The 60,948-nt window shown below is 48.3% G+C and overlaps 1 protein-coding gene across 1 annotated transcript; it reads left to right on the top strand.

The window, feature by feature from the left end:
• The first annotated feature begins 10,162 nt into the window (after positions 1–10,162).
• LOC138680718 (cornulin-like) lies at positions 10,163–13,540 on the top strand. Its single transcript, XM_069768005.1, has 3 exons — positions 10,163–10,286; positions 11,146–11,305; positions 11,887–13,540. The coding sequence occupies exons 2-3, from the start codon at positions 11,168–11,170 to the stop codon at positions 13,213–13,215; spliced, it is 1,467 nt and encodes a 488-aa protein (XP_069624106.1). The 5' UTR covers positions 10,163–10,286; positions 11,146–11,167; the 3' UTR covers positions 13,216–13,540.
• The last annotated feature ends 47,408 nt before the right edge of the window (positions 13,541–60,948 follow it).

Raw genomic sequence — 60,948 nt, 5'->3', positions numbered from 1 at the left:
CTGCCATACTGTTTGATTGTGAATTGAATGCAAGGCCTGCCCCAAAGTTACATGCACCCTAATAAGCCTTTGAACCCACGTACTTGTTGGCTACAGGAAAACGAAGTTCACATTATTCATTTTTTTACTGCCATATTGTTTGATTAGGCATTAAATGCAAGGTCTGCCCTGTCCCAAAGTTATACGCACCCCAATAAACCTTTGAAATGACGTCATGGATGGTACATGAAACCAAAGTTTCCATTATTATTAATTTTTTAAGTCACATAAAGTTTGCTCATGAAGTGAAGAAAAGGCCTGCCCCAAATGTGCACGTACTCCACTCACCCAAGGAAGAAATGTGGAGGATGGCCCCCAGAAAATGTTTTCCCAGTTTAAAGCAGCCGGTCTCCCCTACTTGTAATGCCCATACATTAAGTGTATGGGCTGACAAACATTTCCCCCTAGTCTGTAGATGTTTTTTATAATGGCATCATAAACACCATTTCCAACAGTAACGTGGCTGTTACATCATGGAACACGTTCACCTTGGTGATCTAGTGGTAGTGTGGGAAGAGACGTGGAAGAGAGCCTCCGAAATGTTTTCCCACTTTAAAGGAGTGGTCTCTTATACTTGTAATGCCCATACACTAAGTGTATGGGCTTACAAACATTTCACCCTTGGGGGTACGCATCAATCTACTGTCTCAAAATTTATTTTAAGGGCATCGTAAACAAACTTGCCAACAGTAATGAGGCTGTTGCATCACGGAACACGTTCACCCTGGTGATCTAGTAGTGGTGGATGATGAGGAGAAGGAGGATAACAGCAAATAGCCAAAATCAGGAAGCGCATACCTATCTGTGGATGTGAAGAGGTGCATGAGAATATATCTCCCCCCAAAACATCTGTATTTGAGGTTTGGTTTCACTGTTATCATGCGGTGGTGTACAGAAGTCTGGCCCAATCCAGCCCTTGTTCATTTTTAGAAGAGTCAGCCTGTCAGATTTTTTAGTTGACAGGCGAATGTAATTATCAGATATAATTCCACCAGCGGCACTAAAAGCTTGCTCTGAGAAAACACTATCAGCAGGACAGGACAGGACCTCCAAGGTGTAGAGCGCCAGTTCATGCCACGTATCCAGCTTTGAGACCCAATAATTATAAGGCACAGAGGAGTCACGGAGGATGGTTGTACGGTCAGCAAAGTACTCCTTCAGCATCTTCCAAAACTTTGCACTCCTTGTGACAGTACCCCGCGCCTCAGGGACACTACGATGGGAGGGTGTGAGAAAACTGTCCCAAAACTTTGCCAGTGTTCCCCTGCCTCTGCTGGATTGGAGTTGTCTCTCTCGCCTATACTCCTTGGTTGTCCAATTGTGACCTCTGCCGCCATTGTTTACAGATGGATTTTTTTTAAATAATTCAGCAACAAGGTCTTTCTAGTATTGCACCATTTTAGTAGACCTGGCTGCCTCTGGAAGAAGAGGTTGAAAGTTCTCCTTGTAGCGTGGGTCTAAAAGTGTCACTAACCAGTATTGACAGTCTCCCAAAATTTTGAGAATATGAGGGTCACAGGAAAGGCAGCGCAACATAAAGTCAGCCATGCATGCCAGACTGCTAACAGGCAAGACTTCCATTTCGTCACCAAGAGGATGACTGACCATGCTCTCCTCCTCCTCCCTGTCCTCAGGCCATCCACGCTGAACAGACGGTATGACAGTAGTGCTTATAGTACCATCTATAGCGCATGAAAGTAGCTCCTTTTCTTCCTCCTCTTCCTCATTGTCACCCAAGCCACGTTGGGATGAGATCAGGCTGGGCTGTATGTAATCACCCTGTATGGTTCCTTGCTCCATCTTCTCGTGCTCCCCTTGCAATGCATCCTCTTTGATTGTGAGAAGAGAGCGTTTCAGAACACAGAGAAGCAGGATTGAGATGCTAATTATGACGTCATTGCCGCTCACCATCTTGGTGGAGTCCTCAAAGTTTTGTAGGATGGTACATATGTCTGACATCCATGTCCACTCCTGAGGTCTTATGTGTGGAGTCAGAACGCAATACCAATGGCCTTGTTGATTCTGATCGTCAACAACTGCCCTCTTCTGCTCACCAATCCTTTCCAACATCTGCAGTGTAAAGTTCCAATGCGTGGGGACATTACACAACAGTCAGTGAGCCAGAAGCTGTAAATGCTGCTGAAGCGCAGCAAGGGTGGCTGAAGCTGTAACTGGCTTTCTAAAATGGGCACACAGGTGTCGTACTTTGACAAGCTGATGCGGCAGCTCCAGGTAGCTTTTGAGAAACCGTTGAACATTGAGGTTAAGCACAAGGCCAGGCATGGTACATGTTTGAGCATATTCCATACTACTATGTCAGGATCCCACCCCTGTCAGGGACCTCTCTGTTTGATGTTCCTCCTTTCCCCTGTCTGCCTGACAGGTGCTGCCTGGGTCAAGCCCAGTCCGCTTCTGACTCGGTTAATCCCCAGCCAGTTTCTGCCTCACTTCCTATCCAAGCCACCAGTGTTACCTAATTGTGAGGAGTGCCTTACTAGATAAGAGCATAGCTCCCCCTGGTGGACTGGAGTGTGAAGTGTGTTGTGTGGTTTGTGATACCTGGTAAGCTGATCTCCTTTATTGCCATTAGACGTAACATCACTCCCCCAGGTGGAAGAACGACATTACTGCAACAACCTGGACTCTGGGGTGCTGCATATAGAATGTGAGTATCACACAGCCGAAAAATAAGTACACCGGCCTCCAATGCCAAAACTTTGAGCAGAGATATACAGGTCCTTCTCAAAAAATTAGCATATAGTGTTAAATTTCATTATTTACCATAATGTAATGATTACAATTAAACTTTCATATATTATAGATTCATTATCCACCAACTGAAATTTGTCAGGTCTTTTATTGTTTTAATACTGATGATTTTGGCATACAACTCCTGATAACCCAAAAAACCTGTCTCAATAAATTAGCATATCAAGAAAAGGTTCTCTAAACGACCTATTACCCTAATCTTCTGAATCAACTAATTAACTCTAAACACATGCAAAAGATACCTGAGGCTTTTATAAACTCCCTGCCTGGTTCATTACTCAAAACCCCCATCATGGGTAAGACTAGCGACCTGACAGATGTCAAGAAGGCCATCATTGACACCCTCCAGCAAGAGGGTAAGACCCAGAAAGAAATTTCTCAACAAATAGGCTGTTCCCAGAGTGCTGTATCAAGGCACCTCAATGGTAAGTCTGTTGGAAGGAAACAATGTGGCAGAAAACGCTGTACAACGAGAAGAGGAGACCGGACCCTGAGGAAGATTGTGGAGAAGGACCGATTCCAGACCTTGGGGAACCTGAGGAAGCAGTGGACTGAGTCTGGTGTGGAAACATCCAGAGCCACCGTGCACAGGCGTGTGCAGGAAATGGGCTACAGGTGCCGCATTCCCCAGGTAAAGCCACTTTTGAGCTACAGAGAAGCAGCACTGGGCTGTTGCTATGTGGTCCCAAGTACTTTTTTCTGATGAAAGCAAATTTTGCATGTCATTCGGAAATCAAGGTGCCAGAGTCTGGAGGAAGACTGGGGAGAAGGAAATGCCAAAATGCCTGAAGTCCAGTGTCAAGTACCCACAGTCAGTGATGGTGTGGGGTGCCATGTCAGCTGCTGGTGTTGGTCCACTGTGTTTCATCAAGGGCAGGGTCAATGCAGCTAGCTATCAGGAGATTTTGGAGCACTTCATGCTTCCATCGGCTGAAATGCTTTATGGAGATGAAGATTTCATTTTTCAGCACGACCTGGCACCTGCTCACAGTGCCAAAACCACTGGTAAATGGTTTACTGACCATGGTATTACTGTGCTCAATTGGCCTGCCAACTCTCCTGACCTGAACCCCATAGAGAATCTGTGGGATATTGTGAAGAGAAAGTTGAGAGACGCAAGACCCAACACTCTGGATGAGCTTAAGGCCGCTATTGAAGCATCCTGGGCCTCCATAACATCTCAGCAGTGTCACAGGCTGATTGCCTCCATGCCACGCCGCATTGAAGCAGTCATTTCTGCCAAAGGATTCCCGACCAAGTATTGAGTGCATAACTGAACATTATTATTTGTTGTTGTTTTTGTTTGTTATTAAAAAACACTTTTATTTGATTGGATGGGTGAAATATGCTAATTTATTGAGACAGGTTTTTTGGGTTATCAGGAGTTGTATGCCAAAATCATCAGTATTAAAACAATAAAAGACCTGACAAATTTCAGTTGGTGGATAATGAATCTATAATATATGAAAGTTTAATTGTAATCATTACATTATGGTAAATAATGAAATTTAACACTATATGCTAATTTTTTGAGAAGGACCTGTATTACAGCTGTAACGGAAATGCCACACTGGCAAATCCGTGGCCTTTCAAATTTTTTTAGGCTGAATAGCGCTGTATAGAATTTGAGTATCACACAGCCCAAAAATAAGTACACCGGCCTCCAATGCCAAAACTTGGAGCAGAGATATATGATGGCCGTAACAGAAATACCACATTGGCAAATCTGTGGCATTTCAAATTTTTTGTTAGGCAAAATAGTGCTGTATAGAATTTGACTATCAGACAGCCAAAAAAAAATACACCGGCCTCCTATGACCAAACTTGGAGCACGCAGATATGTGAGGCCTTTTTCGGTTAATTTAAAACACCCCCCCAAAAAAAGGCACAAGGGTAGCACACACAACTGTGCTACGTATGCCTGACAAACTATAATTTTTCAACAGGCCTCAGTCTGACAGAACAGACTGTATATCTTTTTGGGTGGGGGAGGGGATTTTGGGGAAAAAAAGGTATATAGACAGTAAATAAGCTGCAGCAGCAGGCAGTTATGGAGCTTTGGGAAGGATGCACATAGAGTGCCTGCAGGCCTTGCACTGATGTGGATATGCTGTGCCCTGCCTGCCTAGCGCTACAATATCGGGACCCACGAATTAACCCTAAAAAGGACTGTTGGTTTCTCAGGAGTTGTGGATGTAAGAGTTGCAGACCTACACTATCTCTAAAACCACGATTCTGACCCTATCTTGGCACCAGCTCTCCCTACTCTCGCTGAAACAGGAACAGAATGCGGCGAGCAGGGCTGCACCAGGTCTCTTATAATCGGGATGATGCTGTGCGGCCAAGCCAATCGCTGCACAACCACAACAAAGATGGCTGTGGCATTTCATGGCCTGGCAGACAATCCCTGCACCGTGATTGGGTCTCTAAAGTCCGCCAAAAACGCTGGGTGGAGACTGCAGTTACCGCTGAATAATCCCAGAAATGCTCGCTGCTCGCCGAGTACGTCGAGCATAGCGATACTCGGGCGAGTAACGATTAGTGGCGAGTATGTTCGCTCATCACTAATCATGACGATTGGGTCAAACTCTTACCAATGGGCAATTTTTTTCTATAATAACTGCGCAAGTGAATGCATCTGTGATCCCGTACCAGTGGCCATCCAGTATTCCTATATTAGTCCAGCTTTTGCCATCACATTAACCAGCTCCTGCCCAGTCCTGCTTCCCTGTTCTCCTTGGGGGTCAACTGTCACAACTCTGTGGATCCATCCTGGAGTAGCACGTGGCATTCACATGGAGCCTAACTCCACCAACAGAGGCTCTAACAAAGAGTCAGGTGCTCGCTTAGGCTACGTTCACATTTGCGTTGTGCGGTGCTGCGTTGGTGACGCAACGCACAACGCAAACAAAAAAGCATGCAAAACGCATTGTTTTGTGATGCATGCGTCCTTTTTTGGCATGATTTTGGACGGCAAAACAATGCAACTTGCTGCGTCCTCTGCGCCCTGACACTTGCGCCAAAAATGACGCATGCATCACAAAACGCAAGACAACGCATGTCCATGCGCCCCTATGTTAAATATAAAGGCACATGATGCATGCGTCGCTGTGGCCCGATGCAGCCCCGCAAAACGCTAATGTGAACGTAGCCTTAGTTACATACCACCAGGCTTTCCCCGGACTGTGGCACAATGGTTTCACAACCATGTGCATAACAGAGCAAAAGCTATGATTGTCTATAGCAGGGGTCCCCAACTCCAGTCCTCAAGGCCCACCAACAGGTCATGTTTTCAGGATTTCCTTTGCATTGCACAGGTAATGCAATTATTACCTGGGCAAGAAAACATGACATGTTGGTGGGCCTTGAGGACTGGAGTTGGGAACCCCTGGTCTATAGGAGTCAATGAACATCTGTCCCTAGTTGATTTGAAGAGTGAGGGTATATCTTGCCTTGATTGACAAGAGGATAATAATAATGATCTTTATTTTTATATAGCACTAACATATTCCACAGCGCTTTACAGTTTGCACACATTATCATCACTGTCCCTGTTGGGGCTCACAATCTAAATTCCCTATCAGTATGTCTTTGGAATTTGGGAGGAAACCGGAGTAAAACCCACGCAAACACGGAGAGAACATACAAACTCTTTGCAGATGTTGTCCTTGCTGTCCACAGCTGCAAGGCTGCTGTGCTAACCACTGCGCCACCGTGCTGCCCAGTGAAAGTGAGGAGTGAACATATATCTGTGTGTAAAGAGGGGAAAATAGTCAGCTCACCTTGTGTCTGGCCCTGGATGTGGGAGGAAATCCATGCTCAGCAGCTCTGGTCCTGGATGTCTCTTGAAGCAGAAAAAGTAAAAAAGAGACCACGACTAAGGGTATGTTTCCACGTTCAGGAAACGCTGTGTGTTTGACGCTGCATAGAGAGGCAGCATCAAACACGCAGCGTCCAGATGTTACAGCATAGTGGAGGGGATTTAATGAAATCCCATCTCCACTATGCGTGGTAACACGCACGCGGCGGCCCTGAGGTTCCGGACATGTGGCGAGTCTTTATAGATCGCAGCATGTCCGTTTACCTTCTGGCGATGCTGCGCCGCCGCAAGTTATAACACAGGGCCCTATGTATGGGGTGCGATGATACCAGATGTGTGCAATGAACACATCCGGCATCATCGCGCCCCCAGAAGGGGGTGGAGCTTTGGGCGGAGCGATTTTGCCGCTCCGTCCAAACTGCCGGCCATCCTGAACGTGGACACGTACCCTAAAACTTTCTAAGTCGAAACACGGCTGTCAATACCCCCCCCCCCGGGATCTCTTTGGTGTGCAAAAATGTCCTCATTTTAACAAGTTTGGAATAAATGTGAAGTTTTACTTATCTTTGCTGGAGTGTATACCTAGCCCTGTTTGTCAGGAGGAGTGACAGTACAAAAATAATAATAATCTTTACTTTTATATAGCGCTAATATATTCCGCAGAGCTTTACAGACATTATCATCGCTGTCACCAATGGGGCTCACCATCTAAATTCCCTATCAGTATGTCTTTGGAATGTGGGAGGAAACCGGAGTAAACCCACGCAAACAAAGAGAGAACATACGAACATACTGTATACCAGTCATTGGTTGTCTGGAGGAGTGAGACTATACCAAGCACTGGTTGTTGAAGGAGTGAGCGTATACCTGGTCTGTCTGGATGAGATAGCATATTACTAACCTTTATGTCCTCCCATATTCACTATGCCATTGGTAGACCGGGACAGGCAGTAAGAAAAGCTTTCACATTATCCAGCATGACCTGACAGCCCAAGGATGTAGATGTGTATTTTATCGATTTTACGTGGTCCCTTGTCAAACTGTACCTGGAACCCAGGGACATCTGCATTTGGAGTCCAATGTATGTGTCTGCACACATACACGGATTCAGCATGTTCATTCTTGTGACTCAATCTTAATCCAGTAAAATGATGAACAGGTGGGATCTGATGACATCTGCTGATGAGGTATTCTGCAATTAATGAGTTATTAAAACTGATCCATCATAAAACGTGTCATGCACAGTAATCCCACTGCTTTGCCAGGTCTCTGGAAGATTTGACAAAGCTGCTGAAGAATTTAGTTGTACTAAGTTGATGTTAATATAAGGCAGGACTTTAGAAATGGAGGTCAGTTCAGCACAGGCAGTTGTGCAGCTCTGCGGGGTGCCTCAATTTTCCTCCTGTCACAAGTGAGAGCACAAAATAGTGGTTGTGTCCTTAGGCTACGTTCACATTAGCGTTGCGCCGCCGTGCGTCGGCGACGCAACGCGCGACGCACGCTAAAACGCGCGAAAACGCGCGCAAAAACGCGCGCGTTTTGCGACGCGTGCGTCGTTTTCCGACGAAAATCGGACGCACAGAAAATGCTACATGTAGCGTTTTCTTGCGTCCGACGCTAGCGTCGGAAACGACGCACGTGGCGAAAAACGCCACCAAAACGACGCACGCGTCCCCTATGTTAAACATAGGGGCGCGTCGCCGCTGCGTCGCCGCTGCGTCGCCGCTGCGTCGCCGCTGCGTCGCCGGCGCAACAGCGACGCACATTGGCGGAACGCCAATGTGAACGTAGCCTTAGACACTTGCAATGGGTTCACAAGCATCAAGATAGTGTTCCTTGCATCTTTGATTTGCCCACCACTTAATTAGTGATTCTTTTGAAAAACTACAACGGGAGTCTAATGTCCCTCCCTTCAGCTAGAAGAAATTGCCACCATCTCATGATTAGAAGGCTTCCTGCTGTAACATTTCTATGGTAGGGGAACCAATTATATGTGAGCCTACCCAATCGGGAGACATGGTCACAAATCTAGAGGAAAGAGCCATCCGTTGTTCCTATTGTAGAACTAATACACAGTGGTCTCTGCTTCCCCATATGTAGATAGTTTTTGTGATATAGTAGCCACCTTTGGATTTTCCATTATGAAAGCTCAGGTTTGGGTCAAAAAGATGATGGTAAACATTCCTGACTAGTAAAACCTTGTTAAAAATACCACCTATTTGAAAAGACCATGCTCACATTTTCCCATTCTCATACATTGACTTCCTCTTGAGATGACCACCGGTAAAGCAATGATCACGTTGGATATGACGACAATGGAATTGTCCTCCAATTAAGGAGTTATTAAAACTAATTTATAATCTGTAGTAGTCCCACCACCCAGCAGAAGACCATTTTTGACTGCAGTATTAGGTGGTCTGGAAGAAGCTGGACAGAGTCAGCAAAAGCTCTGCCGATATGTATCCCATTCTGGATTCCATGTCACTCCGTTGACAGTTTGTGGTCTGTCAAATGGGTGGGCATCTTATGAACAAAGGGCCAGCATGCTCCTACATTGGCCATATATGAGACACAACTTGAATGTGACCTGCCCCATGTTCCCATCTATGGTGACAAAACATCAGCCTGGTTTGAATGGTCCCTCTAATCTATTAGACTTCAATGTCACCTATTCAAAGTCAGATTAATACCTTACTGATCTCCAGGTTGTTGATAATCCATGAGATCTGCGGAAAAGCTTTCAGGCTATGTGCACACGATCTGCAAGTAGCAGCGCTTTGGACACAGCGTATTTTCGCTACATCCAAAACGCTGTTCTATAAACGCAGGTAAATCTGCATGTGTTCACTTCACCATGCGCATTTACCGCATTTAATGCATTTCTATTGATTCTCCACAAGAGAAATTGACATGCTGCAGTCCTGAAAAACCCACTTCATGTCAGTGTCCGCGGGTCATTGGCAAGGCGCACATGCACGTATAGTGTAAATGGGATTTCTAGAAATCCCATCCAATATGCTGTATCATCTGGCCACTGCGGGTTTGACGCTGGATAAATATGCAGTGTTAAAACCACAGAAATTTCAGATCATGGGCATGTACCCTCACAGTAAGGGCTGAGGCTATTCATAATGACAGAGGCTAATTATATCTGAGAAGTTCTAAATATGACATGAGGTCAGAGGAGCATCATTATGGCCAATTATTCTGAAAACTTGATGAACAGGTTAATTAAGGCAGTGACATGTACAAGGACTAGGGCTCTTTAGCCTCCCCTCTGATTCATATAGGTGACATCCAGGGTCATCAATTCCAAAGGTTTTAATTGAGGGTCAGGTGCTCCTGAAATGCAGCCCCCTGAATGATGGGACATAGAGGAAGTCGTGGCCCCTTTTACCAGGGGAAGATGGACAATGGCTGGAAACAGAGACCTTCTATCTGACATTCGCAATGTCAGGGTGTGCATGCTGCATCAGGTAGGGTGTTCCTAAATGTCTCATTCTAGGCAGAACCAAAGTAATTGACGGTGCAGGACTGACTGGTTTGGGCTGGGACTGCAGCCTCTTTCTTAAAATAACTAGGGCATCGTATTCCTATAAATGATGACCAACCCACGTCATTCCAGCTCTTCTCTGTGCGCTGACAGTATCTGGTGGAGGTAAGTGTCGGTAATATCCACTACATGTGGACATGGAATTACTGACTTGTATATTATAGGACATCTTGTTACAGGGAGGTAGAGGACTATACCTGGTCTACTGCACGGCTTGGAGGGGGGCTATACATAGAAGATATGTGATTATATCAACAGATTTTCGGTTTATTTGTATTTTTTTTTATCACATTTAATTTTTATATCACTATCTTTTATGTACAGTTTGGTAAATGCCTAGAATTCAGTATATATTCTTGAGGACTATTCTCTCGGTTGTACGGTGAATGACTATATATGGAGCGGTATACATTAATCTTACCAGTTTTAAGGGGTGTGAAAAATGTAAAATTGATAAATTTTAATAACTTTTAAAATCATATTTTTTAAATAAATTTTGCACAATTTGTGCTGCTTTTTCCAGTTGCCAAAGTGATGCATCCTACGGTTCATTTGATAAAGCACTGACATCAGAGGTGGTCAGGAGGAAAGTTCGTTTGCATATTTGTGGATAGGATGTGTTGAGTAGTCGCAATGGAGAGATCTTCTGTATCGAACCAAGTAATGTTCTGTATGGATTATTTTAGCCTAATTACATTTCAAAACAAAAATTCCCTTTAATGGCTATGAATTAAAGATGGACGATACTGTAAAGTCCATAGGGATTTTTGCTTCTCTTCCTCTTTGCGTAGCTGGAAGGGGCCATGATGCAAGTTCTCTTGAAACCTCTGATATTGGAAGCATTCTTCAAAATAACAGTATTGATGTTTCACTATACCTTTATTTCATTTTTGGGTACTTCTTTTTATTAATCTTGAGAACACATAATGATGTGAGTGTAACAGGTATCATTTTCCCCAAATAGGACCAATTAACGATCTGTAATCATGTCAAAACTCATCGCAGCAATCCAGGACATCATCGGGATTTTCCAGAATTATTCCCAGAAAGATTGTAGCCACATTAAGTTGAATAAAGATGAACTCAATCTTCTCATCCAGAATGAATTTTCAGACGTCATCAAGGTAGGAATCAATGGAGTTACTAATCTTAGAGATGTTGCACAAGGGCAGTCCTCAGGGACGTATCACGTGATATAAAGAAAACAGGAAGTCAGGGCTCCCACTTTGTCTGGTAAAAGAATTGGATAATACATATGACCTTCTAATTTTTCTACTAGCCCTTTTACCTCCTGCATCTTTTTCTAGTAATGTAGCTACTTATGATAATATGACATCCTTATATCTCATTGTACAGTATGAATTTTGGCTGACAAAGGTCACTCTCACCAAAAATAGACATAAATCTTGAGTAAATTGTAGCAGGAAAAATACAACAATATATACAAAATGTAAGGAGAAACCTCCTAACATGAGAGGACACATGCATAGTTAGTAATATTCGTGTTGCTAAATACTGATGGGTATAGAACTGCCTGCCTCCAATCACTCACCCGACACTGGCCATTGACAAGCAGAGTTTGCGTGACCGATACCCTTTTGCACCATGAATTTGCCAGGATTGTTTACAAAAGCCAGCTTTGCCAAATTTGGCACAGTTGACAAATCTGCATGTGACTTATAAATTACCTGTAATTCTCTTCTAGAACCCGAAAGATCCAAACACAATTTCCAGCTTGATACAAATTCTTGATGAGGACAATGATGGTGAAGTGGACTTCAATGAGTTCTGTGACCTGTTGTGTAAGGTGTTGAAAGCATACTACAAGGTTGTCTATGAAAAGGAAGGTACCTGTCAACAGCAAGACCAACCAAAGAAGGATCGAGAAACAACCTCTGACACTGCACCAAAAGTAACAGATGAACAACCAAAATTCTACCAAAAACCACTGTTCCCAAAATCCGAGAAGACCCCATCCATCTACCTTGACCAAAAAGGTGTCAGTTGCGGGGATCATAATTCCAAAGTTGAAAAAACTCAAATCTCTACACAAACTGACCTCAAAAAAGCTGACACGCTTGAAGCCCATGATTCCTCTAAAGAGCCAGCAATTAAAATTGAAGAAACATCTGATACATCAACAGGAAACCAATATGGCAAAGACCAAACATCTCAACCAAACACCACAGGATCAAGATCCCATGATAACAACCAGAGCAATGACCAAAAATCTCCTCAAGATACAAGCAGTACACAATCCCAAGATTATGGCGCAGGCAACGATACAATCTCTAAACAAGACACAACCGAGACAAAGCCTACAAGTTACAGTCAAGAAAAAGAGCAAACTCAGCAAGACACTACTGAAACCCAAAGCTACAACCTGGGTGAAGATCAAACAACTCCACAAGGTAAAACAGAGGTAGAACAACAAACCCAAACACAGTTTAGAGCTCATAGTCAAGAAGAGCAAACAACTGAACCCGACACCACAGTATCACAACCCCATGGATATGAATCCGGTAAAGACCAAATACAAGGTGCCTCAAGCTCACAATCCATAAACTATGAGCAGGACAAGACCCAATCATGTCACAAAGATACCACCAGCTCAAATACCCCAAATAATGATCAATCTCAGCAACAAGACACAAACAGCTCACAATCTATAAGTTCCGAAGAAGGTAAAGACCAACTAGACACCACTGAATCACAATCCCACCACTACGAGAAGATTGAAGACACCACCAGTTCACAATCCCAGTACCAAGGAAAAAAGCCAGAAACAATGGCCCATACCGTAGTGGATCAACTGGGTCAAACTGAAGAACCAAAGAAGTTTTACCAAAAACCTGTGTACCTACCTCCTGCACAAGGCTTTGGCTTAGCCACTTCACAGCCACCACCATTCACTCAAACTCAAGAATACCCTAATCCTGACTCTCACCAAATCCCTCAGGTGCCCCAGCAACCCCAAAAATGTATGTTCTATCAATACCAGCAAAGCTTCTCCTTACAAAAGAAGAACCCATGAGCAAAGGGATCCACCATAACCTGATGCATGGAGGAGATACTCAACTACTCACATACCCTTTCAGGATTCTGATATTTTTGTGCAGATGAGCTTTTGGTTTTCTCTTTTCTTGTGTAGTCACTTATGTTGCTCAAGGCAAGAGATAAAAGAGAGAGGGTCTAGGTAGACTACAAGTTGTGGCCTTCCCTGGGACAGGGTGGAATGTAACGTTTTTCAGTCTGTGATTACCCTATAGATATCAGTATTTTATATGTTCGTTATATGAAGCTGCTTATTAAATTACTGTCTGATTATACGGCAAAGGAATAAAGCAATAATAAAAGAACTGTGTCGGGGTTGTATATTACCTGTACTATGGGGATACACAGATGACACCATTAATGAGGTGTGGTAGAGTAATCGCCTGTCCTCCAGTGGAAGAGAAAACAGTTAATTGAAAACAGTAAACGGATCAAAAAATGCTGTATTTTAGGCTACTTTCACACTAGCGTTTTTTTTAAATCCGTCACAATGCGTCGTTTTGCAGAAAAAACGCATCTTGCAAAAGTGCTTGCAGGATGCGTTTTTTCCCCATACACTTCTATTGACGACGCATTTGCGACGGATTTGCACACTTCGCATCCGTCTTGCGACGAATGCGTCGTGCTTTGGCGGACCGTCGGGAGAAAAAACCCTACATGTAACGTTTTTTTCTCCCGACAGACCGCTTTTTCCGACCGCGCATGCGCGGCCGTCACTCCGCCCCCACCTCCCCGCACCTTACAATGGGGATGCGCCAGAAAAATGCATCCGCTGCACCCATTGTGCAATGCAGCAAACGCTAGCGTCGGAATCTCTCCCCAACGCATTGCGACGGGGAGATTCCGACGCTAGTGTGAAAGAAGCCTTAGTCAGTATTTGTTGTAAGGTTCATCCAAGTTGGAGTCACCTTAGGGCATGGCGTTCATCTTTTCAGCTGGACACAAATGGCCTACAGCCAGCCTTGGACTAGCCCATAGGAGAACAGGAGAATCCTCTGGTAGGCCCCTGTGAGTGAGTGCTAATGAGTAGTTCTGTTACACTTGATTCACAATTTGCAGAAAAGAGTATAGTCTAATCATTCATTAAACAAGCTAGCCAAATGTGCCATACTTTGCTTAGTAAACCGCTCGCACTATCAGCTTCCAATGTTCTGCAAGATTGAGCTTGATTGATACACTACAGATGGAGACGTCTTCATTTTTGTTGGCACTTGTATGTGGGGATATTGTATTCTAAATATCACCCTTTGGTGGCCAAAATATAAAACATATAAAGTTTTCTGTAAAAGTGGGGTGGTGGCTTTATTTATACATCGACTTACAATATGTACCAATTGCAAATTAACTACATTTGTAGATAACTGTTTTGAGGTGCTGGTAGGCACGGTACTGCATAGGGAATGTGCCTCTGACTGCGGAGCCCCTTATAGATGAAGCCAATAAGAAACACCGTGCAGTGCCAATTCCTCCCTCACACTACTCCCACAGGTGATGTATTAATTGGGACGCCCAGCTGACCAACGGGAAGAGAGAGGAAGGGGTGTCCGGCCACACCCACAAGGGTTAAATCCAGGTGCCGGGGTCAGTCCCTTCCTCTTTCTCCCCGCCTGACCCTCTGGAAGCAATTGTCCCGGATATCCCTTCTGCCGTGTCCGACCCCATGATCGAGGCCATACAGCGGAGAGGTGCACAGGAAGGTGAGCAATGGTTGCGATCGCTTATTTCTGGCCTGGGTGCTCACCTTCTTGTGCCCTATCCTCACCCCCTAGCCTCCCCTCATGCCTCCTCGCCGTCCCCCAGGGCTTCATCCTCCCATACATTGTCCCCCACGGCCTCATCCTCTCCTGCCGCCCCAGGGCTAACAATCCCCCCTCCCCTGCCCGCAGACCTCGGTGTCTCCCGGACCACCGCTGCTCCCTCTCCGGGACAGACTGCACCCGCTCCCCCACCCGCGGACCCACCTCTGTCCATCGCTGGAGCTGCGGACTGTTCCTCCTCCTCCACCCTGCCGGGGCTTCAGCCCCCTGCCACCGGCGCTCCTCTTGCCGCTGCAGCGCTTCCCCCGGGTAGATGCTCGGGGCGTTCCTCACGCCCCCCCGAGCGCCTGCGTGTCGGGGAGCCAGCGATTCAAGGCCGCCGCGCTCTTCCAGCCACCCCGCGCACAGGTTCATCCTCGCTGGGCGCCGCTGCACTCCGCGAGGTGCCGCATCACCGCACCCGTCCACGCTGCCTCCCTCCTCCTACAAACGTGCAGGCCCCGGTCACTTCCGGTCCCTGCTTTGTAGACTGGGGCCCGGCGCACATGGAGCAACCCCTGCACTCCTCAAGGATGCAGGCCCACCCCCTCTCCCAGAGTGCACCGCGGGCCGGCAGGGACACGTCCACTTCCGCCCCCACTTCCTCCCTGCAGGCCCGGAGCTCTGGGCATCACGAGGGACCACCTGCCGCCTTCGTTAACTCCGCGGCGCGCCAGGCGCTCTGCGGGATAGCGATACGGCGCGGCCAAACACCCCAGCCACGCTGCAGGCCCCCCACAGCCGCCTCCCCCTGCGGCCTGCTCCATATGCAGCTGCACTCTCGGCGACCACAGCGCTATCCTGGAGGGCCCCCGCCCACCAAATCATCCAGAGGGGTGCTTCACAGGCTGCGCTTACAGGTCCCCCTGGCCAGCTCCCTCTCAGCCACCCCCCACCCCACCACAGAACATCCGCCAGCCGCGGCCTGGCCCACAACGCCCCTCCGGCAGGCATGGCTGCAATGCCTGCATGGGGGTTCGTGGGGTCAGGCCTATCACCCTGCAATGCGGTCGCGGAACGCGCCAATCGGGCCATCTCGTCTGACCAGCGCGCTCCACGACCAGTACAGTATAACAAAAACACGTGCGCACGCAACACATGCACACCACTAATAAACGGCATGCCGCCGACACCCCCATACACCGACGCAAGCGGAGCTGTTTAATACTCCCTCCACGGTCCCCCCACACACACACCCCCGGCGGCTAACGTCGTCGCCTTATCGCCAATGCCTTCACCCCGCCCCACACCACCAGCTATGGCACACAGCCAGCGCGCCTCCGTCACATCCCCTAACAATGACAGTCACAGGCGCATACGTCGCAGACCGTCCCTATCCTCCTCTGAAGACTCACAGCATTAAGCCCACGGCCCCCCAAATCCCCACCATTTCCCCTATAGACGCCGCGTGCATACGTATCGCCACAGATCCCGGTCCGCTAGGTGGAGCCCACCATCCACATCGGGACAGTCTGACAGTTCCGAATGCCGCGAGAGGCGGTACCATAGAAGACGGCGCTCACCCCGAGTATCCATCGGGGCTGGAGCGACGCCAACAGCGGTAACCGCTCACCCACACATCAACACAGTGGGAGCGACACCATCAGCGGTAACGGCTCAGCCTCACATTAACATGGGGGAGCAACACCATCAGCGGTAACGGCTCAGTCTCACATTAACATGGCGGGAGCGACACCATCAGCGGTAACGGCTCAGCCTCACATTAACATGGCGGGAGCGACACCATCAGCGGTAACGGCTCAGCCTCACCTCAACATGGCGGGAGCGACACCATTAGCGGTAACCGCTCAGCCACACAATGAGCCATGGCCGTCAATGATCACAGCCTCGGCTACCGGCAGGGGAAACCTACCCTCAGGTCCCCGGGCTACCAATCTACCTTCCTGGGCTTCCTGCCAACAAGTTACTGCTACGACGGGAGTCGGAGTACCTCCACCACCGGGAGACACTCGGCCTGCGTCAGACAGCGGTAAGAGCTCTGAATTGAGCGAGCATCACGCCATACACATCACAGGGGAAGGAGAATTAGCATCCACTATCAGGGCGCTGGTCCACCAGCTGACTCGCCCTGCCGGACCAACCGACACAAGGACAGCTCAATCAGCTAGCCTTCACAAAGACGCATTTTTCTGCGGAATTAGTCCCCTAGGTACACACGTTGATCCAGAGATAAAGCAGAAAATATGGGATAACGTGGATATATGGTTGCTATTGTCAGAAGACAAACAATCCGTAGATAAGGAGTGGAGGACAGGATTAGAAAGAAACTGACCTAAAATCGCTCAAACCATGAATAACTGGCTTCAGGCCTTTGCAGTCTTAGGCTGCATCATGGGACAAAAACACCCAGAATGCTGTTCCGAGCTCTTCATATACCAAGACCTAGTATATAACTCATATAAATATCATGGCGGGTCAGCGTGGAGGCGGTACGACGAAGAATTGCGCAGGCGGCTTGCCATGCAACCCGACCTAGGCTGGGGCGTTAAAGCGACGGATGTTTGGTTGCGACTTATACTATCCCAAAAACAGCCCCACTTTTCGTCATCGGCCACTAATTACCCAGCCACTGCAGGCCAAAATTCAGTGGTCGTACAAAGACCAGGGGCCTGCTTGCTGTATAACGAGGGGTACTGCCGCTTTCACGGTTCCTCTAGATAATAATAATAATAATAATAATTTTTATTTATATAGCGCCAACATATTCCGCAGCGCTTTACAAATTATAGAGGGGACTTGTACATACAATAGACATTACAGCATAACAGAAATACAGTTCAAAACAGATACCAAGAGGAGTGAGGGCCCTGCTCGTAAGCTTACAAACTATGAGGAAAAGGGGAGACACGAGAGGTGGATGGTAACAATTGCTATAGTTATTCGGACCAGCCATAGTGTAAGGCTTGGGTGTTCATGTAAAGCTGCATGAACCAGTTAATTAATTTTTTTTTTTTTTTTTTTTAATATAGGCCACACAGGGATCGTTAGGTTAATGCATTGAGGCGGTAGGCCAGTCTGAACAAATGAGTTTTTAGGGCACGCTTAAAACTGTGGGGATTGGGGATTAATCGTATTATCCTAGGTAGTGCATTCCAAAGAATCGGCGCAGCACGTGTAAAGTCTTGGAGACGGGAGTGGGAGGTTCTGATTATTGAGGATGCTAACCTGAGGTCATCAGCGGAGCGGAGGGCACGGGTAGGGTGGTAGACTGAGACCAGAGAGGAGATGTAGGGTGGTGCTGAGCCATGGAGTGCTTTGTGGATGAGGGTAGTAGTTTTGTACTGGATTCTTGAGTGGATGGGTAACCAGTGTAATGACTGGCACAAGGTAGAGGCATCGGTGTAACGGTTGGTGAGGAATATGATCCTGGCAGCAGCATTCAGGACAGATTGGAGCGGGGAGAGTTTGGTAAGAGGGAGGCCGATTAGTAGAGAGTTACAATAGTCCAGACGAGAATGAATAAGTGAAACAGTAAGAGTTTTTGCAGAGTCGAAAGTAAGAAAAGGGCGAATTCTAGAAATGTTTTTGAGATGCAGGTAAGAAGAGCGAGCCAGTGATCGGATGTGGGGGGTGAATGAAAGGTCAGAATCAAGGATGACCCCAAGGCAGCGGGCATGTTGCTTTGGAGTAATGGTGGAACCGCACACGGAGATGGCAATGTCAGGCAAAGGTAGGTTAGTAGAGGGAGAAAACACGAGGAGTTCAGTTTTTGACAGGTTTAGTTTCAGATAGAGGGAGGACATGATGCTAGAGACAGCGGTAAGACAATCACTGGTGTTTTCTAATAAGGCAGGCGTGAGATCAGGAGAAGAAGTGTATAGTTGGGTGTCGTCAGCATAGAGATGGTACTGGAAGCCAAATCTACTGATTGTTTGTCCAATAGGGGCAGTATACAAAGAGAAGAGGAGGGGGCCTAGGACTGATCCTTGAGGAACCCCAACAGTAAGGGGAAGGTGAGAGGAGGAGGAACCAGCGAAACATACAGTGAAGGATCGGTCAGAGAGATAGGAGGAGAACCAGGAGAGAACGGTGTCCTTGAGGCCGATGGAGCGGAGCATAGTGAGGAGGAGCTGATGATCCACAGTGTCAAATGCTGCAGAGAGATCCAAGAGAATTAGCATGGAGTAGTGACCATTAGATTTAGCTGTTAGTAGGTCATTAGAGACTTTAGTGAGGGCAGTTTCAGTAGAGTGTAAAGAGCGGAAACCAGATTGAAGAGGGTCGAGAAGAGAGTTATCTGAGAGATAGCGGGTAAGACGGGAGTGGATCAGGCGTTCGAGGAGTTTAGAGATGAATGGAAGATTAGAGACAGGTCTATAATTAGCGGCACAGTTTTGGTCGAGGGATGGTTTTTTAAGTAATGGATGTATGATGGCATGCTTAAATGAGGAGGGCTCTAGATACAAACACAATTGCTCCACCTGCAGCGGCGGACACCTCGCAGCGAGATGTACGCGCCAAGCACCTGCACGGCATAACCCCGGTGAACGTTACCGCAATGGGCCCTTGGCTAAGCCTCTATCCTAATAAAGAGGCCGCGAAGCAACTCGATTTCGGCTTTAAATTCGGTTTCTTAATCCCCTTTAACTTTAGTCACAAAACGAAATCAGCAGATAATCTTAAATCCGCTCGCGAATTTCCTGAGATCTTAAAAATTCAAAAAGAGATAGAACTAGGCAGGATGGCGGGCCCATTTACATCACTGCCATTCAGTAATTTTGGGGTGTTTGCCCATGGGTTGTTCCTTATCATGTGCTCTGTTTGAGATATTCAGTTCCTTCTTAGAATGGGTGGTTAAGGAGTTTCGGATTGTGATTCCGTGATACACTATCTGGACCATTTTCTGTGTGTAGGTCCAGCTGCGTCTGATCATTGTCGGCTTTTGCGGGCTGTTGAATGGGTGGCTGAGCAGTTTGGGGTGCCTCTAGCCCCTGAAAAAATGGAAGGCCCAAGTATGTGTTTGAGTTTCTTGGGCATTGTCATTGATACAGTTGGGTGGGAGTTCAGACTGCCCATGGAAAAGATTGAAGGGTTGCGCAAAGATTTGGCTCGGGCGCAACATTTGAAGAAATTGACTTTGCGGGATCTGCAATCGTTGCTTGGTAAACTTAATTTTGCTTGTCGGGTAATGCCGCTGGAGAGAGTGTTTTCCAGGAAATTGGTGAGCGCCACGGCCGGAGTGCGTGCACCGCATCATTATATTCGTTTGTCAGCGGAGCTGAAAGAGGATTTGGTGGTTTGGAGTACCTTTTCAGAAACTTATAATTGTCGTTCCTTGATAATAGTGTCGAGGGAGGATCTAAAGTGATCCTTCACGGTTAACTCAGTGATTTCCAAATTAATCTACAGGGCGTTGCCGGCAACTGAAAATGACCAGATGGAGATTAATGTCTCTGTTTGGGGGGGATCAAGCAGATCTCTGGGCCCCCGTTTATTGTCTGACTTTTCATAGTCATAGAAATTATACTTCAACCAATCAGCATAAGAACACGTTCACAGTTCTTAACCTATAAGAATGCAGGAACAGTCTGTACGTCAAAGTCTCGTAGAACAATGTACCCTCAGTCTCATGTCCTGGCAGATTGCAACAATCAAGGTCTCAAAACAGCTGTAAACTTTAGCCTACTAACAAAATTTATATCAAAACAACAAAATGGAGTCAAAAAGCACAAAATGGAGAATCCTTCTTAACATGTTCCTTCACAATGGAGGAGGTGGTAGACAATGATTTGCTGGATTTGTTTACGGATGCGGCTGGGGGCAGTGGTTTTGGAGCATACTTCAGAGAACAGTGGTGTGCGGCACCCTGGCCTGCGGATTGGTTCTCGTCAGGGTTGGTTCAACATCGCGCTATTGGAGATTTTTTCCATTTTGGTGGCGGTTCTTTCTCATTTTCAGTTCGAGCGTTTTCGGTCCTTGGCTCCGGAAGCAGAGACCATCGGTTTGGAATGACCTTTGGCTTGTGGCATCCAAGACGCAGAAGAGTTGATAAATTCGTCGTTGGGTCCAAAACCACGGGAGGCTTATCAGGCTGTTTGGTTGTCTTGGGAGAGGGTGTTGGCATCTTGCCCGGGTGTAGGTGGTTCTGGTGAACAAGTGGGTGTATTGTTGTCCTGACTGAGTCGGGGGTTTTCGGAAGGTTGGTCATGGACGAAGGTATCTCGTATGTTGGCTGCGCTGGCTTTTGGTTTTAAATTGAGGGGGCAGCGAGATTTGTCCAAAGTGTTTTTGGTAAGGCAGTTGGTAAAAGGTTTCCGCAGACAACATGGTAAGTTGGATTCGAGGCGTCCCGTGTCTTTTGCGATGTTGGAGCTGTTGGGAGAGGTGTTGGTGGCCTGTTGTGGGTCGGAATTTGAACATCGTCTGTTTAGATTGGCCTTTTCTTTAGCATTCTTCGGTGCATTGAGAGCCTGGGAGCTGGTGTCCCCCAACAAAAAAGCGATGGGGGGAATTTTGGTTTGGGACGTCTTCTTGTCAGATGGGAGCATAGAGTTTTGGTTACGTCACTTGAAGACTGACCAGGCAGGGCGAGGTAAGAAGGTTGTTCTGGGTTCGGTCACCGGTTCGGGAATGTGTTTGAGATGTTTTTTGGGGGCTTGTGCCTAATAGGGCGGGGTCGTTACTTTGCCATGAGGATGGTTCATCTCTTTCACAGTATCAGTTTCACATGGTTTTCAAAAAGGCGCTTAATGTGTTGGGGTTGGATGATTTGCGTTTTACTCCTCACTCGTTTCACATTGGGGCAGCGACGGATGCGGCTGCGAGAGGTTTGGATCCCGAGGTTATAAAGCGTATTGGTAGATGGAAGTTGAATAGATAAATAGATATCCCAGTTATGTTAGGTGTTGAGAGGGGTGTGATAGGGTCATCTGGCGACGTCCGTTGTTTTGTCATTTTAAGGATTTAGTTGTGGGTTTTTGAATGCTTGTATTTGTATTTTTCAGGTTCCTTGCCGCTATTGGTGTGGATTTTCAGTCATTCCTATGTGCACTGGGGAGCCCTGCGAGCGGGTGTACGGTCGGAGGGTAGACAACTTGGTTTCGATCGGTCGGTGGCGGTGATTCGGTTGATTGGCTTTAGGGACATGGCTTGGAACAGGGTATTGAGGGAAATTCATAACGCTGTCATTTTGGATAAGTCGCCAGATATATTGTTATTACACGTGGGAGGTAACGATTTGGGTGTGCGGTCCTTTAGAGAGTTAATTAGGGATATAAAGCAGGATTTGTTGCAGTTGTGGCTTTTGTATCCTGGTTTATCGGTGGTTTGGTTGATGATTGTGCCGCGGAAACATTGGAGGAATATGTGGTCATTGGAAAAAATTAACAAGGCCAGAATTAAAGTTAACAGGGCCGTGTCTGTATTTGTGGCCAGAAATGGTGGAGTTGCCATGAGGCATTTTTAATTGGAAAAAGGGGGTTGAGGCTTTCTGGCTGGCTGACGGGGTGCATTTAAATGCGGTTGGGATTGATTTTTGGGTGCTTGGTTTGCAGGAAGGTGTGGAGAAGGCCATAGCTTTTCGTTTTGGTAGGGTCTCGGGTCTTTGACGTATTCAAAGCTCCTCGTTGTGGTGGCTGGGTGGAGTCCTTGGAGTTGGTGGAAATTGGGTTGGGGGATCCATTGGCTTATGGCTCCTCTGTATTTAGAGTTCAATTTGTTTTGGATCTGGTGACCTGGGGGGGTTCCGGCAGGGGTGGTCGGTTCCCCTGGAATTTTAGCACGAACAGTGAACCCGCAGGGGTTTTTGGTGCTCCCGAGCCAGTGTGGTAACGGCTGGGAGTAATTTGGTTTTGATAATGTTCACGCTATGCTGAGTTGATCACCAGATTCCTGGGAGCTCCAAGGACTCCTCCTAGTTTAAAGTTTAATGGATGTATATTTCAATGTATGTTTGTTTATGTTAAATCAAAAGACTGCTGTGGCCAATAATATTCCAAAGAAGTAGTTGTACGTGTTTTTTATTTAAGGTTACGGGCATGCTGTAAGAAGAATGTTAACATGGTTGGGGTAGGTTATGCATTCTTACCCCAATTACTCGACATTACCAGGGTCATGCCTCCTATAGCAGACAGTATTGCTCTTAGTTAATATTGTTGTTCTAAAAAGCCATAGGATATCAAACAAATCCAGAAACTTCTCCAATAAGAAAAGATTTGTAGACGCCTTCTCCTCATCAGTAGTGATGAGCGAACGTGCTCGCCACTGCTTGTTACTCGCACAAGTATCACTGTACTCTGTGTACTCGGCAAGCACCGAGCATTTCCGGGATTACTCGGTGGGAACTCGGGTCTCCACCCTGCATTTTTGGCGGTCTTTAGAAACCCAATCAACATGCCGGGATTGTCTACCAGGGACTGTAACGCCGCAGCCATCTTTGTTGTGGTCTAGCAGTGATTGTTTGGCTGCACAGCATCATCAGGGGTATAAGAGAGCTACTGCTAAAATAGGGTTAGATTTGGGGATTTCTTAGTCAGTGTGGGGTCTGCCATCCTAAACTACTCAAATCCAGCTAAACCAACAGTCCTTCTTAGGACTAATTCCGGAGTATATAGGTTGCAGTGTTAGGTAGGCAGGGCAGTGTACGTCGCTCTATACATATCAGTGCAAGACCTGCAGGCACTGAATGTTGTATATAGATATCATTGCATACATCAAGAGGGTCCATTCCATTACTGTCTTTTGCTGCTTCTACCTATCTACTATATAATTGTCTAAGGGTCACTTCCGTGTTTCTGTCTGTCCTTCTGTCTGTCTGTCTTGGATATTCATTGGTCGCGGCTAGGGTTGAGCGACCTTGACCTTTTTAGAGTCGAGTCGGGTTTCGCGAAACCCGACTATCTCAAAAGTCGAGTCGAGTGGAATCGGACGATTATCGCGAAAAGTCGGGGATCGACCGAAACACGAAACCCAATGCAAGTCAATGGGGGAGCATAGTAAGCAGTGAGTAGAGGCCAGGAAAACATGTACAGAGCCCATTTTAATGGCAAAAACATCCATGCTTATTACTGAAGCTTGTCAATCTTAATTTAGCTTATAATAATTGTAAGGCATTTGCTGGTTCAAGTAGTTAGTGGGCCCAGTAAATCTGGACCACGTCACGGCAGTGGAGCAGGGAGAGATAAGTATTTCAACTTTGCAAGTGCTGTGATCCTGAGCAAGCAGGGGGGGCCAACTCGTTGGCATTGGCACTGGCACAGGGCCCCTCAAAGTACAGCGGTGTGTTTGCACGGCGGGGGCGCCTCCCACCGGCAGCAACACTTTTCCGTACTATGAGGGGCCCTGTGCCTGTGACGTCGCCAATGAGTATTCCTCCCCCCACCTGATGAAGGAACCTGCACCTTCATCTGCACCTTCCTCTTTGTCCCCGTGTAAGGTGGTATGGTATGCGGGAAGGGGGACCTGACTTTCAGCAGGGTCACAATCTTGCAGTGTAGCGTGCACGGGGAATGTTGCGTTAAGGGTCAATGTACCAGCAGACTCATCTATCACTGGCTGGGCAATGGGCAGGATGAGGAGGAAACACAGATATAGGCCCAAAGAATAAAGTGGGCTAAATGCAGTTCAAAATTGGTAACAGGACTAACCAGGGGGCATTGTTTTGTTCAGTGGAGAACAACTGGAATGAGAGGCTGACACAGAGTGTAGGCCCAAATCTGTAAGTAGTCTAAATGCAGTTCAAAATTAGTAGTAAACAGGCGGCACAGCTTTGTTCACTGTAGGAGAACAGCAAGGAGTGGCAGACACAGATAGAAGGCCCCAACCCAACTAGTAGGCCCACTGCAGTTTTAAAATTCTGATAGGCTGAAAACCAGATAATTGTAGGTCATTTTTTGTAAAGAGGACAGCTGTATTGAGTGGCGCAGCCAGACACTACAAGTAGGCCTTAAACCACAAAGTTGGCTCGACGCTGGTTTAAAAAAGGTTACATGGGTACACGTTCTGCATTGTTGTGCTCAGTGGAGGACAATTGGAAGGAGGGACCGCAGAAGACTTTGTAGGCGTAAAATTACAAAATAGGCTCTATGCAGCTTCGATTATGTGGCAACCTGGAGAACACCTTGACCAAACTTGTAGGCCTAATGTTGTGTTGTTTCAAAAACTACTTAAGACGAGCATGAAGATTGAAGCAATGGAGAGGAAACCTGGAGAACACCTTGGAGTAGAAGACACCGTCTCTACAACCTAGACCCAACTTGTAGGCCTAATGCAGTGTTGTTTTCAACAACTACTAAACAAGAGCTTTAAGATTGAAGCAATGGAGAGGCAACCTGGGGAACACCTTGGAGTGGAACACACCGTCTCTACACCCCAGACCCAACTTGTAGGCCGAATGCAGTGTTGTTTTCAACAACTACTAAACAAGAGCTTTAAGATTGAAGCAATGGAGAGGCAACCTGGGGAACACCTTGGAGTGTAACACACCGTCTCTACACCCCATACCCAACTAGTAGGCCTAATGCAGTGTTGTTTTCAACAACTACTAAACGAGAGCCAGAAGATCGAAGCAATGGAGACGAAACCTGGGGAACACCTTAGAGTGGAACACACCGTCTCTACACCCCTGACCCAACTTGTAGGCCGAATGCAGTGTTGTTTTCAACAACTACTAAACAAGAGCTTTAAGATTGAAGCAATGGAGAAGCAACCTGGGGAACACCTTGGAGTGGAACACACCGTCTCTACACCCCAGACCCAACTTGTAGGCCGAATGCAGTGTTGTTTTCAACAACTACTAAACAAGAGCTTTAAGATTGAAGCAATGGAGAGGCAACCTGGGGAACACCTTGGAGTGGAACACACCGTCTCTACACCACAGACCCAACTTGTAGGCCAAATGCAGTGTTGTTTTCAACAACTACTAAACGAGAGCCAGAAGATTGAAGCAATGGAGAGGCAACCTGGGGAACACCTTGGAGCGGAAGACACCGTCTCTGCACCCCAGACCCAACTTGTAGGCCGAATGCAGTGTTGTTTTCAACAACTACTAAACGAGAGCTTTAAGATTCAAGCAATGGTGAGGAAATCTGGAGAACACCTTGGAGCGGAAGACACCGTCTCTACAACCCAGACCCAACTTGTAGGCCTAATGCAGTGTTGTTTTCAACAACTACTAAACGAGAGCTTTAAGATTGAAGCAATGGAGAGGAAACCTGGAGAACACCTTAGAGCGGAAGACACCGTCTCTATAACCCAGACCCAACTTGTAGGCCTAAAGCAGTGTTGTTTTCAACAACTACTAAACGAGAGCTAGAAGCTCGAAGCTATGGAGAGGAAACCTGGGGAACACCTTGGAGCGGCAGACACCGTTAGTAGGCCCTACCGAAGTAGTAGTAGTAGCCCCAATGCAGTTTTCAAATTCCTATAGGCTGAAAACCAGACTATTGACGCTCAGCTTTTTTAAAAGGAAGACAGCTGTATTGAGTGGCGCAGACAGACACAGGTAGTAGGCCTTAAACACAGCGTTTGGCTCAATGCAGTTTAAAAAAGGTTACAGGGGTACACAGGCAGCAATGGTTTGTTCAGTGGAGGACAATTTCAATTATGGACCACAGACAGAGTTTGTATGCCTACTATTAAAAAAGGATGCTCTATGCAATTTAAAATAGGTTCCAGGGGTACACGGGCAGCAGTAGACAGGTCACTGGAGGACTAGTGGAAGGAGGGACCTCAGACAGGCGTAGTAGGCCTAACATAACAAAATTTGGCTGTAGGCACTTTAAAATTGTTTCCAGGGGTACACGGGCAGCAGTGGTCTGGTCAGTGGAGGACTAGTGGAAGGAAGGACCGCAGACAGGCGTAGTAGGCCTAACATAACAAAATTTGGCTGTAGGCACTTTAAAATTGGTTCCAGGGGTACACGGGCAGCAGTAGACAGGTCAGTGGAGGACTAGTGGAAGGAGGGACCGCAGACAGGCGTAGTAGGCCTAACATAACAAAATTTGGCTGTAGGCACTTTAAAATTGGTTCCAGGGGTACACGGGCAGCAGTGGTCTGGTCAGTGGAGGACTAGTGGAAGGAGGGACCGCAGACAGGCGTAGTAGGCCTAACATAATAAAATTTGGCTGTAAGCACTTTTAAATTGGTTCCAGGGGTACACGGGCAGCAGTGGTCTGGTCAGTGGAGGACTAGTGGAAGGAGGGACCGCAGACAGGCGTAGTAGGCCTAACATAACAAAATTTGGCTGTAGGCACTTTTAAATTGGTTCCAGGGGTACACGGGCAGTACTAGACAGGTCAGTGGAGGACTAGTGGAAGGAGGGACCGCAGACAGGCGTAGTAGGCCTAACATAACAAAATTTGGCTGTAGGCACTTTAAAATTGGTTCCAGGGGTACACGGGCAGCAGTGGTCTGGTCAGTGGAGGACTAGTGGAAGGAGGGACCGCAGACAGGCGTAGTAGGCCTAACATAACAAAATTTGGCTGTAGGCACTTTAAAATTGGTTCCAGGGGTACACGGGCAGCAGTAGACAGGTCAGTGGAGGACTAGTGGAAGGAGGGACCGCAGACAGGCGTAGTAGGCCTAACATAACAAAGTTTGGCTGTAGGCACTTTAAAATTGGTTCCAGGGGTACACGGGCAGCAGTGATCTGGTCAGTGGAGGACTAGTGGAAGGAGGGACCGCAGACAGGCGTAGTAGGCCTAACATAACAAAATTTGGCTGTAGGCACTTTTAAATTGGTTCCAAGGGCACACGGGCAGCAGTGGTCTGGTCAGTGGAGGACTAGTGGAAGGAGGGACCGCAGACAGGCGTAGTAGGCCTAACATAACAAAATTTGGCTGTAGGCACTTTAAAATTGTTTCCAGGGGTACACGGGCAGCAGTGGTCTGGTCAGTGGAGGACTAGTGGAAGGAGGGACCGCAGACAGGCGTAGTAGGCCTAACATAACAAAATTTGGCTGTAGGCACTTTAAAATTGGTTCCAGGGGTACACGGGCAGCAGTAGACAGGTCAGTGGAGGACTAGTGGAAGGAGGGACCGCAGACAGGCGTAGTAGGCCTAACATAACAAAATTTGGCTGTAGGCACTTTAAAATTGGTTCCAGGGGTACACGGGCAGCAGTGATCTGGTCAGTGGAGGACTAGTGGAAGGAGGGACCACAGACAGGCGTAGTAGGCCTAACATAACAAAATTTGGCTGTAGGCACTTTTAAATTGGTTCCAAGGGCACACGGGCAGCAGTGGTCTGGTCAGTGGACGACTAGTGGAAGTGGACCGCAGACAGGCGTAGTAGGCCTAACATAACAAAATTTGGCTGTAGGCACTTTTAAATTGTTTCCAGGGGTACACGGGCAGCAGTGGTCTGGTCAGTGGAGGACTAGTGGAAGGAGGGACCGCAGACAGGCGTAGTAGGCCTAACATAACAAAATTTGGCTGTAGGCACTTTTAAATTGGTTCCAGGGGTACACGGGCAGCAGTAGACCGGACACTGGAGGACTAGTGGAAGGAGGGACCGCAGACAGGCGTAGTAGGCCTAACATAACAAAATTTGGCTGTAGGCACTTTAAAATTGTTTCCAGGGGTACACGGGCAGCAGTGGTCTGGTCAGTGGAGGACTAGTGGAAGGAGGGACCGCAGACAGGCGTAGTAAGCCTAACATAACAAAATTTGGCTGTAGGCACTTTAAAATTGGTTCCAGGGGTACAAGGGCAGCAGTAGACAGGTCAGTGGAGGACTAGTGGAAGGAGGGACCGCAGACAGGCGTAGTAGGCCTAACATAACAAAATTTGGCTGTAGGCACTTTAAAATTGGTTCCAGGGGTACACGGGCAGCAGTGGTCTGGTCAGTGGAGGACTAGTGGAAGGAGGGACCGCAGACAGGCGTAGTAGGCCTAACATAACAAAATTTGGCTGTAGGCACTTTAAAATTGGTTCCAGGGGTACACGGGCAGCAGTAGACAGGTCAGTGGAGGACTAGTGGAAGGAGGGACCGCAGACAGGCGTAGTAGGCCTAACATAACAAAGTTTGGCTGTAGGCACTTTAAAATTGGTTCCAGGGGTACACGGGCAGCAGTGATCTGGTCAGTGGAGGACTAGTGGAAGGAGGGACCGCAGACAGGCGTAGTAGGCCTAACATAACAAAATTTGGCTGTAGGCACTTTTAAATTGGTTCCAAGGGCACACGGGCAGCAGTGGTCTGGTCAGTGGAGGACTAGTGGAAGGAGGGACCGCAGACAGGCGTAGTAGGCCTAACATAACAAAATTTGGCTGTAGGCACTTTAAAATTGTTTCCAGGGGTACACGGGCAGCAGTGGTCTGGTCAGTGGAGGACTAGTGGAAGGAGGGACCGCAGACAGGCGTAGTAGGCCTAACATAACAAAATTTGGCTGTAGGCACTTTAAAATTGGTTCCAGGGGTACACGGGCAGCAGTAGACAGGTCAGTGGAGGACTAGTGGAAGGAGGGACCGCAGACAGGCGTAGTAGGCCTAACATAACAAAATTTGGCTGTAGGCACTTTAAAATTGGTTCCAGGGGTACACGGGCAGCAGTGATCTGGTCAGTGGAGGACTAGTGGAAGGAGGGACCACAGACAGGCGTAGTAGGCCTAACATAACAAAATTTGGCTGTAGGCACTTTTAAATTGGTTCCAAGGGCACACGGGCAGCAGTGGTCTGGTCAGTGGACGACTAGTGGAAGTGGACCGCAGACAGGCGTAGTAGGCCTAACATAACAAAATTTGGCTGTAGGCACTTTTAAATTGTTGCCAGGGGTACACGGGCAGCAGTGGTCTGGTCAGTGGAGGACTAGTGGAAGGAGGGACCGCAGACAGGCGTAGTAGGCCTAACATAACAAAATTTGGCTGTAGGCACTTTTAAATTGGTTCCAGGGGTACACGGGCAGCAGTAGACCGGACACTGGAGGACTAGTGGAAGGAGGGACCGCAGACAGGCGTAGTAGGCCTAACATAACAAAATTTGGCTGTAGGCACTTTAAAATTGTTTCCAGGGGTACACGGGCAGCAGTGGTCTGGTCAGTGGAGGACTAGTGGAAGGAGGGACCGCAGACAGGCGTAGTAAGCCTAACATAACAAAATTTGGCTGTAGGCACTTTAAAATTGGTTCCAGGGGTACAAGGGCAGCAGTAGACAGGTCAGTGGAGGACTAGTGGAAGGAGGGACCGCAGACAGGCGTAGTAGGCCTAACATTACAAAATTTGGCTGTAAGCACTTTAAAATTGGTTCTAGGGGTACACGGGCAGCAGTGGTCTGGTCAGTGGAGGACTAGTGGAAGGAGGGACCGCAGACAGGCGTAGTAGGCCTAACATAATAAAATTTGGCGTTAGGCACTTTTAAATTGGTTCCAGGGGTACACGGGCAGCAGTGGTCTGGTCAGTGGAGGACTAGTGGAAGGAGGGACCGCAGACAGGCGTAGTAGGCCTAACATAACAAAATTTGGCTGTAGGCACTTTTAAATTGGTTCCAGGGGTACACGGGCAGCACTAGACAGGTCAGTGGAGGACTAGTGGAAGGAGGGACCGCAGACAGGAGTAGTAGGCCTAACATAACAAAATTTGGCTGTAGGCACTTTAAAATTGGTTCCAGGGGTACACAGGCAGCAGTGGTCTGGTCAGTGGAGGACTAGTGGAAGGAGGGACCGCAGACAGGCGTAGTAGGCCTAACATAACAAAATTTGGCTGTAGGCACTTTAAAATTGGTTCCAGGGGTACACGGGCAGCAGTGGTCTGGTCAGTGGAGGACTAGTGGAAGGAGGGACCGCAGACAGGCGTAGTAGGCCTAACATAACAAAATTTGGCTGTAGGCACTTTAAAATTGGTTCCAGGGGTACACGGGCAGCAGTAGACAGGTCAGTGGAGGACTAGTGGAAGGAGGGACCGCAGACAGGCGTAGTAGGCCTAACATAACAAAATTTGGCTGTAGGCACTTTAAAATTGGTTCCAGGGGTACACGGGCAGCAGTGATCTGGTCAGTGGAGGACTAGTGGAAGGAGGGACCGCAGACAGGCGTAGTAGGCCTAACATAACAAAATTTGGCTGTAGGCACTTTTAAATTGGTTCCAAGGGCACACGGGCAGCAGTGGTCTGGTCAGTGGAGGACTAGTGGAAGGAGGGACCGCAGACAGGCGTAGTAGGCCTAACATAACAAAATTTGGCTGTAGGCACTTTTAAATTGGTTCCAGGGGTACACGGGCAGCAGTAGACCGGACACTGGAGGACTAGTGGAAGTGGACCGCAGACAGGCGTAGTAGGCCTAACATAACAAAATTTGGCTGTAGGCACTTTTAAATTGTTTCCAGGGGTACACGGGCAGCAGTGGTCTGGTCAGTGGAGGACTAGTGGAAGGAGGGACCGCAGACAGGCGTAGTAGGCCTAACATAACAAAATTTGGCTGTAGGCACTTTTAAATTGGTTCCAGGGGTACACGGGCAGCAGTAGACCGGACACTGGAGGACTAGTGGAAGGAGGGACCGCAGACAGGCGTAGTAGGCCTAACATAACAAAATTTGGCTGTAGGCACTTTAAAATTGTTTCCAGGGGTACACGGGCAGCAGTGGTCTGGTCAGTGGAGGACTAGTGGAAGGAGGGACCGCAGACAGGCGTAGTACGCCTAACATAACAAAATTTGGCTGTAGGCACTTTAAAATTGGTTCCAGGGGTACAAGGGCAGCAGTAGACAGGTCAGTGGAGGACTAGTGGAAGGAGGGACCGCAGACAGGCGTAGTAGGCCTAACATAACAAAATTTGGCTGTAGGCACTTTAAAATTGGTTCCAGGGGTACACGGGCAGCAGTGGTCTGGTCAGTGGAGGACTAGTGGAAGGAGGGACCGCAGACAGGCGTAGTAGGCCTAACATAACAAAATTTGGCTGTAGGCACTTTAAAATTGTTTCCAGGGGTACACGGGCAGCAGTGGTCTGGTCAGTGGAGGACTAGTGGAAGGAGGGACCGCAGACAGGCGTAGTAGGCCTAACATAACAAAATTTGGCTGTAGGCACTTTAAAATTGGTTCCAGAGGTACACGGGCAGCAGTAGACAGGTCAGTGGAGGACTAGTGGAAGGAGGGACCGCAGACAGGCGTAGTAGGCCTAACATAACAAAATTTGGCTGTAGGCACTTTAAAATTGGTTCCAGGGGTACACGGGCAGCAGTGGTCTGGTCAGTGGAGGACTAGTGGAAGGAGGGACCGCAGACAGGCGTATTAGGCCTAACATAATAAAATTTGGCGTTAGGCACATTTAAATTGGTTCCAGGGGTACACGGGCAGCATTGGTCTGGTCAGTGGAGGACTAGTGGAAGGAGGGACCGCAGACAGGCGCAGTAGGCCTAACATAACAAAATTTGGCTGTAGGCACTTTTAAATTGGTTCCAGGGGTACACGGGCAGCACTAGACAGGTCAGTGGAGGACTAGTGGAAGGAGGGACCGCAGACAGGCGTAGTAGGCCTAACATAACAAAATTTGGCTGTAGGCACTTTAAAATTGGTTCCAGGGGTACACGGGCAGCAGTGGTCTGGTCAGTGGAGGACTAGTGGAAGGAGGGACCGCAGACAGGCGTAGTAGGCCTAACATAACAAAATTTGGCTGTAGGCACTTTAAAATTGTTTCCAGGGGTACACGGGCAGCAGTGGTCTGGTCAGTGGAGGACTAGTGGAAGGAGGGACCGCAGACAGGCGTAGTAGGCCTAACATAACAAAATTTGGCTGTAGGCACTTTAAAATTGGTTCCAGGGGTACACGGGCAGCAGTGATCTGGTCAGTGGAGGACTAGTGGAAGGAGGGAACGCAGACAGGCGTAGTAGGCCTAACATAACAAAATTTGGCTGTAGGCCCTTTTAAATTGGTTCCAAGGGCACACGGGCAGCAGTGGTCTGGTCAGTGGAGGACTAGTGGAAGGAGGGACCGCAGACAGGCGTAGTAGGCCTAACATAACAAAATTTGGCTGTAGGCACTTTAAAATTGTTTCCAGGGGTACACGGGCAGCAGTGGTCTGGTCAGTGGAGGACTAGTGGAAGGAGGGACCGCAGACAGGGGTAGTAGGCCTAACATAACAAAATTTGGCTGTAGGCACTTTAAAATTGGTTCCAGGGGTACACGGGCAGCAGTAGACAGGTCAGTGGAGGACTAGTGGAAGGAGGGACCGCAGACAGGCGTAGTAGGCCTAACATAACAAAATTTGGCTGTAGGCACTTTAAAATTGGTTCCAGGGGTACACGGGCAGCAGTGATCTGGTCAGTGGAGGACTAGTGGAAGGAGGGACCGCAGACAGGCGTAGTAGGCCTAACATAACAAAATTTGGCTGTAGGCACTTTTAAATTGGTTCCAAGGGCACACGGGCAGCAGTGGTCTGGTCAGTGGAGGACTAGTGGAAGTGGACCGCAGACAGGCATAGTAGGTCTAACATAACAAAATTTGGCTGTAGGCACTTTTAAATTGTTTCCAGGGGTACACGGGCAGCAGTGGTCTGGTCAGTGGAGGACTAGTGGAAGGAGGGACCGCAGACAGGCGTAGTAGGCCTAACATAACAAAATTTGTCTGTAGGGACTTTAAAATTGGTTCCAGGGGTGCACGGGCAGCAGTGGTCTGGTCAGTGGAGGAATAGTGGAAGGAGGGACCGCAGACAGGCGTAGTAGGCCTAACATAACAAAATTTGGCTGTAAGCACTGTGACAAAACACTCCGGGATCGCCTTTGCTGGGGTCAAAGGTCACGTGGTGTGTGCATTGAATTCTGAGGCGTACAGCAGGTTTCCGAGTAGGCTGACCTCAGGTCAGATTTATTAAACTGAAAGCAACACAGAAAAACAAAACATAAAAATAAATCCTAGCCTGTCCGGCACTAACTAAACCAACACGTTGCTAACTTAACAACTGGGGGGCTTCTCCCACCCAGCTAACGTCACACAGTCCTTGAGCCCAGTTCTTGCTCACGTTCGTCTCACACAGACAGGCAATCTGTGTGCCCCAGGCGGACGGGCGGAAACCCCCATCTGGTCCTCCTTTATCCCTGCACCTATTAACCCATCGGTATCCTGAAGATACTGAGCGGCCTAATTCACATAGGACAAGTACCTGGGCGAGATATATCTGCCCCCGACTACTAGACCGACATGACTCTTACATATCCCCCCTTTGCTCAGACCGCTCCGGTCGAGCAAGAGCACTCTTGAAACAGTGCACACGGGGCAGGGCATCAGCGTTCCCCATCTGTACTCTGGGGCGGTGCTCCACCGTGAAAGAGTACGCCTGCAAGGCAAGGAACCACCGGGTTATCCGACTATTACGGTCCTTGTGGAGATGCATCCACTTGAGAGGGGCATGGTCTGTGACCAGCCTAAACTTCCTACCGGCCAGGTAATACTTGAGGGAATCGAGAGCCCATTTAATGGCTAGGCACTCTTTTTCTACCACGGCATAGCTCTGCTCATGTACATTCAGTTTCCGGCTGAGGTAGAGGACCGGGTGTTCCACTCCGTCCCTCACCTGTGAAAGTACAGCTCTGACACCAGTATCAGAGGCATCAGTTTGCACCACAAACTCGCTGCTGAAATCAGGAGTCACTAGCACGGGCTGAGAACACAAAGCCCGTTTCAGGCTGTGGAAGGCCTCTTCAGCAGCTGAGGTCCATTTTACCATGACGGAACCCTTCCCTTTGGTAAGATCCGTCAAGGGGGTAGCCATGGCTGCAAAATTGGGTATGAACTGGCGATAATAGCCGGCAATCCCCAGGAAAGCTTGTACTTGTTTCTTGTTCACAGGTTGCGGCCAGCCGTGAATTGCCTGTATTTTGTCGATCTGTGGTTTAACCACTCCTCTGCCAATTACGTAGCCCAAATATCGGGCTTCTTCAAGCCCGATGTGACATTTCTTGGGGTTCGCCGTTAAGCCTGCGTCTCGCAGGTCTTCAACCACCGCCTGTACCTTCCGGAGGTGAGTTTCCGAGTCCATGCTGTAAATTACGATGTCATCCAGGTAGGCCGAAGCGTACGGCCTGTGGGGCCTCAAGACTCGATCCATCAATCTCTGGAACGTTGCTGGAGCTCCGTGAAGTCCAAACGGCATGTAGACATACTGGAACAGACCTTCCGGTGTAGCAAATGCTGTCTTCTCTCTGGCCGCCTCCGCCAGAGGGATCTGCCAGTACCCCTTTGTTAGATCCAGGGTCGTAATGTATCGGGCTTTGCCAAGCCGGTCGATTAACTCATCGACCCGGGGCATAGGGTACGCATCAAATTTAGAAACCGCATTCAGTTTCCTAAAATCATTACAAAACCGTATGGAGCCATCCGGCTTAGGTATCAAACAATTGGACTGGACCAGGCGCTGTTCAACTCCTCAACGACTCCTAAGTCCATCATTGCCATTACTTCCCGGGAGACGGCTTCACGGCGCGCTTCCGGGATCCGGTAGGGCTTCACATGAACTGTGACACCAGGTTCTGTGACAATCTCATGTTTCACCAGCTTAGTCCGGCCAGGCTTTTCCGAGAAGAACTGTCGGTTCTGTAACAAAAACTGCTTAACCTCAGATTTCTGTCATTCCGAGAGAGTCTCGGCAGTCTGCACCTCCGGTACAGTAGGTGAGCAAACCGGACGGGGCAGATCCGCCGTTAGGACAGAGCGGTCTTTCCAGGGCTTTATCAGATTCACATGATAAATCTGTTCTGGTTTTCTCTTACCAGGCTGGTACACTTTATAGTTCACTTCACCAACTCTACCTATGCTCTCAAAGGGGCCCTGCCATTTCGCCAGAAATTTGCTATCTACCGTAGGGATCAGGATCAACACCCTATCCCCGGATGCAAATGTACGGACCTTAGCGCCTCTATCATAACTTTGCCTCTGGGCCCCCTGGGCCTGTAACATATGGTCCTTAACAATGGGCATCACAGCGGCAATACGGTCCTGCATTTGTGTTACATGGTCCATCACCGTTTTATATTGAGTGACTTGCCCTTCCCAGGTCTCTTTTGCGACGTCCAATAGTCCACGGGGACGACGGGCGTACAACAACTCGAAAGGCGAAAAGCCTGTGGAAGACTGGGGAACTTCCCTAATGGCGAACAGCAAATAGGGCAACAAGTAATCCCAGTTCTTCCCATCTTTGTCTATTGCCTTCCGGAGCATCTGTTTTAAGGTTTTGTTGAACCGCTCAACCACGCCATCTGTTTGAGGGTGATAGACAGATGTACGCAACGGATCTATTTGTAAGAGTCGGCAGAGCTCCTTCATTACCCTCAACATAAAGGGAGTCCCCTGGTCAGTGAGTATCTGTTTTGGAATTCCCACCCGACTAAACACTTGTACCAATTCCTTGGCAATCGTCCTGGTAGCTGTGTTACGCAAAGGGATGGCTTCCGGGTAACGAGTGGCATAGTCCACAATGACGAGGATATGTTGGTGCCCACGTGCGGACCGGGGAAGGGGCCTGACCAAATCCATCCCAATCCTCTCAAATGGGACTTCAATGATAGGGAGGGGTACCAAAGGGCTACAGAACCGAGGTTTAGGCGCAGAGATTTGGCACTCTGGACAGGACTCACAATAGTTACGCACATCATTATGTATACCGGGTATTGTGAATTCTGTTGTCGGGCTCCCTCCTGTGGTCATGAATGGTACTTCGGCTGGTTCTGTCCATGGACTTCCTCTGGTGGGTGTTTCTGAGTTTCACAGGTGACGAGGTTAATTCGTTAGCTGCTGCTCTATTTAACTCCACTTAGATCTTTGCTCCATGCCACCTGTCAATGTTCCAGTATTGGTCTGTTCACTCCTGGATCGTTCTTGTGACCTGTCTTCCCATCAGAAGCTAAGTTCCAGCTTGTATTTCTTTGGTTTGCTATTTTTCTGTCCAGCTTGCTATTTAATTTGTTGTCTTGCTTGCTGGAAGTTCTGGGACGCAGAGGGAGCGCCTCCGCACCGTGAGTCGGTGCGGAGGGTCTTTTTGCGCCCTCTGCGTGGTCTTTTTGTAGGTTTTTGTGCTGACCGCAAAGTAACCTTTCCTATCCTCGGTCTGTTCAGTAAGTCGGGCCTCACTTTGCTAAATCTATTTAATCTCTGTGTTTGTATTTTCATCTTTACTCACAGTCATTATATGTGGGGGGCTGCCTTTTCCTTTGGGGAATTTCTCTGAGGCAAGGTAGGCTTTATTTTTCTATCTTCAGGGCTAGCTAGTTTCTTAGGCTGTGCCGAGTTGCATAGGGAGCGTTAGGCGCAATCCACGGCTATTTTTAGTGTGTTTGATAGGTTTAGGGATTGCGGTCAGCAGAGTTCCCACGTCCCAGAGCTCGTCCTTATTATCAGTAACTATCAGGTCATTCCGTGTGCTCTTAACCACCAGGTCCATTATTGTCCTGACCACCAGGTCATAACAACCGGGCCACACAAAACAATGTGATATCCTTTCTGTGTTTTTCTGTACCCCCAGATGTCCCCCCATTATATGTCCGTGGGCCAGGTCCAGTACCTTCCGCCTATAAGGTTTTGGTACCACTAACCGTTGTACATTGTCTTCCCCTTTTTTTCTATACCTGGTAGAGCAAATCATTCTCAAGTACCATGTACGGGTATGCCAGCCTAGTGTCAGGTTCTACGGGTACCCCATCTATCATTTTTACATTTTTCCTAGCCGGAGGCAGGGTAGGATCTTTCATTTGCTCGCTGTGGAAGTCATCCGACTGGACTCCCAAATCTGGCAGGCAGGTTGCTGGATGGCTGTCTGCCTCCGCCTCTCGCTGAGTTTCCTCAGTTTCCTCAGTTCCCCCCGCCATAACTGAGAAGGGGTACTGAAGGTTAGATTTAATATCCTCCCCAGCAACGTCATCCTGTGGGGCCTCCTCTAGGAGCTCGGGACCTTCCGATGGCATGGGAGAAGATTCACGGGTACAGCTACCGTGAAGGAGCAACTGTTTCTCCCACAACTGCCAGAAATGGGGAAAATCCCTGCCCAGGATTATATCCTGTAACAATGCGGGAACGAGTCCCACCTTGTGTTGCACTGACCCATAGGGAGTGGAAATCCATATAACCGCTGTTAGGTACGAGCGGGTGTCACCATGCACAAAAGTTACAGAAAACTTGTCAGACGGACCAGATGAAAGTGCCACCAGACTGGCTTTCACCAGAGTCACCACACTTCCAGAGTCTAGTAATGCCACAACATTCTTCCCATCAATAGATAATTCACACAGGTGCTTCGCTGTATCATTTTGATCCGCATTCACACTCACTAGCCCTGTAACCAAAGACATGCGTTTTTTAGAGTCTGTAACGTCGCACTGCATGGGTTCAGTGGTAACAGGACAGTTCGCAGAAACATGGCCCTTCTCATGGCAGCGGAAACACCTAACAGGCCCCCTATTGAGACCACCGTCCAACACTCTCGGTCTCGGAGTGCGAGCAGTCCCGTGTTCCTCCCCCACAGTTTTAGGCGATTTTCCTTTACCCGTAGTCCCTGGAACAGTCTTACTGGTTCCACGAGGAGGAGGCACAGACCGGGTGCTAGCGGTTTCGTCGGGAAGTCCTTCTGCCACGGAATAACGCTCAACCAACTCCACAAGTTGATCCACGGTCGTGGGATTTCCTAGGCTTACCCACCTTCTCAGCGCTGGTGGTAGTACCCTCAGGTACTTGTCCAGGACAACCCGCTGGATTATTTCTGGTGTTGTCAGTACCTCGGGTTGCAACCATTTCTTTGTCAAGTTGATCAGGTCGAACATCTGGGACCTCGGCGGTTTATCTTGCTGGTATGTCCACTGGTGTACGCTCTGTGCACGGACAGCCGTCGTCACCCCCAGCCGGGCCAGGACCTCAGCTTTCAGCTTCTCAAAGTCCTGAGCGTCTTCCGGGTCCAAGTCATGGTAAGCTTTTTGGGCCTCGCCGGAGAGAAACGGGGCAATCAAATCGGCCCATCGTGCCTTCGGCCACTTCTCCCTCAAGGCCGTCCGCTCAAACGTTGTCAGGTATGCTTCGACGTCATCTTCTGCAGTCAGCTATTGCCAGTATCGACTCACATGGATCCTTCTGGACTCTGCTTCCGGGACCGCGTCAGGCATGCTCACCAGGCGCTGCGCCACCTGTTGGAGAAGCTGGCGGTCTGCAACCGTCATGTCGACTAACTCCTTCAGCTGTGCGGCCATCAAGCGATTAGCTTCGTGCTGTACGGCAGTGGACTGTACTAGGGCTTTCACCACGTCTTCCATACTGTCGCCTGTGCCAAGTTATGCCCGCATTCTCCACAACAATGTGACAAAACACTCCGGGATCGCCTTTGCTGGAGTCAAAGGTCACGTGGTTTGTGCATTGAATTCTGAGGCGTACAGCAGGTTTCCGAGTAGGCTGACCTCAGGTCAGATTTATTAAAGTGAAAGCAACACAGAAAAACAAAACATAAAAATAAATCCTAGCCTGTTCAGCACTAACTAAACTAACACGTTGCTAACTTAACAACTGGGGGGCTTCTCCCACCCAGCTAACGTCACACAGTCCTTGAGCCCAGCTCTCGCTCACGTTCGTCTCACACAGACAGGCAATCTGTGTGCCCCAGGCGGACGGGCGGAAATCCCCATCTGGTCCTCCTTTATCCCTGCACCTATTAACCCATCGGTATCCTGAAGATACTGAGCGGCCTAATTCACATAGGACAAGTACCTGGGCGAGATATATCTGCCCCCGACTACCAGACCGACATGACTCTTACAGCACTTTTAAATTGGTTCCAGGGGTACACGGGCAGCACTAGACAGATCAGTGGAGGACTAGTGGAAGGAGGGACCGCAGACAGGCGTAGTAGGCCTAACATAACAAAATTTGGCTGTAGGCTCTTTAAAATTGGTTCCAGGGGTACACGGGCAGCAGTGGTCTGGTCAGTGGAGGACTAGTGGAAGGAGGAAAGGCAGGCAGGCCTAGTAGGCCTAACATAACAAAATTTGGCTGTAGGCTCTTTAAAATTGGTTCCAGGGGTACACGGGCAGCAGTGGTCTTGTCAGTGGAGGACTAGTGGAAGGAGGGACCTCCGACAGGCGTAGTAGGCCTAACATAACAAAATTTGGCTGAGGCACTTTTAAATAGGTTCCAGGGGTACACGGGCAGCAGTGGTCTGGTCAGTGGAGGACTAGTGGAAGGAGGGACCGCAGACAGGCGTAGTAGGCCTAACATAACAAAATTTGGCTGTAGGCACTTTTAAATAGGTTCTAGGGGTACACGGGCAGCAGTGGTCTGGTCAGTGGAGGACTAGTGGAAGGAGGGAAGGCAGACAGGCCTAGTAGGCCTAACATAACAAAATTCGGCTGTAGGCACTTGCAATTCTCTTGCAGGGGTACACAGGCAGCATTGGTGTTGTCAGCAGAGGCCGATTGTAATGAGTGTCTGCCAGTTAGTACTCCAAAAAAATAAATAGATGTTAATGTCTCGCATTACAACAAAACCAAAACACAAAAGGGTGGAATACTTAGGTACAGGGGTGGGCTACTCTACTGAGTTTTAGACCTAGTAATTTGGCGCTAATTATTTACTGGTGTAAATATTGGACACTGCCCCTGACTATGTTAAGTACCATCACACATGTCAACACAATGGTATTGTCAGTGCCAGGCATTGAATGATGTCAGCGCATAGACTAAACATTGGTGGAACTGTGAGAGATAATTGTGCAAGTGGTAGAGCAATGTTTGAGCTGGGGGGGGAACTCTCTTGTGGCCGGCGGTACAGGCCCAGGGCCCCTAATGTTACAACAGTGTGTCTGACGTTGGGTGCGCACCACCACCGCCAGAGACACTTTATTGTACTATGAGGGACCCAGTGGCAGTGCCGTTGACCAAAAGCGGGCACACCCACCTCTTCAGACAAACGGCACTCTCACGGGTGCTTGCGCCAAGTGGGGAGACCACGGCCCCTTGGGGGGAGTTTGGCCATTTAGGGAGGTGTAAACATGTTGTATGCTGGACAATCAGCTGCTGCAAATTACGCGATTGGAAATGTCAGTCAGAGTAGTCCACAAGCAAGACCTTTTCATAGGAAAGCTAGGTGTCAGCCGGGCAAGGTGGGGCAAAAGAATTCGAAATCCAGTTGTGGTTCATTTTAATGAAGGTTAGATCATCCACATTTTGGGTAGCCAGATGAGTCCTTTTTTCGGTTAATATTGAACCTGCAGCACTGAATACTTTTTCTGATAGGACACTAGCTGCTGGGCAAGAAAGCTCCTGCAATGCATATTCTGCCAATTCTGGCCAGGTGTCTAATTTGGATGCCCAGTAATCAAATGGGAATGACGGTTGAGGGAGAACATCGATAAGGGATGAAAAATAGTTAGTAACCATACTGGACAAATGTTGTCTCCTGTCACTTTGAATTGATGCTGCAGTACCTGACCTGTCTGCGGTCATAGCAAAATCACTCCACAACCTGGTCAGAAAACCTCTGTCCAATGCCACTTCTGATTTCTGCACCTCTAACACCTCTGGTGTGCTGCCCCCTGCAGCTCGTATGAGAACGATCACGGGCGCTGTGTGATGGGAATGCCTGAAGCAAATGGTCAACAAGAGTTGATTGTTTGGTTGCTAATATTAGTTCCAAGTTCTCATGTGGCATAATATTTTGCAATTTGCCTTTATAGCGACGATCAAGGAGGCAGGCCAACCAGTAATCGTCATAGTTCATCATTTTAGTAATGCGTGTGTCCCTTTTGAGGATACGTAAGGCATAATCCGCCATGTGGGCCAAAGTTCCAGTTGTCAAATCTGCGGTTGTGCTGGGTTGAGGGGCTGTTTCAGGCAAATCTACGTCACTTGTGTCCCTCAAAAAACCAGAACCCGGCCTTGCCACGCCACCAATTTCCAGTGGCCCCGGAAAAGCTTCCTCATTAAAAAAATACTCATCCCCATCATCCTCCTCGTCCTCCTCCTCCTGTTCGCCCGCTACCTCGTCCTGTACACTGCCCTGACCAGACAATGGCTGACTGTCATCAAGGCTTTCCTCTTCCTCTGCTGCAGACGCCTGCTCCTTTATGTGCGTCAAACTTTGCATCAGCAGACGCATTAGGGGGATGCTCATGCTTATTATGGCGTTGTCTGCACTAACCAGCCGTGTGCATTCCTCAAAACACTGAAGAACTTGACACATGTCTTGTATCTTCGACCACTGCACACCTGACAACTCCATGTCTGTCATCCTACTGCCTGCCCGTGTATGTGTATCCTCCCACAAATACATAACAGCACGCCTCTGTTCGCACAGTCTCTGAAGCATGTGCAGTGTTGAGTTCCACCTTGTTGCAACGTCGATGATTAGGCGATGCTGGGGAAGGTTCAAAAACCGCTGATAGGTCTGCATACAGCTGGAGTGTACGGGCGAACGGCGGATATGCGAGCAAAGTCCGCGCACTTTGAGGAGCAGGTCGGATAACCCCGGATAACTTTTCAGGAAGCACTGCACCACCAGGTTTAAGGTGTGAGCCAGGCAAGGAATGTGTTTCAGTTGGGAAAGGGAGATGGCAGCCATGAAATTCCTTCCGTTATCACTCACTACCTTGCCTGCCTCAAGATCTACAGTGCCCAGCCACGACTGCGTTTCTTTCTGCAAGAACTCGGACAGAACTTCCGCGATGTGTCTGTTGTCGCCCAAACACTTCATAGCCAATACAGCCTGCTGACGCTTGCCAGTAGCTGCCCCATAATGGGACAACTGGTGTGCAACAGTGGCAGCTGCGGATGGAGTGGTTGGGCGACTGCGGTCTGTGGACGAGCTCTCGCTTCTGCAGGAGGATGAGGAGGAGGAGGAGGCGGTGCGAACGACTACAGCCAACTGTTTCCTAGACCGTGGGCTAGGCAGAACTGTCCCAAAAGTGCTGTCCCCTGTGGACCCTGCATCCACCACATTCACCCAGTGTGCCGTGATGGACACGTAATGTCCCTGGCCATGCCTACTGGTCCATGCATCTGTTGTCAGGTGCACCTTTGTACTCACAGATTGCCTGAGTGCATGGACGATGCGCTCTTTAACATGCTGGTGGAGGGCTGGGATTGCTTTTCTCGAAAAGAAGTGTCGACTGGGCAGCTCGTAGCGTGGTACAGCATAGTCCATCAGGGCTTTGAAAGCTTCGCTTTCAACTAACCGGTAGGGCATCATCTCTAACGAGATTAGTCTAGCTATGTGGGCGTTCAAACCCTGTGTACGCGGATGCGAGGCTAAGTACTTCCTTTTTCTAACCAGAGTCTCATGTAGGGTGAGCTGGACTGGAGAGCTGGAGATCGTGGAACTAGCGGGGGTGCCGGTGGACATGGCAGACTGAGAGACGCTTGGAGATGGTATTGTTGCCGCCGGTGCCCTAGATGCAGTGTTTCCTACTACGAAACTGGTGATTCCCTGACCCTGACTGCTTTGGCCTGGCAAAGAAACCTGCACAGATACTGCAAGTGGTGTGGAAAATGGTGGCCTTACAGTGACGGACGGGATGTAACGTTGCTGACTAGCTTCATTGGCCGAGGGTGCTACAACCTTAAGGGACGTTTTGGTAGTTAGTCCAGGCTTGCAAATGCATGGTGGTTAAATGTCTATGCATGCAACTTGTATTTAGACTTTTCAGATTCTGACCTCTGCTTAAGGTAGTTGAACATTTTTGACAGATGACTTTGCGCTGATCAATTGGATGTTGTTTAAAAAAATGCCAGACTGCACTCTTTCTAGCATCGGATCCCTTTTCAGGCATTGCAGACTGAGCTTTAACCGGATGGCCATGCTGTCCTCCAACAGGTTTTGGCTTTGCCACGCGTTTTGGGCCAGATACGGGCCCGGCAGATGGAACCTGTTGCGATGTTGATGCCTGCTGCGGCCCCATCTCCTCCGCTTCAGAACTACTGCCGCCTGCACCCTGTTCCCCCAATGGCTGCCAATCGGGGTCAACAACTGGGTCATCTATAACCTCCTCTTCTAGCTCGTGTGCAACTTTGTCTGTGTCACCGTGTAAGTCGGTGGTATAGCGTTCGTGATGGGGCACCATAGTCTCATCAGGGTCTGATTCTGGATCAGTACCCTGCGAGGGCAATGTTGTGGTCTGAGTCAAAGGACCAGCATAGTAGTCAGGCTGTGGCTGTGCATCAGTGCACTCCATGTCAGATTCAACTTGTAATGGGCATGGCCTGTTAACTGTTTCACTTTCTAAGCCAGGGACGGTATGTGTAAAGAGCTCCATGGAGTAACCCGTTGTGTCGCCTGCTGCAAACTTCTCTGTTGCTGTTTTTGCTGAAGAGGACAAGGAAGCGACTTGTCCCTGACCGTGAACATCCACTAACGACACGCTGCTTTTACATTTACCAGTTTCAGAAGAGGAGGCAAAAGAGCTAGAGGCTGAGTCAGCAAGATAAGCCAAAACTTGCTCTTGCTGCTCCGGCTTTAAAAGCGGTTTTCCTACTCCCAGAAAAGGGAGCGTTCGAGACCTTGTGTAGCCAGACGACGAACCTGGCTCCACAGCTCGAGACTTAGGTGCTATATTGTTTTTCCCACAACCACCCGATGCTCCACTACCACTACCATCATTACCAGCTGGCAATGAATGCCCACGGCCACGACCTCTTCCACCAGACTTCCTCATTGTTTTAAAAATGTCACCAAACTAACGGTATTTGTTACTGTCAAACAACTTACAAGGTGAACTCTAACTTCTGCATGATTTAGATATCCCTTAATAGGTGGGTGAGACCGCAAGGAAAATCAGGCACGATGTTACACACTCTGTTTTCTGTGGCACCAAATGAGAGAGATGCCACACACGCAGGACTGTCACTCAAGCACAAAGGCCAATATTAATCTCCCGCTGTTTTTATTATTTTTTCAGGGATAAGTTAGAAACCAAATTTAAAAAAAAAAAAAAAAAAACACGGGGCTTTCTATGGCCCACTATTTAAGAGAGATGGCACACTCAGGACTGGCACACAAGCAGAAAAGCCAATATTAATCTCCCACAGTTTTTTTTATTTTTCCAGGGAGAATTTAGAAACCAAATTTAAAAAAAAAAAACCCTAGGCTTTCTATGGCCCACTATTTAAGAGAGATGGCGCACTCAGGACTGGCACACAAGCAGAAAGGCCAATATTAATCTCCCACGGTTTTTTTTCTTTTTTCAGGGAGAATTTAGAAACCAAATTTAAAAAAAAAATAGGCTTTCTATGGCTCACTATTTAAGAGAGATGGCACACTCAGGACTGGCACACAAGCAGAAAGGCCAATATTAATCTCCCACTGTTTTTTTTTTCAGGGAGAATTTAGATACCAAATTTAAAAAAAAAAAAATAGGCTTTCTATGGCCCACTATTTAAGAGAGATGGCACACTCAGGACTGGCACACAAGCAGAAAGGCCAATATTAATCTCCCACTGTTTTTTTTATTTTTTCAGGAAGAAGTTAGAAACCAAATTTAAAAAAAAAAACACGGGGCTTTCTATGGCCCACTATTTAAGAGAGATGGCACACTCAGGACTGGCACACAAGCACAAAGGCCAATTTTAATCTCCCACAACTTATTTTTTTAGGGAGAATTAAAAAAAATAAATAATTAAAGAAAAGGGACTGTCCTACAATTACTATCTCCCTACAGTAATCTCAGCCAGGTATGGCAGGCAGCAATAAGAAGGAGTGGACTGCTGCACAAATTAAATCAAAAGTGTGGACAAACAAAAAAGATAGCTGTGCAGAAAGGAAGGAACAACAGGATTTGTGCTTTGAAAAAAGCAGTTGGTTTTCACAGCGGCTTACACACAGCAATGCAGCTATCAGGGAGCCTTCTAGGGCAGCCCAATGAGCTACAGTGCTGAGGAAAAAAAATGTAGCTTCCACTGTCCCTGCAAACAAAAGGTGGTGTTGGACAGTGGAAATCGCTACAGCACAAGCGGTTTGGTGGTTAATGGACCCTGCCTAACGCAATCCCTGCTTCTGACGAAGCGGCAGCAACCTCTCCCTATGCTCAGATCAGCAGCAGTAAGATGGCGGTCGGCGGGAACGCCTCTTCATAGCCCCTGTGACGCCGCAGACAGCAAGCCAATCACTGCAATGCCCTTCTCTAAGATGGTGGGGACCAGGACCTATGTCATCACGCTGCCCACACTCTGCGTCCACCTTCATTGGCTGAGAAATGGCGCTTTTAGCATCATTGAAACGCGACTTTGGTGCGAAAGTCGCGTACCGCATGGCCGACCCCACACAGGGGTCGGGTCGGGTTTCGTGAAACCCGACTGTGCCAAAAGTCGGCGACTTTTGAAAATGAACGATCCGTTTCGCTCAACCCTATATGGGACATTACCGCTACCTGGCCCATTATGTGATCATCTACTGGATTCGTCTTGAACTTACCACCACTTATGGATGAAAAGGACTCTTCTTCAGTCACTAGTTTTTATACTGTCTGTGTGTGGCATCAACATGTGATGTGATATGTTTTTTCACTTTTCTGCACGTGTTCACCCCATAGATTTATTATATGTTTATGCTGTATTCGCAAGGTACGCATTTTGTGCTGTTAGGGATTTTATTGCGTTCCTGACATTATTCACTAATACGATGACTCTCACGATCTTTGGCGTGAGGGGCACTTAGATTGTGCACTTGACACTGTAGTACACAGCAGCGTTTATTTGATTCATTATCACTTATATAATGGCGTCTCCCATGGTCTCCGGTGGGAGGGGCTTAGTTAACATATGTGGTGTAGTTGCTACTGTAATAGGAAGCAGCCCACATATCATTACCACATGGTATTCTCAGTGGCCTTTGGTGGGAGGACCGCGGGTACATGATTAGTGCATGTTATTGTTTTAACACACAGCGCTTCTTTCTTTCATTAGTTTAATGTCACTTACAAAATGGCGGCCCCCATGCTCTTCAGGGGAGGTCCTTAGCTATATATGTGGTGTACTTGTCTTCGTAATATATAAGTGATCTGTATAATATTACCTTGGGTGTGGCGGTACCCGTGGCCCTGGGTGGGTGGGGTATGGGTACACAGATGATGCGCCTGTTGTCGCTATACACAGCGGCCCCTCTTTTACTTATTCAGCATCAGTTACAAAATGGCGGCTCCTATGGTCTTCGGTGGGAGGGTTTTAGGCAGACGCACACGCGCCCTCTATCTTTTACTCCTGACTTCCTGGGCGGTTATCAATAGGTGCTGCACACACATAATTTGTGACGTCACCTGGCAGATTTCCGCCCAATGTGTGTGTTGCCCTGACGACCGCCGGGTACAATGGAGTCTGATCCTGGGTGTGTGTGTGCCGGTGTGCATGATTACACTTCCGGTATGTGCCCTATTTTAACTTTTGTGAGAGCGGTTAACAAACAGACCCCTTTTTGAAAAAGCAGACCGCGAAACGTGCGTCAGGGGGGCTGCGTGCGGAACTTGGAAAGACATCCATACATGATGGGTAAGCTGCTTGGTACTTATAAATGATAATATTTTTGCACTGTGGCACTTTAACTAATAATCTAATTATGGGGGATTGTGACATTTGTCACATGTAATCCTTATACTAGTGTTTTTGTATTAGCAGCCCCAGGGATGTGATATATTTTTCCTTCTGTTTCGCCGCCACCATCTGTTTCCTCCTCACTTTATCCTGTGTTATATATCCTGTGTTCATATTACTGATGTAATGTTTTCATAATATTGTTGATTAATAAAAAACGTATATTTTTAAATATGTGTATTGGAATCTATATACTCCGTTTCTTTGTTTTACACATATTTGGCAGTGGGGTATCTCCGTGACAGGCCTCATATATCTGCGTGCTCAAAGTTTTGGCATATTAGGCCGGTATTCCATTCTTTTTTCCTGTCTGTTACTTTAGTTATATACAGCACTATTTTGCATTAAAAATAAATAAATACAGGCCACATATTTGGCAGTGTGGTATCTCCATGACAGGCCTCATATATCTGCGTGCTCCAAGTTTTGGCATTTTAGGCTGGTATTCCATTCTTTTTCTTGTCTGTTATTCCAGTTATATACAGCACTATTTTGCATTAAAAAATAAAAAATACAGGCCACATATTTGGCAGTGTTGTATCTCCGTGACAGGCCTCATATATCTGTGTGCTCCAAGTTTGGGCATTTTAGGCCAGTATTCCAGTGTTTTCCCTGTCTGATACTCTAGTTCTATACAGCACTATTTTGCATTAAAAAAAATAAAAAATACAGGCCACATATTTGGCAGTGTAGTATCTCTGTGACAGCCTCATCTATCTGTGCTAAAAATCAGGCCATTTTAGGCCTATATATTCTACTGTTTTTGCTGTCTGTTACTCTACTTATTGACACCAATTTGATAACCAAAAACAACATTTTTAACTACAGTCCAGATAGTTTAAAGTGTGGTTTTCCCACACACATATCACATACAAGTTCGCTCCCAATTCAGCCATTTGTAGTGAACGTGTAAAATATTCAAGTCTATTTACAATAGGGAAGGCACATGGCAAGGGACGGGGAAGTAGACATGATGATGTTGGTGCATGCCAAGGCCGTAGGCAAGCTGAAATGGGCCACAAAACACACCCACATCTTCTCGCTGGACCTTAGTGTCCGAAGTCCTAGGAGACCGCAGCAAGACAGCACTATTGAAGCCAGAGCAGTGTGAAACGGTTGTTGGCTGGATAGCGGATAATACTTCCAGTTACTTGGCCACCAGTACCCTGTCTTCCACGCGGTCAAGTCTGAGTAGCCGTGAATCTGGACCGCATATTACTCACCCTGATCTTCCTCCCTCCCACCATGCTGAGTGCCCTGAGACAACTGATCCCACACTCAGACACTCCAAAGAGCTGTTCACTTTTCCATTTATAGATTCGGTCCTCTCTCCCGGTCCACTTGAAGCGGGGCAAAATGAGATTCCATGTAGTGATGGCCAAATATTTGAGCGGCCATGGTCAGAAGAGGTGGAAGATGATGAGATACAATTGTCAGAAAGTCAGGAGGAGGACCAGAGTGCGGAAGTCAAAGATGAGGTGGTGGATGATATAGTAACTGACCCAACCTGGCAGGAGGACATGCAGAATGAGGACAGCAGCACACAGGGGGTGGAGGCGTAGCAACCCTTCAGGCAGGAAGAAGCAGTGTGGTGGCTGAAGACAGAAGGCGGGCAACAGTTCCCCATAACACCAAAATGACGGAAGTAGCCGGTCCAACTGTTAGGTCTTCCCGAATCTGGTTATTTTTTAAAGACTCTGCTGATAATCAGGCTATTTGCAACACCTGTCATGCCATCATCAGCAGGGGTAGCAAAACTACCAGCCTTACCACCACCAGTATGATCAGGCACATAGCAGCAAAGCACCCAACTTTGTGGGCCCAACCTCAGGCTCCAGGAACACTGCGCGTGACACCATTGCTTCTTTCACTGTTGTGTGTGCAAGCCAATCCCCTGTCAACGGTGCATACAAGGATACCTCCTGCCCTGCACCTGTCATAGACCACACTCAAAAAGCACCATCATCAAGCACGTTCACATCCTTGTCCCAGCACAGCCTTCAGTTTTCCATAGCCCAGTCATTGGAATGCAAGCGGAAATATGCAGCCAACGCCCCACAGGCCACACTAAATTCACACATTTCCTGTCTGCTTGCTCTGGAAATGTTGCCTTTTAGGCTTGTGGAGACAGAATCTTTCTGCAACCTGATGGCGGCAACCGTCCCAAGGTACTCAGACCTTAGCCGCCACTATTTCTCCCACTGTGAAGTCCCGGCATTACACAAGCACTTGTCCCACAACATTATCCGTGCCCTCAACAATGCAGTTATTGGGAAAGTACACCTAACCACAGACACGTGGACAAGTGCTTGTGGCCAGGGATGGTACATCTTGCTGACGGCACAGTAGGTTAACATATTGGAAGTCGGGACCCAGTCAGACCTTGAGATCGAACACGTCCTCCCGACGCAAGGGATTGCAGGCCCTACATCAATCAGAATTGCCCCCACAGTCTACAGCTCCTGCACCTCCTCCTCCTCCTCTTCAGCCTCCATCTCTGACATCAGTCTCAAGTTGGAAGCACTGCAGCACTGCCAAATCCAAGCAGCAACAGGTTGTGCTGAAGCTAATATGCTTAGGTGACAAACCGCACAATGCTGAAGAGTTGTAGAAAGCCCCGCATCACTTCTTGTGACACACTTCCGGCCAGAGCACCACATACCCATATATTACAATGCAGGCACTGACATGCAGCAAGCCAGCAGCAGAGAGCAGATGCATCCTAAGCACACTGTTTAAGGTAAAGCGGCCACCTTTGCATAATAGATTTTCTCTTTTTTTCTTTTTATTAATGACCATTACCTTGGAGTGCTGGAGCTCTGCCCAATAGCGGACACTTCACAGGACCACTGAAGCATTTCTCAGCATAAAGGTTTGGCCTGCAGCAGCAGGGACACCATGAAAGGAATGGACTCACCCCCATACACTGCTTAGTCTTCTTTTACTTATAATTTAGATAATATCTTTTGCTCTGATTTTTAGTCTTATGCTTAATGTTCTTCTGCTTTTTGTTCTGCAGCTTCTTGTTCTTCTGCTTCTTGGTCTTCAGAGTCGTTGTCTCCAGGGTCGTGGTCTCCAGGGTCGACATCTCCAGGGTCGTCGTCTCCAGGGTCATCGTCTCCAGGGTCGTCGTCTCCAGGGTCGTTGTCTCCAGGGTCGTCGTCTTCTTCGGGGTGGTCTTCAGGGTCGCCATCTCCAGGGTTGTCGTCTCCAGGGTCGTTGTCTCCGGGGTCGTCATCTTCTTCGGTGTGGTCTTCAGGTTCGTCGTCTTTAGGGTCGTTGTCAGGGAGGTCCAGAGTGATTAGCAAAAACCATTTCCAAAAGCTTGAACTTGGAAATTTAGCAGAAGGTACAAGAAGGCTGAGGAACTGCCGAGAACCAGCTGACGGTACTAGAACCCGGATGGGTAGCCGAAAGTACAAGAACCAATGGAACTACCGAGGACCAGCTGATGGTACTGGAACCCAGGTACTAAGCAGGAGGTACCCGTGCCAGAAAGCACTACCAAGGACCACCAGACGTTGGTGGAACTCGGATACCGAGAAGGAGGCACCTAAGCCAAAGGCTCTGCCTGGAACCAGCTGACGGTACTGGAACCAGGGGGACCTATTCAAGATTGTCTTCCAAAGAACCAGCTAATGGTGCTGGAACGCAGATAGGCAGCAGAAGGACCACAGGAAAAAAAATTGCTAGGCCGAAAGCCAGCCGTAGTTACCGAAAACCCACAGTCCAACATGGGGAGCTTGTCCTATTGGCACTACGGAACCAGCCTTGATTGCCAGTTCCCGCAGCCCACATAGGAAGCACCTAAACTGCAGGGACCATAGAGTTGGCTAACCCGACTGCAACCCGACAGGACAAAGTATTGGAGGCAAAGTGACCTTGACACTACCTGGAAACAGCTGGCGTGCTGGAACCAGGCTGGGAAGGAGGGAGTACCCGTGCCAAAGACACTTCTGACCAGCAACTGGCAATGTTGGAGCCCAGGGATTACATGAGAAACAGAGTGTAGGCTGAGGCCTAATTGGAGCAAGTTTAAAATCTGTAGTGGTGTCAATGTGGAGGGAGCAGGAGAAATTGCCTCACACACAGCTGGGGATCAGCTGACGTTACTGAACCACAAAACACTGGAGCATGTGTTGACTGTGCATACGGCACTTCTGAGCAGCAACTGGTGGTGTTGGAGCCCATGAATTACAGGAGAAACAGAGTGTAGGCTGAGGCTTAATTGAAGCAAGTTGAAAGGGAACCTGTAACCCCCCCCAGGCGTTTATAAATAAAAGAGCCACCTTGTGCAGCGCTAATGCTGCACAAGGAAAAGGTGGCTCTTTTACTTATGCTCCTTGCACACGCTGACGTTATCACTTATAAAATGTGCCCCCTCATACCGTGAAACCATACCGGAGGCGGGACTTTCCTTCTTAAAGAGAGGCAGCACAGCCGTCATTCATACCCCCTTGGTGCCGGGTGCTGCCTCCTCAGCATTGTTAATATCTGTCCCAGAGCCTGCGCTGTTATGTTATCACTTGGGCATGCGCAGTTAGCGCTGCCCGTATTCTGACATCATTTGTTTTGTTGTCAGGCTGACTGCGCCTGTGCGCCCGCACTGCCCAAGATCCCGCCCCGCAGTGTCTTCTGATTTATTCACACTGCGGGGCTGGGATTCATGGGCATGCGCAGTGCATATCTTCGCCTCTCACTCATCTCCTTCCGCCTTCTTCAGACTGTGCAGCGTCAGCTGATCCCGCAAGCGCATGCTGAGTAGAGAAATTGCCGCACACACAGCTGAGGAGCAGCTGGCGTTACTGAATGCCAATAACAGAGGAGCAAATGTTGACTGTGCAGAAAGCACTTCTGGGCAGCAACTGGTGGTGTTGGAGCCCAGGGTCAATGCTAGAAACTGAGTGGAGAAATTGCCGCACACACAGCAGAGGAGCAGCTGGCATTACTGAACCCCAATAACACTGGAGCAGGTGTTGACTGTGCAGACAGCACTTCCGGGCAGCAACTGGCAGTGTTGGAGCCCAGGGTCAATACTAGAAACTGAGTGGAGAAATTGCCGCACACACAGCAGGGGAGCAGCTGGCATTACTGAACCCGAAAACACTGCAGCAGGTGTTGACTGGGCAGACAGCACTTCTGTGCAGCAACTAGCGGCGTTGGAGCCAATCATCAATGCTAGAAACTGAGTGGAGAAATTGCTGCACACACAGCAGGGGAGAAGCTGGTGTTACTGGACCACAATAACAGAGGAGCAATTGTTGACTGTGCAGACAGCACATCCGGGCAGCAACTGGCAGTGTTGGAGCCCAGGGTCAAAGCTAGAAACTGAGTGGAGAAATTGCCGCACACACAGCAGGGGAGCAGCTGGCATTACTGAACCCCACACAGGAGCTAGTGTTTTTCTCTGTGCATATGGCACTTCCGAGCAGCAACTGGTGGTGTTGGAGCCCAGGGTCAATCAGAGTGTAGGCCGAAGCCTAATTGGAGCAAGTTTAATATCTGATGTAATGTGAATGTGAATGGAGCAGGAGCAATTGCCGGATACACAGCTGGGGATCAGCTGACGTTACTAAACCCCAATAACACGGCAGCAAGTGTTGACTGTGCAGATGGCACTTCTGAGCAGCAACAGGCGGTGTTGGAGCCCAGGGTCAATGCTAGAAACTGAGTGGAGAAATTGCCGTACACAGCAGGGGAGCAGCTGGCGTTACTGATCCCCAATAACACTGGAGCAGGTGTTGACTGTGCAAACAGAGCTTCCAGGCAGAAACTGGTGATGTTGGAGCCCAGGGTCATTGCTAGAAACTGAGTGGAAAAAAATTGCTACACCTACAGCAGGGGAGCAGCTGGCGTTACTGAACCCCAATAACACTGGAGCAGGTGTTGACTGTGCAGACAGCACTTCAGGACAGCAACTGGTGGTGTTGGAGCCCAGGGTCAATGCTAGAAACTGAGTGGAGAAATTGTCGCACACAAAGCAGGAGAGTAGCTGGCGTTACTGAACCCAAATAACAGAGGAGCAACTGTTGACTGTGCAGACAGCACTTCCGGGCAGCAACTGGCGGTGTTGGAGCCCAGGGAATCCAGGAGTAAAAGAGTGTTGGCTGAGGCCTACACTCGAGGCAGTTTAATATCTGTTGTAGTGTGTGAGCGTGGACAGAGCAGGACAAATTGTGGGATACACAGCTGGGGTCAGCTGACGTTACTGAAACCCAATATTATGGTAGCAAGTGTTGACTGTGCAGACGGCACTTCTGAGCAGCAACTGGTGGTGTTGGAGCCCAGGGTCAATGCTAGAAACTGAGTGGAGAAATTGCCGCACACACAGCAGGGGAGCAGCTGGCGTTGCTGAACCCCACTAACACAGGAGCTAGTGTCAATCAGGGTGTAGGCCGAGGCCTAATTGGAGCAAGTTTAATATCTGATGTAATGTGAATGTGGAGGGAGCAGGAGCAATTGCCGGATACACAGCTGGGGATCAGCTGATGTTACTGAAACCCTATAACACTGGGTCATGTGTTGACTGTGCAGACGGCACTTCTGAGCAGCAACTGGCGGTGTTGGAGCCCAGGGATTACAGTTCAGGTGGTAGAAACATGAACACAACTGGAGACCTGGATACTGTTGCCAAACAATTATTTAATCTGGAAGAGGAGTGGCAAATTCCTGCGAGATCCAGGCCTTGTTCATTTTCAGAAAAGTAAGCCACTCAACGTTATTGGAGGATAGTCGCATGCGACGGTCTGTTAGTACACCACCTGCAGCACTAAAGACGCGTTCCGATAATACACTAGAAGCAGGGCAAGCCAACACCTCCAATGCATACTGGCTAAGCTCTGACCATGTATCCAGCTTGGAGACCCAAAACTTGAAGGGGGAAGAGCCATCTGGGAGTACACTGAGACGGGAAGACATGTAGTCTGTCACCATCCGACGGAAACGTTGCCTCCTGCTGACTGGAGCCGTCTGTGATGGTGTAGACATTTGTGGCGTGCACACAAAACTTTGCCATAGTTGTGCCATACTGGTCTTGCCTTGTGCTGAGGCAGAGCTTCTGCTCCCTCTTTGTGCAGAGCTTCCTCCACTGCCTTGATGCACTGAGCTGCTTTGTAAAGCACTAGCAGCACTGCTCTCGGTTGGACTGGAGAAGATGATGGAATGCACCAGTGTGTCTTGGTACTCCCGCATTTTACGCTCCCGGTTCAACAGTGTTATGAGGCTTTGTAAGTTGTCCCAGTAGCGAGGATCTAGGATGGTGTACACTCAATAATCAGCCATGTTGAGTATGTGGGCGATGCGGTGGTAGTTTGTCAGGCACTGCAGCATGAAATCAACCATGTGCTGCAGACTGCCAACAGGCCAAGAAACGCTGTCCCTTGCTTGAGGCGTGACCTCTGCCTGCTCAGCATCACCCCACCCTCGCTCTACATACTGACTACTGGAGCATTGTGTCACTCCCTCCTCTGGACAGATGTCTTCCTCCTCCATTGACTCCTCCTCATCCTACTCACAAAGTGTTCCCTGCCTAGGCCATTGTGAGGAACCACGTTGCTCTGACTGTCCAGAAGCAGATGGCATTTGTAACTCCTCATCCTCCACCTCTTCCACAACCTCATCCCTTGCGCTTGCAGTGTTTTTTGAAGCAGGCAGATAAGGGGGATAGTCATGCTGACTAGTGCATCATCTGCACTCGCCATCCGCGTGGAATCATCGAAGGCACGCAAAACCTGGCAGATGTCCTTCATAGTGGTCCACTCAGTGGTTGTGAAGTCTGAACTGTCTGAGCTGGTACTCCATTACTGCTGCCTGCTGCTCACATAACCGCTCCAACATATGTAACGTTGAATTCCACTGGTGGGTAGGTCACATATGATGCGATGTTCCGGAAGGTGGAATCAGCGCTGCACAGCTGCAATGCGCGATCTAATCATGCTGGAACGCCACAAGCGAGCGCACTCTAGGCGGACCTTGTGCAGCAGTGCATCAAGAACCGGATAGTCCCTCAAAAACCTCTGCACGACCAAGTTGAGCACATGTGCCAGACATGGGATGTGAGTGAGGTTGCGTAGGCCCAGAGCTGCCACCAGATTTCGGCCATTGTCACACACTACCATGCCTGGCTGGAGATTCGCTGGCACAAACCACACGTCGCTCTCCTGCTTGATGGCATTCCAGAGGTACTGCGCTGTGTTGCTTCGATTCCCCAAAAACATTAATTTCAATTCAGGTTGAGCGACTTTTAGTTTTTTAGGGTTGAGTCGGGTTTCGCGAACACCGACTATCTCAAAAGTCGAGTCGAGTGAAATCGGCTGATTATCGCGAAAAGTCGGGGATCGACAGAAACACGAAACCCAATGCAAGTCAAAGGGAAGCATAGTCGGCAGTGAGTGGAGGCCAGGAAAACACCTACAGTGCCCATTTTAATGGCAAAAACATCCATTCTTGGTACTGAAGCTTGTCAATCTTAATTTACCTTATAATAATAGTTAGGCATTGGACATTGGGGGTCATTTGGCTAAAGTTGTGGTGGGTATGGCTGGTTCAAGTATTTAGTGGGCCCAGGAAACATAGACCACGTCACGGCAGTGGAGCAGGGGGAGGTAAGTATTTCGTGCTGGGATCCCGAGCAAGCAGGGGTGGCCCACTCGTTCGCATTGGCACTGGCACAGGGCCCCTCAAAGTACGGCGGTGTGTTTGCACGGCGGAGGCGCCTCCCACCGGCAGCGACACTTTTGCGTACTATGAGGGGCCCTGTGCCAGTGACATCGCCAAAGAGTATTCCCCCCCCACCTGATGAAGGAACCTGCCCTTTCATCTGCACCTTCCTCTTTGTCCCCGTGTAAGGTGGTATAGTATGCGGGAAGGGGAACCTCACTTTCAGCAGCGTCAGAATCTGGCTGTGTAGCGTGCGAGGGGAATGTAGCGGTCTGGGTCAATGTACCAGCAGACTCATCTAGCACTGGCTGAGCAATGGGCAGGATGAGGAGGAAACGCAGATATAGGCCCAAATAATAAAGTGGGCTAAATGCATTTCAAAATTGGTAACAGGACTAACCAGGCGGCATTGCTTTGTTCAGTGGAGGACAACTGTAATGAGAGGCTGACACAGTGAGTAGGCCCAAATCAGTAAGTAGTAGTGTTGAGCATTCCGATACTGCAAGTATCGGGTATCGGCCGATACTTGCGGTATCGGAATTCCGATACCGAGATCCGATACTTTTGTGGTATCGGGTATCGGTATCGGATCCATAGTGAGGTGTAAAATAAAGAATTAAAATAAAAAATATTGATATATTCACCTCTCCGGCGGCCCCTGGACATCACCGCGGGCAGGCTTCTTTGTTTAAAATGAGCGCGTTTAGGACCTGAGGAATGACGTCGCGGCTTCTGATTGGTCGCGTGCCGCCCATGTGACCGCCACGCGACCAATCAGAAGCCGCGACGTCATTCCTCAGGTCCTAAATTCCTAGAATGAGCGCGTTTAGGACATGAGGAATGATGTCGCGGCTTCTGATTGGTCGCGTGCCGCCCATGTGACCGCCACGCGACCAATCAGAAGCCGCGACGTCATTCTCAGGCACTAAACTCCTCATTCTAGGAATTTAGGACCTGAGGAATGACGTCGCGGCTTCTGATTGGTCGCGTGGCGGTCACATGGGCGGCACACGACCAATCAGAAGCCGCGACGTCATTCCTCGGGTCCTAAACGCGCTCATTTTAAACAGAAGCCTGCCGGTTACCCGCGGTGATGTCCAGGGGCCGCCGGAGAGGTGAATATATCAATATTTTTTATTATAATTCTTTATTTTACACATTAATATGGATCCCAGGGCCTGAAGGAGAGTTTCCTCTCCTTCAGACTCTGGGAACCATCAGGATACCTTCCGATACTTGGTGTCCCATTGACTTGTATTGGTATCGGATATCGGTATCGGCGATATCCGATACTTTCCGGGTATCGGCCGATACTATCCGATACCGATACTTTCAAGTATCGGACGGTATCGCTCAACACTAGTAAGTAGTCTAAATGCAGTTCAAAATTAGTAACAGTAGTAAACAGGCGGTACTGCTTTGTTCAGTGAAGGAGAACAGCAAGGAGTGGCAGACACCGTTAGTAGGCCCCAACCAAACTAGTAGGCCAAATCCAGTGTTATACTAACAACTACTTAATGAGAGCCTGAAGATCGAAGCTCAGGGCAGGAAAACAGGAGAACACCTTGGAGCGGCAGACACCGTTAGTAGGCCCCAACCCAACTAGTAGGCCAAATGCAGTGTTATATTAACAACTACTTAATGAGAGCCTGAAGATCGAAGCTCAGGACAGGAAACCAGGAGAACAGCAAGGAGCGGCAGACACTGTTAGTAGGTTCCAACCAAACTCGTAGCCCCATTGCATTTGTTCCATTTAACAATTATTTAACAAGAGCCTGAAGATAGAAGCTCAGGAAAGGCAACCAGCAGAACACCTTGGAGCGGCAGACACTGTTAGTAGGCCCCAACCAAACTAGTAGCCCCACTGCAATTGTTCCATTTAACAACTATTTAACAAGAGCCTGAAGATAGAAGCTCAGGAAAGGCAACCAGGAGAACACCTTGGAGCGGCAGACACTGTTAGTAGGCCCCAACCCAACTAGTAGCCTCACTGCATTTGTTCCATTTAGCAACTATTTAACAAGAGCCTGAAGATAGAAGCTCAGGAAAGGCAACCAGGAGAACACCTTGGAGCGGCAGACACTGTTAGTAGGCCCCAACCAAACTAGTAGCCCCACTGCATTTGTTCCATTTAACAACTATTTAACAAGAGCCTGAAGATAGAAGCTCAGGAAAGGCAACCAGGAGAACACCTTGGAGCGGCAGACACTGTTAGTAGGCCCCAACCAAACTAGTAGCCCCACTGCATTTGTTCCATTTAACAACTATTTAACAAGAGCCTGAAGATAGAAGCTCAGGAAAGGCAACCAGAAGAACACCTTGGAGCGGCAGACAATGTTAGTAGGCCCCAACCAAACTAGTAGCCCCACTGCAGTTTTGAAATTCCGATAGGCTGAAAACCTGACAATTGCAGGTAATTTTTTTTAAGAGGACAGCTGTATCGAGTGGCGCTAACAGACACTGCTAGTAGGCCTTACACTACAAATTTGGCTCGATGCAGGTTTAAAAAAGGTTACATGGGTACACGGTCAGCATTGGTGTGGTCAGTGGAGGACAATTGGAAGGAGGGACCGCAGACAAACTTAGTAGGCCTAAAATTAAAAAAAATAGGCTCTATGCACTTTTAAATAGGTTCCAGGGGTACACAGGCAGCATTGGTGTGGTCAGTGGAGGACAATTGGAAGGAGGGACCGCAGACAGACTTACTAGGCCTACAATAAAAAAGTAGGCTCTATGCACTTTTAAATAGGTTCCAGGGGTACACAGGCAGCATTGGTGTGGTCAGTGGAGGACTATTGGAAGGAGGGACCACAGACAGACTTAATAGGCCTAAAAAAAGTAGGCTCTATGCACTTTTAAATAGGTTCCAGGGGCACACAGGCAGCATTGGTGTGGTCAGTGGAGGATAATTGGAAGGAGGGACTGCAGACAGACTTAGTAGGCCTAAAATAAAAAAGCAGGCTCTATGCACATTTAAATAGGTTCCAAGGGTACACAGGCAGCATTGGTGTGGTCAGTGGAGGACAATTGGAAGGAGGAACCGCAGACAGACTTAGTAGGCCTAAAATAAAAAAAATAGGCTCTATGCACTTTTAAATAGGTTCCAAGGGTACACAGGCAGCATTGGTGTGGTCAGTGGAGGACAATCGGAAGGAGGGACCGAAGACAGACTTAGTAGGCCTAAAAAAAAAATAGGCTCTATGCGCTTTTAAATTGGTTCCAGGGGTACACAGACAGCATTGGTGTGGTCAGTGGAAGACAATTGGAAGGAGGGACCGCAGACAGACTTAGTAGGCCTAAAATAAAAAAGTAGGCTCTATGCACTTTTAAAAAGGTTCCAGGGGTACACAGGCAGCATTGGTGTGGTCAGCAGAGGACAATTGGAAGAAGTGTCTGACACAGTTAGTACTCCAAAATAATACCTAGATGTTAATGTCTCGCAAAAAAACAAAACAAATAAAAAAATGGTGGCATACTTAGGTACAGGGGTGGGCTCCTCTGCTGACTTTCAGACATTGTTATTTGGCGCAAAGTATTTACTGGTGTAAATGTAGGACATAGCCACTGAATATTCTAACTAGCATCATACATGTCAACAAATTGATATTGTCAATGCCAGGCATTGAAGGATTTCACCGCATAGACTAAACAGCAGTGGAGCAGTGACAGATAATTTTGCAAGTGGTACAGCAGAGTTTGAGCTGGGGGGGCACTCTCTCGTGCCCAGCGGTACTGGCCCAGGACCCCTCATGTTACAACGGTGTGTCTGACATTGGGTGCGCGCCACCACCGCCAGAGGCACTTCATTGTACTATGAGGGACCCAGTGCCAGTGCCGTCGACCAAATGTCGGCACACCCACCTCTTCAGACAAACGGCACTCTTACGGGTGCTTGCGCCAAGTGGCGAGACCACGGCCCTGTGGGGGGAGTCAGCCCATTTACAGAGGTGTAAACATGTCGTATGCTGGACATACAGCAGCTGCAAATTAAGAGATTGGAACAGTCAGTAAGACCAGTCTAAAAGCAAGACCTTTTTACAGGAAAGCTAGGAGTCAGCCGGGAAAGGTGGGGCAAAATAATTAGAAATCCATGAGTGGTTCATTTTAATGAAGGTTAGATCATCAACATTTTGGGTAGCCAGACGAGTCCTTTTTTTGGTCAGTATTGAACCAGCAGCACTGAATACTCTTTCTGATAGCACACTAGCTGCTGGGCAAGCGAGCTCCTGCAATCGATATTCGGACAAATCAGGCCAGGTGTCTATTTTGGATGCCCAGTAATCAAATGGGAATGACGGGTGAGGGAGAACATCGATAGGGGAGGAAAAATAGTTAGTAACCATACTGGACAAATGTTATCTCCTGTCACTTTGAATTGATGCTGCAGTACCTGTCCTGTCTGCGGTCATTGCGAAATCACTCCACAACTTGGTCAGAAAACCCCTCTGTCCAACACCACTTCTGATTTGTGCACCTCTAACACCTCTGCCCTGTTGCCCCCTGCAGCTCGTGTGAGAACCATCACCGGCGCTGTGTGCTGGGAATACCTGAATCAAACGGTCTACAAGAGTTGCTTGTTTGGTTGCCAATATTTGTTCAAGGTTCTCATGTGGCATGTTATTTTGCAGTTTCCACTTATAGCATGGATCCAGAAGGCAGGCCAACCAGTAATCGTCATCGGTCATCATTTTTATAATGCGGGGGTCCCTTTTTAGGATACGCAAGGCATAATCCGCCATGTGGGCCAATGTTCCAGTTGTCAATTCACTGCTTGTGCTGGGTTGA

The sequence above is a fragment of the Ranitomeya imitator genome, chromosome 1 (genome assembly GCF_032444005.1).
Source record: "Ranitomeya imitator isolate aRanImi1 chromosome 1, aRanImi1.pri, whole genome shotgun sequence".
Taxonomy (NCBI): Eukaryota; Metazoa; Chordata; class Amphibia; order Anura; family Dendrobatidae; genus Ranitomeya; species Ranitomeya imitator.
The sequence above is the reverse complement of the archived record's forward strand: the minus strand, read 5'-3'. Positions and strand labels throughout refer to the sequence as shown.

Coding starts and splice junctions, on each gene's coding strand:
- LOC138680718 (XM_069768005.1), top strand. CDS start 11,168: ATGTCAAAACTCATCGCAGCAATCCAGGACATCATCGGGATTTTCCAG. Junction 11,306..11,886: donor AATTTTCAGACGTCATCAAG/GTAGGAATCAAT, acceptor ATTCTCTTCTAG/AACCCGAAAGATCCAAACAC.